General features: G+C 23.9%; 1 protein-coding gene across 1 annotated transcript; it reads left to right on the plus strand.

Moving 5' to 3' along the window:
• Positions 1–23,531: 23,531 nt before the first annotated feature.
• Positions 23,532–28,900, plus strand: LOC145828888 (ficolin-3-like). The gene is made up of 6 exons (XM_082936633.1): positions 23,532–23,643; positions 24,460–24,578; positions 24,875–24,971; positions 25,255–25,354; positions 25,962–26,035; positions 28,635–28,900. Exons 1-6 carry the CDS (start codon positions 23,532–23,534, stop codon positions 28,898–28,900), a joined length of 768 nt encoding a protein of 255 aa, XP_082792759.1.
• The last annotated feature ends 43,189 nt before the right edge of the window (positions 28,901–72,089 follow it).

Raw genomic sequence — 72,089 nt, forward strand, 5'->3', positions numbered from 1 at the left:
CTATTCAAGCTTAAAAAGCAGTCTTGTAGATTATTAAGTAAAAAATGAATTTCATAAACAATTTTAAAAGGGTCGTAAGTTTAATTAAGCTTGAAAACTTGAGCAAATATTTACTTAAGTATCTTGTTACAAAAATATTGAAATTGTTATAAAAAATTACTGATTTTGCTCAATAAATTTTGATTGATTTCGTCTTAGACAAAAATTGCGACAATAAAGTTTTACTTACAACAAATTTTGATACTAATTCTATTTTAGCTTAATCTAAATTTATTAATTATCTTTATTTATTACTTTTATCATTCGGCTTTAATCGAAAAATTTTCTTAACAAAGTTCATAAAATTGTCTAATTGTTTTGTTTATATTTTACTAACACAACGATAATTGAAAAGAAATGTTGTATTACTTTATCTAATAAATTTCATAATGTACTTAAACCTTATTCAAAGGCAACAAATAAATGGGTTTATCGATAGACAGCATTTCATTTTACATTATATCTCTTCAATTTATCTAAAGACGGTACAACTTGTTTGCCGGATTGAGTTATGACGTCACTATAAGCTTCAGACGCACTTGTTAAAAAAATTCTCACTCTAGTGCTTTAAACTATGTGTGTGATGAGATAAGTTTTTTTTCCCGGGTTCTATCTATGTTTACATTTTGAAATGCGTCTTTTTACATTTTGCAACGTTGTTTTTAAAAAATAAACATTTAATTATAGAAACATAAGCATATTTTTATTGATTTATAATTAAACTTGTTCTTAAGATTTTGTAAACGAACTGTGTTCGCAAAAAACTTGTAAAACATTTAGCTAAAAATACTATATAAATAAAAATGCAAATCGAATAAAAATACTACTAACTATTGAATGTTTTTTCAATAAGCGTAGTTTAGGCTAAAGTTTTAAACTCTTTAAAATAATCTTTAAACAAATAACTTTAAAAATATTTTCAGCACTTAAATATATTATTAAAAATTCAATTAATTTTTTTACATGCTATCGAAATTAGGCTTAAATTTGTAAATACTGAAAACTGTTTTAAGCTTCTAGTGGCTAGATTACATGTGCCTGCTAAAGCGCTTAATTATTTAATTCTACTAATGAGTATATTTCAATCAGATTTGCAAAATTTAAACAAGTTAAAACTTTAAAGATTAAATTATAGTGTCATTTTTTGATTGTTTATTTTGAAAATATACTTTTTTAGAAGTTAAACTACTAAACAAACTTAGTTTGATTGATACTTCAGTAAAAACAAAACAGTCGGCTAATTTTCTTACTACGTTTAAAATTTTATATTTTCATAAATTTTTCTATTTCCTATAACATTTATATGAGTTATTCTTTTTCGATACATAGTTATCAACAAAAACATTTTATGCTTTTATAATATAGAGTAAAAGTAAAAATAGTTGTATTGTTACAATATGAATTAATTTTAATAAATGTTAACTTTTCAAGCTTTTGAAACTTTAGATTCAAATAACTTTCATTTATTTGTACATAATAAGTGGTTTAGTAGCGCTTATTATTTTTTTAAACAAGAAGAATACTTTGTATATCGCTAACTCATAAGTAATTACTAAAAAAATATCTAAAAGTTTTCTTTTAAAGTCTTAAAATGCTACAAAATATGTTTGTTGAAACTAGTACAAGTAGTCTATGTCAGTAGATGTACCTTTAAACATTTAGTCAAAGGTAAACTATTTCTACACAAAATATATTTTTATCCGTTACTTTTATTATAAGCAACAGTCAAGAATATATAATCTTCAGTAGAAAATTAATTAAAGCAAATTTTTACACGTATAATAATAAAACTTTGAGAAAAATTAATATTTTTACCACAAAAAATACGTTTATAAAATGATGCTTTAAAGTATTTTGTTTTATTTATTTGTCATTTAATTGTAAATAATCACAACGTAAAAATACTTTTTTCTGGTTTTTTAACTATTGATAATTTATTAAAATAAAATTTTTACAATAAGATTTATATTTTTCAGAAATTAAGCGACTGATTAGTAAAATCAATTGTTTTAGTGTTAATTGTTTTTTTATTCAAAGCTTAAACGCAATTTCTATAGTTATTGCTTATATTAGTACAGTTAGATAAAAATTCAAATACAATTTACTTATTTAGATTTAAAATTGCTTACAAGTTTTGTTTTATGATTTATTTCGAATTCTTTAAAACTATTAATTTAGACTTGGTTTAAAAAGAATTTTGTTCAACATTAACAATACATGAATTGTTTATACATTAGTGCTGTTTGCCAGACAAGAAGTAGCTAAATTCAAGTCTTTTACTTAAAAAACGTAAGTTTTTGAATTTTTTTTTTACGTTTGCATAAGTGCATAGCCAGTTATTTTTTATAAAAAAAGAAGCAAAAGTATATTTCTAAAGAAATCATTTACATTTCTAAAACTTTAAGTAAGAGCAGGAAGTATAAAACTTACGGAACTCTTATGGCATAGAAATATGAATTTAAACAGTAAAAGTTATACTCGCAATTTTTAATCCAAGTATTACGACAACTTTAATATATTTAACATATGTAATTTAATAATATTTTGTTTTAAAAGTTTAAAAAATACTACCGACTTTCAGTCAAATACTATAATGTTTAGCTGACGTTAATTATAAACAAGTGTAAACTATTTTTTATCAAAATAAAACTACAACAAGTTACAACATTAATAAAATAGTATACTAAAATTAGTTTATCAGTGATTAAGAGCTCAATGTTTTATGCTATTTTAATAACTAAAGCTATTTATATATTGTTGTTCGTTTTTCAGCAACCATAAAAAAGTAATTTCTAAACTCTATTACTAGTTTACCTAAAAACAAATTACACCAGGATAAAGTTACAACTTTTAACGACTAAAAGTTACGTCATTGATAGTTAATTTACACATTATACTAACAAAATTATAATAATTCGTTTAATTTTTTTAAAAGGAAGCACAATATTTTCATAGAAACTAATAGTATAAGCAGTTATTTTTAGATACGATGTTTTCATCAAAAAGTTTGACTTATTTTAGTACTTATATAAACCTCTACTTTAAAAGTATAAATATAAAAATTAAAAATGAAATGAGTCCTGCATTACCATTGCAATTCTCGAGGTTTAAGTTTTAGGTATTGTACCAGTGAACATTAATTTATTCTCTGTTTAGATTAGTGATGCTGTTTCCATTTCTAGCTTCCTTTTTGCTAGATTACAGGCGCCTACCAAAGCGCCCAGCTTGATAAATAATAATAAAAATCGTATACTAAGTAAAGTGATAGCTTTTCTTTAACATTTTTGATTAAGTATTATTTTAAATAAACGTTTACTGTACTTTGAGATACGTTGCATTAAAATCTATTTTTTTTGCTTGTTTTTTTAGTATTTTAAAAACGAATCGTTTACATTAAATAACATGTATTATGTTTGTTAGAATAAATGTAATTAAAGAAACAGTAATTTTTTAAGCTTTTTAAATTTTAAATGTCGTCAACAAGCTTCTATGCTGCTAAGCTTATAAATAGTACTCAAGGTTATGTTTTTTTGTGCTAAAACTTTAACCGTTAAGTTTTCAACCCTCAGTTTAATTCAAAATGATATTTAACTTTAAAAAAAAATAACTTTGAACATTATAGTCAAAATAAGTTACATATTTTGTGTTAAGTTAGTTTGTGAAATGATTGTTTAAAAAATGGGTTCAACACTACCAGCTTTAATTCTGTACCATCTACACATTTAATATGCAGTGACCTATATCAAAGTTAAAATTTAGTAACATTGTAACCAGTTTAAAGCTTCTAAGTAGCTAGATCAAGTTGTCTGTCAAAGCACCGAGCTGACTTACGAACAAAATAATAAAAATTACTAATATAAGATAGTAAAACCAAACTTAATTTAGATTACTGACTCTTTATATTGTAAATTTTATTTTTCTTTGACAGATACTTATATGAAACATATTTGTAAAATTCCAACACTCAAAATTAGTTTACAGTAAACTTTATTTCAATATTTAACATTTAATCTTTGCTGCAATAAATCTGAGAATTTTTTAAAGTAAAAAAAAAATGGTTAAGACAATTACCAATATTGTTCAAACTAATGTTTTACTTAAGATGTTTTTCATAGTTTGTGTTTTATTTTAGTTAAGTCGTCACCATCTCAAGCTTCTATGTAGCTAGTTTACTGGCGCCTGCCGTAGGCCTCAGCTGTTTAAATTACTATTTGCTGGTGTGTTAAATTTAACTTAACTTTTAAAAAAACTTAAAATAAGCAAATATTTTCAATAATAGTTAGAAAAAAAGCTATTAACTAGCAAACTAAATTATCAATAACTAAAACAAATACTTTATCAAACGACAATTAAATGAGATTGGTCTATTTTAACGTAGAGTTTAAGTTTTTATCAAACTTTTACAAACTAAAGTTGTTTAGGGTAAACCTTTAATGTCTTTCGTTTTTACATCGTTATCACTTATTTAACCGTAATGGAAATATTTTTAACTGAGATGATAAAATTTTCTGAAAAAAAAAAACAAAGTGTAGTAAAACTATTAAAACTGTTCATCCGTTAATAATAAATATATAAAAATGTAAGCTCTGTTGATAGCAAGGATCCAGTTAATTTATGTGCTTGTTCTTTATTTTATTTTGCTTTGTAACGTTTTTATTGAAAATTATTACTCATAAATATAATCAATGTTTTTAAGCAAATCATTTTTCAACTATATGTGCCTACATTTCCTATTTAATATCAATAGTTTAAGGCCAACAATTTAGTTATTAAACGTGATACCAATGTATTTAAAAAAAGTGGTGAGTTATTTTAGATTATAATATAATTTAAGTGTTGTTATGGTTTTTATTATAAAGCTGTACAAGTATGTATGGCTCAGTGACACTTTTGCTCGTAGACACTTTTGTACGAAGCGTGTATTTTGTACGTATTCCTCCTTAACCTTTATCATAACCTTAACCTTGACTCTGTAAAAAGCTTTTTTGTAAAGACAAAAAACATTTACAACAAATTTTTATCTACTTATAGACTCCACATACTTGGAAAATTACTTGTTCTAATGTAGTAAAATTAACATTTCATCAGTCAAATAACAACGTGTTGCAGCTAATAATTTATCCTAATTAACCACTGCTATAGTGTATAGATTATGGTAAGCTATTAAAAACTAGAAACTAATTGATATTAAAATAAATATATATTCAAAAGCTTAAATTATTATCAAAAAGCTGTCTACAATTTTGTATAACAGTGTTTGAGCTTTTAAAAATTGAATTTTTATACTGAAAATTTTTAGGCAATCAGCAAATTGGTGGTATCTAAAATATATCCGTATAGTGTTTTTTTTTAAATCAGTAAAAGTTATAAAAAAATAAAAAAAACTATCAATTAAAATTGAGTTTCAAACATTTTTTTGCAAATAAAAAAAAGATTCAAATTAAGAAATAATTCAAGTACTATGTTTCTTAATAGATCTAAAATTAAAGAAAAAAAAGTTTAATCGGTTGAATTTATTTTTTAACAACAGAAAGTACTTTTAGTATACTATACTTAGTTTTTAGTTTAAATTATTAATTAAAAACAAAGAAACGGGTCGAGCTTTAACTTAGATAAGGAATCCTAATAATTTAATTAATATATCATTAGACCAGTGAAGCATTAACTATCGTTTAACTTAAAAAACTGTTACCAATTTCAGCCTCTTAGTAGCTAGATTACAGGTGCCTACCAAAGCATCCAGCTGAGATATTACATAACCAAAAGTATTTAATGTTTATACAAAGCATAACTTTTACTTAACAAGAATAAATTTACATATTGTTATTTCTAATTATTACTACATGTCACCACAAACCAGTAACAGTTTTATAGTTCATATAGAAAAATCAAAACTATTAAATAAAAAAAGAGTAAACCTTTACAATAAATAGTAAATAAAATAATAAATTTAATTTGTTGTATCAAACGAATTTAAAAATATAAAGTTAATTTTTTTAAATTAATAAGTTCGAAGTAATCAATGTAACTGACAGCAATTAAAAACGTTAGAAAAAAGTAAATAGCCTTTAAGAAAGGTAGTTTTTAAAACAGTATCACATCATGATCTTGTATTTTAATAAAATAATCTTACTAATTTTAGATAACATTTTACACATCTTATAAACAGTTTGTAAAAGTATAACTTTTCCAACAAACCGTGTTAACAATGCTATTAATAGGCTTGAGCAGAAAAAGCTATTACTTACATAATACTTTTTAATTTTAAACATTAAATACAATATTTATAAAACAATTAGAAAAATGCTTACACTGCTTTTCTACAAAAATGAATTAAATATATCTAAACATAACGATAATCCTAGATATGTGTGTTACTTAAAATAAATAGCTTTACGTAAAATTTAGTAATGTGTTAAAACAATATATTAGTTGTTGTTGTTTATAGCAAAGTCAGAAATGGTACTTAGATAGAAACATCCGAATAGTATTTCGTTTTATTAGGCCCAGACTGCAAAAGTAAATTATTAAAGTTTAGTAAATTTTTTTTTTATTAATTTAATTATTGATAAACTGCGAAGATATAATTTTTGGTTAACATTCTTATTACTTTAATGCAATAAGCGACTGATTAGTAAAAACATTGTTTGTCTGTTGAATTGTTTTTCTAACAATTCAAAACTTAATTTTGGAAAAACTATACTTTTAAGTTTTTCTAGTTAGTGCTTACAAATAGAACTGTTAAAAAAAAAAACTTTCAAAAAAATTTTTTTCTGAGAGTTTAGATTGATTTATACTGTTTAAAAAAATTATATATACTTGGTTTAGAATAAAACCTGTTTAATCATGTTTGAATTTGATCTACGTTTGCCGAGCAGGTATTTTTTGTAATCAAGTTGGATAAATGTTCTTTAAATTTAGTTTACTCTTTGGCATAATAAGCGCCTAACTGGAAATTTTTACCAAAAAAAGCGTAATAAATTCCTTATTTAATTAACACCGGACTATTACTAAAAGATTACTGAGTTTTAGTAAGAGTAGAAAACATAAGGCTGACGAAATTCTTATGTCTTAGAAAAATAACATAAAACAGTCAGAGTAATCTTGCAGTTTTACATTCAATTATTATGACAACTTTAAAATATTTAACACATGTACTTTAATAATATTTTGTTTGAATCGCTTAAATATTACTCTCGACTTTTATATTATTACTATTACAAATAGCTTATATTATGTATTAACTATTGCAAATTAACTTTTGACAACATAAAACTAAAAAATTATAAAAGTATTATATTAGTATACAATAATTACTATAACAGTGATGTTGCGAAAGTATATAAAACTGTTTCAAATTGGTAAAATATAATATTTATGCAATTAGCTTATCGTTTTGATGCAATACCTAGAATTTTTTTGTATATATTTTCTTTTCTAGCTATGTATACAAAGTAATTTTTGTACTCTTTTTTTTAATCAACTTAAAATAAGTAATTAACCAAAATAAAAAAAACAATTTTTAGTGACTAAAAGTTACGGTTTCAGGTTAGTTTAAACATTATATCGTTATTATAATAATTATTTCTTGTATGAACTTTTGAAGGTACATAAATGTACTCTTTAAAACAAAAAGTTAAACAGTTAACTTTAGTTTCTTCAAAAAGTTTTGATCCATTTTTAGTATTTTATTAATTCTTCACCTTAAAAGTCCAGACATTAAAATTAAAAATGAAATGAGTCCAGCTTTACCAAGACGTTTCTTTTTTCTTTTAATGTAATGCACCTGTGAATATTATTTATTCACTGTTTAATTTAGTAATGCTGTTACTAATTTCACGCTTCTTAGTGGATAGATTACAGGCGCCTGCCAAAATACCCAGCTGATAATAAACAAAGAAAATCTTATATTAAGTAAAGCAAAGTTTTGTTAATAATCTTTTATTCATTTACTTTTAAATAAACGACCAATGTACTTTGAACTGCACTGTTATTAAAATGTTTTTTTTTTGTTTTCATGAAATATATCGAAAAATAAATATAGAAAAATATTAATTTCTATATACGTTTAAGTATACAAAATATTTATCTATAGACACGGTGATTTTTTTAGATTTTTAAATTTGAAATGTCGGTAGCAAGTTTATATGCTGCCAAATTACTAAACAGTACCAAAGTTTATATGTTTCATGACTTTATTTATAACATTAAGTTTTTGAAATCTTGTATTTCAAAAAATATTTTGTAGTATCTAAGTTTTGCTATTAAAATGAAAAAAAAATTAAATGCTTTCAATGAGTACTGTATCATCAATCACTCATCGAAGCACAGCTGACAAGCATTAAAACGAACAATATCAATGTGTATGTTTTAGCCTCAGTAAAAATTTTATTGTTCACTATTCAAAGCTTTAAGGAAATACAATACAGATGTCTGCTTAAAGTCTCAGCTAAAAAAATAAGATTACACAATTAGAAAATAGTTCAACGTAATTTAAAATAGCTTAGGTTCTAACAAGTTGACTGAGACTTAACTAAATAACTTATAACTTTTTTAGTTACTCAAAACATTATTATATTTTTTTTTATATGATGAAAAAGTGCCAAACTGAATGGATATTAAGTGCTACATATTTGAGCAATATATGTAATAAAACTTACTTAAAGCTTTTATATTTGAGAAAAAAAAACTATTAGTTTGAAAGTTTTAAGTAAATAGAAATGATTGTTTTATGAAACCTGCATCAGTTTATAAAAATAAAATAAAAACATCATTTGTTTATAATACTAAATTGAAACTTTTCAATAATTTTTATATAAAAATTTTAGCTTTTACAAACAAATTAAACTCAACATTACTGCATTGTAGTAATTACTATCGATGATGATTGATATAAGCACAATGATAATTAACAGCTTTTTAATTTAGTAATATTGTCAACTACTCCAGGCTTCCTAGTGGCTGGATTACAGGCGCCTGCCAAGGCGCCAAGCTGGTAATATTACTACATACAAGTAGTTATTTGAGGTGTAAAAGTGACTTAATTAATTTTGCCAACTTATTATAAGCAACGACAAAGGCATTCACATATTCTTTTTTAATTATATAATCGTTTTTTTATTAATTAAACGAAACTGGTCAAGTATGCACGAAGACACTTTTGCACAAGGTATCAATTGTGCATGAAGAGTCACTTATGAGCGAGTAAAACTATTGCAAAAGAAAAAAAACGAATTAGAAAATACTAAAAAAATAGATAAATAGTATTTACCCTGAGTAAGGGTCAATGGCAACATTATTACAACACCTCTAATGGCTATACGTAACAGTGATAGTAAACAAAATAAATGAAAAACATAAAATCAAAATCAATAAATAAAAAATAGAAATAAAATAATAACAAAAATAAAAAATCAACCAAAGGTTAGAGGTAACAGTGATAGTAAAACATCAGAAATAATGAAAGAAAAGTTAAAAACGTCTTATCCACTTCAAAAGTGTCTTCGTGTAAAAGTGAACCTTTGTGCCAAAGTGACTGTTTGTGCAAAAGTGACACTTACCCTTGGTTGGTGTTTAAAAGATTATAAACATTTACTGTTTTTTAACTAGTAGTTGTTAATACTATTTTCATTTCATAAGTTATACTGAAACTTTACTTTTTTATTATTTAAGACAAAAGCATCTTTTTTATAGTACAATAAACAATTTGATAACTTAAATTTTAAAAATTATAGTCTTGTAAGTATATCAATAGAAACAAGTTTTAAGGAGTATTTACTTTATTAAACGTTCAAATATGAGCTTTAAGTCATACATAACCAGTGCATTAAGTTTATTTTTTTTTATAATAAATTAACTGTTTTCTTAATACTCACTTACCAACAAATATTAGTTACAAAAATAAGCTTCTTCTTAACTATAACTGCAAAAATTTTAAAAACATTTTAAAGAAAGGTTATTAAATTAAATCTGTATAGTTAAAAAGTAAAAAGTATAAGTTTGAATAAAATACAAAAGAATATACTTAATGTATATGTCTTTTTATTTAACTAACTTCAATATATTTTAAATCTAACATTTTCACTGTTTTCATACATTTTTTTACCGGTATTAAAGTGAATTTTAAGGTTATAAAAGTTAGAAGTGTTTAGCTTTCTTTTTCAATAGGATTTTGTTTAAACTTTAATTATTATAAACTTATTTTGATATGCAAAGTTATACATGTTCTTAAAATATTGTTTTTTTTTACAACTACGAACTTATCAATTTAATTTACGTAATTTTTCTATTATGTTCAAATAATATATTTTTTGTTTTCATTTTCAATTTAATAATTTTATACTTCATAAAATACTTCTTTAGTCATATGGGTTTAGCGAACAATAACTAAATAACAAATATTTAATTTAGCAGTTTAACAATTATATCAAACTTAGTTTTTGCAGTCTTAAGTTTCTCGTAAAATTAGATTACAGACGCTTGTTAAATTGACTTATTGGTATATTGATATTAATTTAGTTCAGTAATTTAACTATTATATCAAAGTTAGCATCTGGTAAATTTTGTTTTTTTATTTTCTTCGTGCTCTAATTTAGTTATTGCATTCTTAAGTTTCTTATAAAATTAGATCACAAACGCTTGCTAAATAGATTTTTTGCTATCGGTTTTATTGGTGTATGGATATTAATTAATTTACTTGTTTTATTTCTAAAGCTTGATACCGTTGTGTTGTCTAAACTGTACAAAGTTTAAAACTCCTTGTTAAATACACACTCTATTTTTGAATCAACATTTACTTGTTTATTTTAATATTTCTCAAATTAAAGCAACTATAGAAGTCAATTAATAACATAATTTTTTCTTAGGTGCTTATCAGTTTTCAATCACACAATATAATTTTTTATTATTTATTTTGTCTATTGTGCTCTTAATGCTATTTTTTTATGTTGAAGTATTATTTTTTTATTACAATACTGCTTATATGAAATTTATTAAGTTTTGTAAACTTAGCTTATTTTTCAACAATCCAGAAGTTTAAAAATGTTTTTAATAAAATATTTATCCTGAATGACATATAAGTTTTCGTTTTTAAACAAAAAAAGGTATTGAATTAAAAAAAAAAGGCATATAGATTCAGTCAGTTAAACTTAAATTCAAAAGAACGAGTTTAAGTTTTATACACTTTTATTTTTGTTACTAATGTATGATGTGCTTTTGCATTACTTACTTAGAAAAAATTTGCTAAATATGAGAATATTTTATTGGTTGATTGCAGTCTTCTTAATCGAATTTACAGAAATCTAAAAGAGTTGTATAATATTTTTCATCTGTTTTACATTTGTTACATAATTCAATTTCTTTTAACGTAAATTTTGTATAAAATACTTAACTGAATAACTAAACTCAAATTTTTTTACCTCTACTAACTTGATTGCAAACGTAAATTAATGTTTAATTTTGTTATTAATTAGAAAGTTATCGTTTTTACAGCGAATAATTAAAAAAAAAAACAGTAAAAATCAGCTTTTTTTAAAAGCGTTCTTTTAGATGTCATGTAAATATTTCTTGTAACTTGTACTTCAATAATAATTAGAAACTTGTCAAAACTTCTTTGAATCAAATGAAAAAAAAAAAGAAACAAAAAAAAAAACTATTTGTTTATTTAACTTTTATTACTTGTTGCCCTGATTATAAAAATCTAAATAAAAAGTATAACCTAATTCTATTGAACTGTTAAATTTTCTTTAAATTAGTAAGTTTATACTATATATTTTTTAGTGTGTATACTTATAGTGAAAAGATAATATAAATGTTTCTTACCTTTTTTATTTACTGAAATAAATAATAAGTTATTAGTATATTAAGCAATGTAAAAATGTTGTACAATCATAAAAACGAAATAACTTAAGTATTCAACGTGTCTCAAAAACGAAAAGAGTTTATTTACAACTCTATAATGATTTAAAAGAAAAACATAATATTTTGACTGTGACATTAAATTTTCAGAATTACTGTACAAAGTTTACAAAACTTGAAAACTGTGATTAACTTTACTTAAATTGGTAGTAACACGTTTATTCAAATGATTAAGTGCATCTTTCATTTATTTAACATAAAAACGAAGCTTTTTTTCTTTCTATTTTGTGTATTAAAAATTTACTTCTAACACTTGTTACCTGTTATAGGTTAGTATGTTAGTTGTTTAGTGAGTATATAAAGTTTTATTTTTATCAATTTTTTTTAATTTATATATTTATGAAGTTTTTAATTACAGTATTTTGACTAATCTTCTTTACCAGTTTGTTTAGGTTGCTTTACTTTATATATTAATTTTTTTTAAATAACACTTTCTATTTGCTTTAATTATAACAAAATAATGTTTTTATGTAATTTATAACATGCTAAGTTAATACTATAAAATTTACACAAAAGTAAATATAATGAAAATTAAACTTTATGAGCAGATTGCATACTTTAACCTCAAAGAACTTTAATTTATTATACTGATTCACTGATTTTAAATAAACAACTATTTGTTTTACGTTTAGTACTTAAGAAGTAATATAAAAAGTTAGACACAATTTTTTTCATACTTAGTCTTATTTTGTTTTTTGAATTAAACAATGTTGTAAATAAAACTAGTACGAACCAGGGGCGTAGCGTGGGGTGTTGCACTGCCGCAACTGCACCACCTTGAAACTTTGAAAGAAAAAAAAATAAGTATCTATAACGTTTTCGTTACTTTTTAGAACTTTTAATCTCTTTTAAAACTTCAACTTTGAAAACGACCATTTTGCCCACTTCACTGCCGCAAACTCTTAGCTGACTGCCGCAAATGAACTCAAAAAAGCAAAATTTCTTCAAGAATTACCGCAAAATCAATATCTTGCGGTAAGTAAGCTAAGTTAAAAATTCCCTAAAACAGGACATGCTTAAGTATCATCAACAAGCTATTGTAAACAAAAAATAACAAAGCTAAGCTACTGCAAAGGATTAAACTTAAGTTTATGTACCCTCATGATTTTTTAAATTGAGAGATTACTTATATTTAAACAGGACAATAAAAGAACATTATTGTCATAAATTACACATTTTGAAAAAAAAAAGATAAAAAACCTAAATCACCAAAGTCTTAAAATTTGATTTTCTGTATTTAAGCATAGATAAACTTAACTATAACTGATTATTGTTATCAAAAAGTTAATAAAATATTTAATTAAATTATATTTAAATGTAAAATTTGAGTTCTGAAAAAAAGTGTTAAGAAGTTTATTATAAACTTATAGTTTACTTTTACAGAAAAATAATTTAGATTTATATTAAATCAAAATTATTATTATTGAAACATTCACATATTTAAATAAAGTAAATAGCCTAACTTAAAATATTGGTCTGACCCCCAATAACTTTAATTACTTAGATTTTAGAAAAATTTAGTCTACTTTATATGATTTTTGATTTAATTTTTCATAAACAAAGCAAAAATTTTAGATAAAATTGTTGAAACATAGTTGCCTTGCCTCATAATCAGGACAACTTAGAAATGTTAAAAAAACTCAAGAAGACCCAAGATAAATTAAAACAGACCGAATTAGGAAAAAATTCAGGCTGACTAAAGCAGTTTTAGTTTTTTACTCTGAAAATAAAAAGCTTATTTAAAATTAAAAAATAAGTGTTTTACCCCTATGGCCACATGAAAACTAACTAACCAATTTTTACTGCTATAATGGTTACATATTTATATATTATCTTTAAATTTCTTGAAAAGTTCAACAGCCTCATAAACTAAACTTAAAAAAGGTGAGCTTCTGAGAAAAATACTATCTTCAAAATAAAAAACAAATTAAAATTAAATAAAGAAAAGATACCCTTTAAAAACTATTGAATTTTAAACCTCAAACAAAAAAACATTAAATTTAGAAAAAAAGTTAAAAAAAATCTTAATAATTGTAAAAAAAAGTTGTGCAAAATAGTGAGGGGTAAGGGGAGTGGGGGGTTAGGCACTTTTTAAACTCTTTCAGAGAGCTAATAGTTACTCTTTAATAAACTTGAATAAAATAAATTTTATTTAAAATAAACCTGCAGTTTGTACATAACATTTATTTTGCTTGTAGACTTTTTAATTTTCTGCCAAGTCTAATAAGATTTTTTTTGTTAAGTTAAATATTAGTAAAATAACCATTCTTAGTATGATGTTTAATCAAATATTTTTTAAATAAGATTGAGGATTTTTTCAAAAAAAAAACTATTTAAGTTGCTGTATTTTTCAATATAATAAACATTTGTTTTGTCTAAATTTTTTCTACTGTTAGTTTAAACTTTAAAGCTTTCTTAAAGATTAATACTCATAAGTAAGCCCACATTTTTTGAATCTTTTAAATAACTTAATTTTTTTTTATTCCTATATTTACTTTAATTTTCAAAGTATTTACTTTTTTTTAAGTTATTTTCATAAATAATTTTTTTTGAAAAAATAATTTTTCATTTTTAAACAAAATTTCCCCAGTTACATTAGCAATTTTATGTAATTGTTGTAGAAAAAAGTTTTTATTTTAGATAAAAAAGAGTTTTAAAGTAGGGGATTTTTTTAAAATTCTGCACCACCTAAAAAAAATACCACGCGACGCCACTGGTACGAACTAAACACACAATTCAAAGTTTCAAAAATGACCTTTTAATTCTACGAAAGTACGAAACAGAATTTTAAACACTGTAACTAACATAAATTAAGTTAGTTAATAAACATTTCTCAAGAAAGTAATGAAAACTATTTTACTTTTCATTCTTGTAACATAAATATGACATATCGTTTTGTTAATTATTTTTTCAAACTTAAGTTTTTATTATTTAATTACCAAAACAATGTTTCACTCGTTTTCAAGTCTACTAATTGTAAGAAATATTTTTATTTGTTTAAGTTTTAAAGTCATAATACTAATAAACTTTTTTGTCCTTAACATAAAAAACCTAGTAACATTATGAATTTCTTAAGTCGATAGCTTTAAACTATAGATTTTAATTTGTTGTTTTGTTATTGTTTTTTACACATGAATGTCAGTTTTATTTTAAGATTAGCCTAATGCCTTTTTGCATGTTCATAAAAACTTTTTTACAGATTTTATTCAATTGATGATCTCGTTTAACTTAGTTCAAACATTGAGTTTTGTGAAACATTGTTTCGTTAAAAAAACTTAAAAACTTGATTTGATCATTCTCCTTTTCATTAAGTCGTGAATTATTATTGTGATCTAAAAAGTAATAAGTACAAAAATTTAACTTTGCTTATAACTACTAAGTTATTAAATACTTTTTTTCTTATAGTAATCGTTAGTTGTTTGAAGAAATAATAATTTATGCGTCAACAACTTTTATAAAACAAAAAAAGAAAGATAGATAAAGTTTGTTTAAAAACTGTAGAACAATATGTTTACAGAGAATTTAAAAAAATGTTTAGTTATATTCAAATGATGTTTAATGCAATACAAATACTATTTAACATTTAGAGTTATCGACAAAAAGCTTTGAAGTTAAGTTTTTTTTTTTAAACAAGACAAATTTATCGAAGTAGAAGTATAAAATGGTACTATAAAAATGTTTAATTTTTAAAGTTTGTCTAAACAAACTGACAAAAAAAGACGATTCAAAATTTTAAGACTATATTTATGTAGGCAATTTTGTGTACAATGTAACATGTTATGTAACACATTTAAAGCGGTTTAAGGAATATTAATTGTAAAATTTTCAATTTTAAGATCTTCGAAATAACTACAAAATTATATAAACTTTTGCATAGTTAAAACTTTAACCTTTACCCCTATAAAAGTTTTAAAAGAACATACTGTAAACTTTAATAAAATTTTTATATCGGTAAAAAAATAATTACACGTTTAGTTAGATAATCGTGCACAAACTTAAAACGTTTAACCTAGATTAAAATTGTGACCTCTAATATCAGTTTCATAATTTTTATTAAAATTATCAAACTATCATTCATTTTACTCTGTTTCAGATAAGTTAGTTGTATTGTGTTTAAGGTTTTAATTTATTATCTTTATCAAGGTTTTAATAAAAAAATAATTTAGTTAAAATTTCAATAAAGTCTATTTGAAAGCAAACAAACTATATTATGTGCTAGATTTGCGAGATAGTGATTAATATTCGTTATAATGATAAATAAACTTTTGGTGTTTTATAAATAAATTATAATGCTGTCAAAATAAATAAAACAGTTTATTATGTTAGCAACTAAGTTGCATTGATAAATTTGTTTTAGTTAGAATTTCAAGCTTTAAAGTATAAACATTTAAAATTTATCATAAAAATAGTTTTAGAACTAAAATATGGGTTTAGCAATATAATCTTTTTAAAAACAATATTTAATAGGTTTTAAAATAGTAGTTGGTTTAAGTTATAACAAAATTATTTTAGTTGTGCAAAATGTGCAAAGGATCAAGATTTTAAATAAACTAAATTCAAAATATTGATTTTTTTTAGCTGTAGTTAGTTTGGTAAAATAATAACTAAAATATCTAAAATTTAGCCGTTATCTTAGACAATACAAAAAAGATTGAACGAAACTTTTTTTTATATAAAACAGACTGAGTTTAGTTAAACATATTTGTATCACGTTTTTTAATAGTCGTGTATAACGCATAAAAATTAACCTAGATACTAAGTTATGAAAAAACATATTGTTAACTTAAAACGATAAGTTATTAGATGCTTTACCTCGCTGTGTTAGTAGTTTGTTTTTAATCAAGTGTAAAAAACTTAAAAAAAAATGGTATATAAAAAAACAAGTTATTTTGTTTTACTCTTAATAAATAAACTGTTACAAAAGTGTATTTTGCTAAGTTACTTGAACTGTTTAGAAGTTATTTTATTTAATTTGTTTTATATTTTTTGTTTATTTACCTGATTTTTCTAGTAGTTATCTAATGAAAAAAGAATCGGGATTTAAACATAAGATTTAAAAATTCTTAATGCTTTTGAAGAAGTCGTATGGTTTTAGTTTAAACTTCTTAAACTTTAATTAACTAAAGAAATATATACTAAACAAAAATACTAAAACAATTGTAAAACTTTAAAAAATTTTATATTACCAAACATCGAAAAACACGTTTATTGGATGGTCGTGAACAAGTTTTAATTTTAACCTACATAAGAAATTATTTCAAATAATTTCGTGTTTTTAAACTTTACTTGTAATAACCGAATCACTATTGCCTAAGTGAATGTTAATGTTTTAGGTTGAATAAAGAAATGTTATTTTTTTTAATTCTAAACAATGAAAGAAATAATCTTTTTAGTTTATCTATCTTTCAGACTGATTTAAAATCATTGAATATACCTCATTCTATTACGTATTTATTTAATTTTTTAAAAAAGTTCTTAAAAAAGGATACAAACAAATTAAAATAAAAGAAATATTTTAAAACTTTAGTTTACCTTTACAATCATAATTATTAACATTTTTAATTAATTAGTTTACCTAGCTTTCATTTAATCGTAGTACAACTTAACGATTACTTTTTACTTAATTTATAACTAAATGTTGTTTTCATGTTAATTAAAAGTTTACTTCTCTTCTATTATAAAGCTTTACAAAAAAAAGTCGACTTTGCTGCAAATAACACTTTTACCATATAATCTAATTATGATACTACTGCTAATATAATTATTTTCAATACTTTTTTGTTGATTCATTATTTGTAAAGAAATAACTATTTAACTTATATTTAGTACTGTATATTTAGTACATTTGTGTTTATCTTCTTTGCACTAATCCTAAAATATTTACGTTATTTTTAAATGTATAATAAAGTCTTACAGAGAAAAAAAAACGCAATAACTTTAGTTTTAAGTCGTTATATTTAACTTGCTTACTTACTAGATTAAAACTAGAACGAACTGAAAAAATGATTTTACTCATCAAAGTTTAAAAAAAATGAACTATATTTCTACAAAAGTACTAAAGTAGATTATTTAAATATGTTACTAACATAACTTAAATTAGTAATTACACAATTATTTATATAGTCGTGGAAAATTTTATACTTTTTAACCTACATAGAATAACACGACATGTCATTTGTACTTAGCTTGTAGTTACGAGTTATTGTTTATTTTATTTTCTTATATTAACTGATAGTTGATTTGTAGCTTGAAAGAACTTATCTCCATATGTTTTTTAAGCAGAAATAGTTAAATAAATGTAGTTCATTTAAGAATTAAAGTATAACATTTTTAGTTAGTTTAAATAAGATTAGTTTTTGCTTAGTTATAATTAGATACTTTTTTTAATTACTACAAATACTTTTTAACATCTAAAGCAATCGACTAAGATACTTTAACATGTTTAGTTTTTATTTAGTCAAGACACATTTATCGAAAAAAAAAGTATAAACTGCAAACAAGTTAAAAATGGTTAGATAAAAAAATTGATAAAATAACTTGCTTTTAACAAAATAACAAACTAATAAATAACAAATGAGTTGATAACCTTTTTTAGACTATCTTTGGGTAGGCAATTTTGTGTACAAATGTAAGCTTTAGTAAAGACAACTAAATTATTTAAGAATTATTAACTATATAGTATTTAATTTTTAGATATTTTCATTTAACTACGAAAATATATAAACTTAGCAAAGTTAAAACTTTATATTTTACTCCTATAAAAGTACTAAAAGAATATACTGTAAACTTTGATACCGTATCTAACTTAGCGAATATAATAATCGCAAGTTTAGTTGGATAATCGTGCACAAATTAAAAATTTTAAACTAGGCTTAAAATTGTGACCTTTAGTATCAGTTTTATAACTCTGCTTAAAATGACAAAACTATTATTTGGTTTACTTTGATTTTTATAAGTTGAATACAATGTGTCTATTTTTTTTAATCTCTATCAATTTTCTAATAAAAATTATTTAAATAAGCAAAACAAATTTAAATTATTAATGAAAGCTTAAAACTATGTTATGGTTTTACAAAATGATAGTTATATTTTGATATTAGTTAAACTTCTGTCGTTTTTTAAATTGGTTTTAGATTACGTTTATAATTACAAAAAAGTATTTTTAAGTTTGAACTAAACTAAAATAATAAAATTATTTTTATTGAGAAGTTAAAATTTTAAGTTAGATTATTAAAACTTAATATGACTTAAAGCTACATTTAAGAAAAATATTTTTTTAATAAACAAATGTTTTATCGATTTTACAACAATAGTTAATTTAAGTTAGCAAATATATATATATATTATTATTTTGTATAGGAAAAGAAATATTATTTAATTCAATCGAATAATTAAGTGGATAAAGATTTTTTTTTAGAAGTTTAATAAAAAGCAAAGCTAAAAAATGTAAATTTTAATAGTAACCTTAATCATACAAAAGTGCTTAAGTATTTATGTTATATTTTAAAGAAACTGAATTTAGTTAAACATATTAATATCACTATTTTTTAATAGTCGTGTATAATATATAAATTGTTAACCTTGAAAGCAGTTATGATATAACATATTATAAATTTAAAAATTACTTAAACGCTTTTCCTTTTTAATGTTAGTAGTTAATTTTCATCTAAGTATAATATATTAACGAAATAAAGTATTTAAAAAACTTAAGTTGTTAAGATTTCCTCTAAAAGATAAACTTATACATAAGTCTCTTTCGATAAACTACTAGAGCTGTTTCATGTTGTTCTAGTTTTCTTATTTTAGTTATTTTATAAATAAAGTATCATGATTTAAACATAAAACTTTTTATACTGTTTATGCTATTGAAGAAGTTGTAATTTTTTAGGTCTAACTTCTTAAACTTTTAATAATCATCAAATAAATTTCTTCACTTATTTTTTAAATATTAACATTCATAATAAATTTTTTAATTTGATAAGTAAAAATTAAACAGTGTCCAACTATTTTAAATAAATTTTTTCTATACAGGTTTATTAAATTTTACACTTTTATGCTACAAACATGAAAATTCTTTTTATCTACGCCTTTGTTTTGTTATCAGTTAGAGCTGAAAACGAACAGGGTAAGCTTAAATTATATAGTTTAATAAATCACATTAGAACATAGTTTTATTTTGTAATTTATATAAAAACTTACTTTTATTTTGTGACTAAATTTACCGTTCTGAATTGAATTAAAAAAACTAATGTTAAAGCTTAAAATAACAAATAATGCTAATATTCTTAAATACTTATTTTACTTGATTTTAGTTATAGTTTTTTTTATAAGATTTTCAAATAATATAAGAGGAGTCAAACTATCGGTTTTAGATTTAATAGTTATCTATTGACAATTATATTAAAAGGTCATTTTCATACAAAAGATTTATTACGTGCGTGACTTTTGAAAACTCAATAGTAAAGAAACTATACTAAAGCTGAGCTATAATATTTAAACTAAATCCTTACATTTTTAAACACATTGTACACAACATGTACTTATAAACTTGTACTCTTTTTTTTGTATAAGCGTTTAAAGACATTATATTTAAAAATGATTGATTCTATTAAAAATTAATAATTTGTACAGCATTTATTTCTTTATAACACAGATTTTGAAACTGTGTTCAAGTATCAAGTACATGCTGTAAAGTGTTTGTTAATAAATAAAAAAGGTAACAACTATGACTACTAAATATAAAGTACAATATTCTAATAGTAACTTTTAGGTATCTATTTTTTTTTTAATACTTCAAAACTTGAACTAACCTTGTTTTACAAGTAGCGTAAAAAATAAAACTAGGAGTATACTTATACGATAACACTTCACAATTACTTGTTAATATATTTCTTATTGCTTAAAAATGAAAGTAAGTCGAAAATACTAAGTACATACTTTGAAACATAAAAACTTTGTAATTGTTAATTGTATTTTATTATAAGACTAAAGTTTAATTTTTACATATTTCTCATTGATAATGATCAGCTAATATTTTGATAAATATATGTTTAACTAAAACATTTGTAGGGAATGTTTACAAATAAAAATTTCACCACAAAAACAAATTTACATTATTAAACAACTCTTAAAAGCCTAATATAATTAACAACAGCTACCGACTGTCCGTATATAGAGGAGATTTCTAACGGTAATATAAAATGCAGTCATTATAATAAACTGGGTAGCGAATGTACCTATTCTTGCCATCGTGGTAAGTAAACATATTTTTTGTTTTCTTCAAAACATAATAAGAATCTCACAAGCCAAACATTTAACCTGTTTTACCTCTATATAACTAGTAAATGTGTGTTTTTATAACAAATAGTATGTATAGTATTAAATAAAAAGCATAAAGTGTTTGTACATCATGATGACAGTTTATTTTGACAAAAAATAGCAAGTTTTAAAATTTGATTGTAGTTTTAGTCATAACTTAAAAAAAAAGGTTCTAGTACTTGTTGAAAGATTTAAAAAACATTTTTACAAAAAAAAGTTTATATATTCAAAAAAATCAATTAAATATACTAGGCTTCGAAATAGATGATGCTTGTTTAATCACTAACTACTGTATTGATGATGGTTTTAACAATGGAATGTGGAAACTCATCGCTCCTAAGTGTTTACCAAAAATGAAATGTTAGTGCTAAGTTTTTGAATAAAAATTAAAACTTATTTTAACTCTAAAAGTAATTTTGAGTGTCTACTGTAAATTAAAATAGTTTGTGAAAATACTGTAAGCAGTGGATGTTGGTGCCTCACGGCCCAAAGGTTCAGAGAGATCAGGTTGACCGCCAGAGGGCATATTGTCAACGTGACCTTTTTCCTCATGCACCTGCTGTAAACGTGCAGAGGCCCTAGTCCGCTTGCGCTTGGGGGATAGCTTAACAAGGGGCTCGTTATTACTGCTTAGGTTATTTTTACTCATAATTATTTAATATAAAAACAGACAGGAAGTTGAAAATGGTACTATTTATATACAAAATAAAATTACACAAATAATACTGCGACACTATTTAAAAATATACTTACTAACAAAACACCTGGAAGGTGTCAAACTGAACAAGTAGTTAATATGTTTATAAACACCCAATAAGTTAAACTACTTGAAATGCCAAATACAAAATACAAGAGTCAGACTATAATGTATAACTCTTTATAGAATAGTTTATCTAAAGCACAATAGACTAACCAAGTTAATTCTACTAAAGTATTATAAGCTGCCAATCACAATTCAATAATGCAGCTGATACTGAAAAAGCAATCAGAATATATAAATTTTGTTAGGAAAAACAATATATATACTACAATATAATTACAATGTATTTGTCTATTAGTCACGCTTGACTGCACTAAAATTGCCACGTGAAATGTTCATGTTTCATAACAAATACAAAATCCGCAAGTCAGGGTTAGTGTTTGTTACAATACATTAAATATATATTTATACTACTATAGATAGTTTGTGAATAAAACAGTTACAACTTATTGAGTCTTTAAAAGTAAAATCAAGTACTAATTGAAAATTATTTTTCATAGAGATATATCATACTTTCTTATGTATAGTTTGGTAAATAAAAAATTAAAATTGAAACTTAGAAAGTCTGTTTAAGCTATAACGATAAATAGAGGGTTCAAACTATTTCATTAACACTCATGTAATACATATTCAGCAATGTTTTGAATTAGTAATATTACTTTTTGATTTGTTGTTAATATTAAATCCAAAAGTATACAGTGTTCTGAGTGACTTAAACAGACGAGATATTAAAAACTGTTAACTAATTAATACGTAAATAAAAAATTAACAGCATTAATTTATATAGTGTAGACTATTTGTCATTTTAAACGTAAAATTAACAAGTTAAAATGTAAACGTTTTTCATATAGTAAGTTTAGCTTTAATTTAAACTCATGATACATTTAATTATTTTGAATTTTTATAATTAAAACGTTTTAAATTTTTTTTTTAGTATTTGTTGTTCAACTATCAACAACTAAAAGATATTTGTATGCATTTACAAATATTTATAATTAAAACATAAAACTGTCAAATTTATATCTAAATGATAAGTAAAAACTGTTAATTTATTTCATTTGAATAACTTTATGAAATATAATTAATTTGATGGTTAAGAAAATAAATTTGCACAAATAATCTAAGTAACTCTTAATCTTAGCTCAGCCACATTAGAATTTTTGTTATCCTTGTTGGTCTTATTAGTATATTTTTACTTTAAAAGTTTTATTAGTCTCTAAAGTTTTTTGATACTTTTATATTTTACTAAAGATAGAAAACTATTTTATTATGCAAGGTATGTCTTTTAATTATATCTATTATAAACACCTATCCTTATAGAATGTTGTGCTTTTTTCGTACAATAAGTTTGCTAACTATATACAAGTAGATATATACATATGTTTTAAATTTTGGTATACGAAATAAGCGTAATGTCTATAAAGATATATATGTTTTTTTTAATTTAATTAACGAAAACATCGTCGAAAGTTTCCAGAGCGAAATCCTGGACTTTCGTATGTCCCGAGACAAGCTCAATTTTAACAAAAGGGATGGTCATACTAATTCAATCATCAAACCACAAGCTTTGGGTAGACTGAGATCAGTTTCGTCCTTGTTAGGACTCATCAGTAAGTAACAACCGAAAAAATTGAATTCATCAATCTACAAACGGTTTATCATGCTTTCAAATGTATGAAAATATGAGAAAATTATGAAAGATGTTAAAGAAAATTTAAAAGACTAATTTGGTATAAGAAGATAAGAAATACAACTTAAGATATTTTAATAAAAACAATACCGTACTCAGCAAAGGTCAAATACTATTTAAAGTGAAAGGACAAAACAAATCCCTAAAACTAATAAAATAATGGACTGTTTTCAAAAAAGCCAAATTAGAAAAAATATAATAAATAAAATAAAGTAAATGCTTAGGCATTCATGGGATTTAGTTTAGTTACTCAAATTATTTATTAGTAATTATTTCAGTTTTTTAAATTACCAAGTTAACTTGCAAATCTAGTAAATTTTTTTTAACAAAAAAACAGCTTTACTTTTCATATAAATATAAATTAGTTTATGTTTTTAAACCCATACAATAACTTTTTTGTTGAACATTGAACAATAAATACTATTTATAAACTTTAGAATTTTTCAAAAAAAATATTCAAAAACATAAAACAAATTTATTTCACAGCTTAACAATAGAATTTTAATCGAGCTACGATTTTTTAATACACAACAATTATTGTTAAAGATTGCCAAAATTTATAAGGAAAGATAGTTGAACATTGTTTGTTAAAATGCAATATATTTCCTCAAACGATAGTTGAACAACATATGTGAATATAAATAAATACAATTTAAAACACAAGTGTATTTGAGATTTTGATGTATTATGTATACCTAAATTAAACTACAAAACTAAATATAAAATACTTTTACAGATTGTCAATCGTCACAAATACCGGGTATGAGTAGAAATTCAGGAGTTTACAAATTTCTAGTTGGTGAGAAACACGTAAACCTGTTTTGTGAAATGAGCTCTGCTAACGGAGGATGGATTGTAAGTATTAAATTAATCACTTTACTAAAATTTATTAAAATTTCAAAGTATATGAGTATTGACTTTAAAAACTTTAGTTTTTAAGCTTATATACTTTAATATTTGCGTTGAGATGTTTCAAATATATTTTTTACGCAAACAGTCGAATTAATTTATCATTTTTCATAACATATAAGGTGATTTACAAAAAGTTCGACCTTCGTACAGCAAATATTATAATAATTTTATATTTTAACATTATTCGGTAAGTTTATACAATAGATAGATTGATAAATAAATAGCTTTTTTGTTTTCAGGTTTTTCATAACAGATATGACGGATCTGTTGAATTTAATAGGAGTTGGACGTCTTACGAAAACTTCTTCGGAGATATCAATGGAGAATTCTGGCTTGGTAAGAAATACTGATTTTTATAACAATATAAAATAATGAGTTTAAACATGTAACTAAATTAAAAACATTAAAGCTAACATTTATGTTATTTGTATGCTGCAACTGATGTTAAAAATTAATAATAGATGAAGTTAAACAATAGTATAGTAAAACAACATTACATGTAGACCACATCGTTTAAAGCTGTACGATTTATATTATGAAAAGTCAGACTACCTTTAAACAATTCATTTTTAAATCAATGCAGGTAACATTTTCACCTATGTAAAACTATACGTTACAGGTTTGAAAATAATCAGCAAAATAACCAACGATGGAAGAAATTACCAACTCAGAATTGAGATGACAAGTTTTAAAGGAGAAGAAAAATATGCTGAGTATAAGTTAGTCTGTTTTAAAACATTTTATTCATTTATTCTTCAAAACAAATAAAGTAACTTGTTCCTAAGGTCAATGCCTAGATCACTTTAATATTTTTATTTACTTATATTTTAGTTATGTTTAAACCAAATAATAATAACAAATACATTTAATAAAATGTTGTCTAAAACCACCTAACTGTTTCTAAATTTCAAGTAATTGTTAAACAAAAATTTTTGTTTTGAACAAGGTATAATGCAATGTCTTTTAGTCAATAATTTTATTTATCAGTTTTAAATAAAACTTTTTATTTTTAAAACAAATACAACGTTTAGCAACTACATTTTAAAATGCGAAATAAGATAGAATATTTGTAAGTATAGTATAGTTTTTATAGAACACGTGTAATATATGCCAGTTTTCCTTAGAAAATAATTAAAACCCATTAAATAACCTGGTAAAACTAGATAATTTGAAAAAAATTATCCTATTAGTCAATTTTTTGTTCTTAAAAATTGTATGAAACAATTAAACAGTTTACGATAATTTTTTTGATAACTTTATATGAAGCCTAGTTTCTTTTATAGATATAACATAATACTTTAATACTTATATATCTTTTTTTTTCAGAAACTTCAAAATCGCTGATGGAACTGATAATTACAGACTTACTTTTGAAAAAAACTCTTTCTCTGGTAATGTAGGTTAGTATTTCAAAAAAAGTATATAAACCTTTAAAGTTTATCAATCAGTGTTAATGTTTTTCACAATTTACTACAATTGTAGTCATAAAATGGACTGTAGTGGGAACTACCTTTAATTGGGGGAAGTCCCCTTTTTTGCGCTAAGCGTTTAGCTCTTAAGGCTTTTTCTGAATTTACTTTAGTCATTAGGTTTAACTAAATATTTATTAAATATGTAATTAACTTAAAATATATAAATACTTTAATGAAGGGAGTTTATTGAAAAAGTGATTTTTATGTGACAATTAGAAAGTAGAAGTGATAATGCAGCTAATATATTAGTTGAAGAAAACTGCGAATATAAACACAACAAGTAAACACCTAATTCTTCAAATAAAAACATTCTTAATAATGTTCTTAAAGTGTCTGAATGTCACAATCTTAAATGCAAAAATCGGTCTTACTATTAATACTACAAATAATACAGATTTTTAATATATGTCGTGCTTCATGCACAACGATGGCTAAACTGAGCACAAAACAATACAACAATACAAATAAGTATAAAAATCTTAAAAATTGAAAATCATAAAAAGTTCTTGAGTTCAATTAGTGTCTTAAGTTCTTAAATTTTATGTGCCTTACGCACGGTCTTATGGCTTAACTGATCACAATACAATTATATAAACAAACATAAATATCTTATTAAATGAAAATCATAACAAACTTCTTTAATCCAATCAGAGTCTTAAGTTCTTAAAATTAATGTGCTTTCTGCACGATCTTATGACTAACTGAGCCAGAAACAAAAACAAAGAACAGCATAATTGAGCTGCGCGTAGTGCGTGAGCTAGAGGCTAATGAGTGCAATAACAAACTTTGTTTAAGTTCTATTGTGTAATTTGATAAAAAATCGTCTAACGCCCCCTGGCGGTCATTTAAAAACAACAAAATGTACATTTTGTTACACTATTTATAACTTGCAATGACTTTACACTTCTTCATATCAAACTCAATCATATTAACCTCGACCAAATTAAACTCCATACATTAAACTTTATCATTTTATATGGATAATATTATACTCGATCCTACTTAAATCGATCATTTTAAAGTCAAAAATATAAAACTCGAAAAATGTAAAATTAATCATATTAAACTCGATCCTATCAAACTTTATCATATAAACTTGATCATATCAGACTCGAAAATATTATACGTTTTTTAATTCATGTTTTTAATTTTGATTTTGTCCGTATATAAACAGTATAGCTTCTGCTTATTTACTGATTTCTTTAATTTTTGATATCAATTTACAAGATGACAGAAAGTTTTTTTTAATTAACATATTTTAAAAATAATACTGCTTTAAAGTAGATTCCCGCACGCATCTTTGCATGATATTTTAGAGGTGATTAATTTAAAGTTTTAAAAACCTAACCACGTAATTTTAATTTACTCAACAACAACAACATTACAAGAGTACATTTAAACAGTTCTCTAAATTTTCAATCTAACAATAACTTTTCATTGCTTATTCTTTTTTAAACTTTGGTAGTTCCAATGCAAAAATTATACAATTATGTTAAGTACCTTAACAGCTGTACTTAAACTAAAAATCTTCCTCAAATAAAAATTAAAATCAAAGTTTAAATATTACATATTTTATTCCTCTTTATTGGGTTTTTTGTGATAGTAGGATTTATAAAATTTAATACCGAATAAATATTAAGTTTTTAAAAACGATTTTAAAGTTAATTGAGTTAATAATTGAGTTAACATTATTGTTTAAAACATAACTGATTATTAATTAATCAATAAGATAAACCTAACACACAAAACTGTATAATAAATATATTTCGACTAGTACTCATCAGTAGAGTACAAAGCTAACAAGTAATGAATTTTATTCTATTTAAGTTCATCTATTACTAGCCTTGTACTTTATTGATTAGAACTGTTCAAAACATATTTAGTTTACTGAGATTAGTCTTGTTTATGTTATTGATTAATATGGTCTTAGTTTTTTTTGATACATTTGATATGCTCGAGTTTGATTTGATTAAGTTAAAAATTACCTAATTTAATATGATAAAGTATAGTATAATTGAATTTTGAATTATATGGTTAGAAAAATAAGTTAGAAGTATTTAAACTTAAAACTATCGCTAGTTTAAAAAAAACCGGCTACCGTTTTATATACTGTTTTACTTTTATCTTTCATAATTTTTCTTCATTTTAGTTTGACAAGGTCGGTGTTCTACCAATTAAAACTGGCAAGTAGGAAAAGTATTAATTCACATTTGTTTTATATATTTGTATTAAATAATAAAAAAAATAGTTGCAAGTTGAACTTTAGAAAATTTGAAAAAACAAGTTAAACATTTCATAAGTGACTTTAATTTTTTTCACAATTAATGGCTTAACATTATTTTATAAAAAAATCTAAAACTGAATCAATATTTTTGAAATTTCTGTTAATGTTTTTTATGTAACATTTAAAATCAGTATTCAATAAACCAATGAAATATATATTTTAACAAAATGTTCAATATGTTAGTTATATAACATGATTCACAACAACTTAAGAAGTTTACAACGTTGTAAATAAATATTTATAAAACTGGTCGTGATTCGCTCGAATTCCACAACAACATGCAGTTCTCAAGGTTTGACGTTGACAACGATTTGAGTGAAGACAATTGTGCTGCTGTATATGAATCATATGGAGGCAACTGGACCAACGACTGCTTTCGACAGAACTTGAACGGAAAGTACGGCGATTATGGAAGTTTAGGTCCTAAATTCATGACTTGGAATGGTTTCGGGGAACATTACTACGGGGCATTACGGAGATTGAGATGGATGATCCGTGAAGCTGTTTAAATAATTACTTACAACTGTTAAAAATGATTAATGCATTTGCTGTGTTTTGTACTTTAATTACTTACTTGTTAATATTTTGTCATAATATGCAAGTAGTACAATAATTAGAGTAGAAATACTAAGTTTAGTTAAAGCTGATTTTTCGACCACGATTTAAACTTCATTTTGTCAAGCACCATTTAAGAATAAATAACGTCTACTTAAAGAATTTTTTTCAAACTAATTCTTTAAGAGTAGCTTAATTTACTGTATATTTACTTACATTTTATTCATTTTTAGTATTATCAATCTTGTAAATAAAAACTTTACTGCAACATTGATGTCATTTTTATATACTTATGAATATTAATGAATACTACATTTTTAGTTTAACTTTTTGGTTCCATATAAATAAACTTTGTTTTCTTAACTTATTTCTAATACTTTATTCTCTGTATAGCGTAAATAATAAATATTGAAAAAATAAAATTGAAAAGGTTAAGAAAAACAGCGAAAAATAAAAGTTTAATAAATAAAAACGTTTAAAAATAATGCTTGGTTCAGTGTTATAAAAACATAACTTACTTTAAAAAAATTAAAACAAAAATTAAAAAATAACAAATTTTACACGATAAGACTTGAAAGCTAGATTTATAAAGACATATTAAAATTTAAAGCAGGCGCATTAAAAGCATTTCTACGAAATTAAAAAGAAAAAGTCAACACAAAATTTTTATTTATTCTTAGACCAACTTGTATTATTTTCGACCAGAACGCTCGTGTCCTCAATTTTTGACCCAAACATCATCTCCGAAAACCCCCAACTTTCCGTTGTCATGATCTCATTATGGCTATGGCCAAGTTCGCCTCCATGGTGATGACCTATTGTGACGTCTTCGGTTGCGATAATTTTGTGGTGTAAGATGATGACGAAAGGAAGTGCCTGTATATCCGACCTAGTTCGACATTCGACTTGAAAAAGTTAGATGTACGGTATCGCTGTTGCCCAGTTTTCCAGTTTAGACATACATATTGCATCAATTACTACAAAAACTATTAAAATGACAGTGATACGTCTGTGACATTTAAAAAAAAGTTCTAGAAACATGGTTGCCATAATTCGAATTATAAAAAGCTAATAGTGATTAAGAGTTTGTTTACTTCAATTTAAAACATCTTACACATATTTGTTTGGCGACTTCTTCATTTCAGTTTAAACATTTTGATTATTTTTTAAATTAAAAATTATTGTAATACCATAATAAAATACTTTTTATTATGTGTAATTTTTTAATAGTTGATTGGAAATTTTCTTAGACAAATTTGGCAACTATCCTATCAAGAAAGTGTGTTTTTAACGATGACTTTACCCAATGCTTATAATATTTTACTAATTTTTTGTTAAGTGAATATTAAATAACAATATATAAAACTTCAATGCATACAATACAATCAGTTATAGCAGTTAGAGCTAAGAGCAACAACTTGAATCAGTTTTGTCACAAATTCTACTTAAGATTATTTAATTTCTTTATAATTCTCAAAGTAAATTAAAATATGAAAGGATACTTAGCAACTAAAAAAAATGCAATTACCATAAAAATAATTAAAACAGATGATTTTTTTATGATTGATTTTCTAGAGTCTACTATCAAAAAAATAATCTGCCAAAAGTTTTACTAAACATATGCTTAATAATTTACATATTTCTGTGTTAAATTAAATGCTGGTGGTAATATTAATGATTTTTTGAATAGTGAATATTTAAATAACAACAAGATATAAAGGTTTAATACCATTACAATAAAATTAGTTGTAGCTGGTAGAACTTAAAAATAAACATTGAATACGGTTGATTTAAAGTTACATACTCATGATAATTTGATAATTATTTTTTTCATTAGGGTAACTAAGACTAGAGACTTTTTATATATTTAAGATGAATGAGAACAGTATGGTGCTATTAAAAATAATTGAGTTTTAATTTAAGAGTTGTTAAAAATCCAAGTCTTTTTTATAAATTTTAATTCAGATATGCTTTTTTATAAATTCTTCAATATAATTACATTATATTGTTTAAGATTAACAAAAAAATTATTTACGGGTGATACAATGAAATAAAAATAAATCAGAATGATTCAGGACTGTTTATGGTCTCTCATGACAGATTTTATCACGGTTGCCACTTTGAAAATATTGCTCAAGATAAATTTGATATGTGAGGGTAGTTTTTTGGACTTTAAAAATGGCAATCATGTTAATTTCAAAACTGATAAAGGATAAAAAACTGTTTTAAATAATTTGTTCAAGTATAGATAAATTTCGAAAAAAAAAATCTATACTTTTTCTCAAAATGAAGATTAAAATATCAATATTTTTAACTTATTTTATTAACACAGAAACTATGACAACTAACTTACCTCACTAGTATTTAGCAAATTAATAGAAATTCTAGTTAAAACTATACAGGGTTGCTAAAAACTATAAGCTTGGAAAAACATTGAAATTTTACAATTTAGGCTAATAAACCTGTGAAAACCTGGAATTTCAGAAACTTGAATAAAAATTAATAAAAAAGATGTAATTTTAAACATATTTTACAAATAGAAAAATTTTGGTTTTACATAAAAGTATAATCTCCAGATGAAGTTATTTTGTCATTTAATTTTAAAAATATTTTGAATTTTTTCCAGTATCATTCAAAGGTTTTTATACTATTTAAGACAGTTTTTTCTTAAAGTATTTACCAAATATGTCAGACTATTTACTAAAGTCATTGCTAGTATTTTTAAAAAGAATAAAATGTGAAATTTTTTTTCATTAAACAAGTTTTTTGGTCAAAAACTGCACATATGTCATAAAATGTGTTGACAGGTATTGTAATTTTTTATTTAAATAGTGAACATTCAAATTACAGTATATAAAACTTATTGTTATACAATGCAATCTGGTAAAACTAAGATTACCGCCATTTAATCAGGGTTGCCACAAGCTCAAGATACTTGGAAAATTCTTTTTATTATCAGGGTGACTTAAGATATCCAAAGAAAAGTGAAAAATAAAAGTCATGATAACTCAAAAGAATTTGAAACATTTAAAATCTTCAGGAGAACTTTAGAAATCTAAAGGTAGTTTGAAAATTAAAAAATTCTAGTTTACCCAAAATAGCTTAAAATATTTTGAATCTCAGTTTGACTAGTTCAGGCTAGTTTATTTCGAATTCTCAAAATGTATTAGACCAGTATGGTAATACTTTAAAGGATTCTCGCTAACTTCTGTGAGTTTTATTTAATCATATCTAATTTTAAAATAGCATTTACTATAATTTATATTAATTAAATTTGAAATTATTTTAAAACTTAAAACGAAAAACATAACAGTGCAGTTGTTTCATATAGCTATCTTAAATATCAAAATGACTTTATTGTAAATTACTATTGTAACTAAATCAATTAAATCAGTTATAATATGTAGTATTTTAGTTATACTCTTTCAAGTGGGCTCAGTAAATTTTTTTTTTAATTAAAAAAAGTTAAGTTTTTTTCAAACTTTAATAATAAATATATTTTATATCAATGTGTGTTTTTCTCAAAAAATGCTAAAATACCGAAAAAAATGAATTTGAAAACGCAAGAGAACACTATAAGTATATATTGTTATGTAAATCGAATATGAGTGTATGATTATTTATTATTAATAAGCCATACCTGATAGCATAGAATTTGAAATAAATGATTTTCTACAGAAAATTTAACTAACAAAGTAACAATGAAACATTTGAATATAACTGATAATAAACTAAAACGAACAAATGTAGTACAAACAGCATTTGATGAAGTAGTTAATAGTTACATAAATTTTATTGAAGAAATATCTGAATCAATACATATTAATTTATCTGAAGCTGTTAAAATAGTAAGAATGAGAAAGTTCACAGCTATCAAAAAGGAGTTGTACAATTTTCTGATCTTACATAAAGAATTTTTCAAACTTAAAAAAATAATACTTGAGTTTGAAGATGGTTCAGTTTTATACGAACAAAATATATGTGTTAATGACGACGGTGAAGATTTTATAAACAGGGAAGTTGCTTTAAGAATATCAGAGCTTCATAAAGATGATATATACCTAGTTCCAATAACTGCATATAGTTACAGAAAAATTCTTAAAACTTTGAAAAATAAAATAGGAAAGTCTTCCATAAAAGTTAAAGATGTACAGAAGTTTGTAGAAAGTAATTACTTATTTGACAATAAACACTTTGATACTAAGAAATCAAACTATAAAGATCTAACAGTCTACATTGAGCAAAGAACTGCAGACTATTGTATTTCAAAAATCTCTATTGAAAATGTCAATGCAATGTCTTTTAGATATCAAGGATTTACAGAAGAATTTGAAGACGTGGAAGAATGTCCAGTTTGCCTTGCTGGTTACGAAATAGATCAAGAAGTTTGCCGTTTGCCGTGTAACCACTTATGCTGTAGAGTTTGCACTGAGACAATGTTTTCAACTCCTATTCTCGACAATCCTGAAGAACATGGATACAATGTTTCGTGTCCAATATGCCGAGATAACTGCGCTTAGAATAGTTTAGGTGCTCTTTACTCGCTTTAGAATAAATTTTAGTTATTTAAACAAATTTTGTTTTATTTTTTCGTTACTAATAATTTTGAATTTTATGGTAAAAACAATAAACACTATAAACTAAATGTAATCTAGCTCTGAATTATTTTTAGAGCAGGTTTAATTTAAAGGTTTAAGTGTAAAATATCTCTAGAAATTAGGAGCTCATTTTTCCATAAGTATAATTTTCATTATTATATTTGATACACCTATAGTATAACTTTATGCTAACTTTAATAACTTTCAGTTTGTTGATATTATATTAAAGACATAAGAATACTTGAAAACTATAGTTACTTGAATAGATCACATATCCTACACATATTATGTTGAAAAACGAAAAAAAAAACAAATTAGTCTTGCTAAATTTTAAATTTACTTAGCTTGTCTTTCAGTTTTCATGGTTTGAAGAAACTGTAAATCAATTAATTTTAAATAGCTGTAAAATGGAACATATAGCTTGGATAAAATTCAGCACAATAAAGCTAAAAATAGACCCCAAAGCAGCTGTTTCTTTTGTGTATTATATATTAATAAAAAGCTCAAACAACCTTTACGTGTATTATTTTAATATTAATACAACACTAGGTGATTCTTAAAACAGTTGTTTTAATATCTTTAAGAAATCAGATTAAAAATATTTCTATACGTTATATTCAGATATTAAGTAGATTATGTTAATAAACTGACTGATGATATTTGATTAATATGTTGTATTTGATTTAATTTGTGGCTTAATAAGTAATAAAAATGTGTAGAAGTTTATTACAAAATCAAAATGACTAAAAAAAGTACAAATGTGTAAATATAAATTAAATATCCACAAAACAGTTTTTAAATCATTATGACGTAGTTTAAACTTTTTGCATGAATATCTTGTGAAAATTTAACTCTCTTCGGACTAACAATTGTAAAAGGATCAACTTTAAAAGTAATTTCTTAGTATTTTCATAAGAGTAGTCATTTTATTATGATAGTTTGTTCGAATAAATAAGTTCTTCTGAAATGGGGTACCGCGGAACCCTAGGGTTTCGCGAAGCCTTTCGAAATTTAAAAAAGAACATTTATTTAATTGAATATTTTATGTAAAATTATAATTAGGGGTTCTGCGGAAAAGTTGAACTTTGGAAAAGGGTTCCGCCACTAGAAAAAGGTTCAGAAGCACTTGAATAAATAGTTGTATTATCTTAAGTCACGGTCTACACACCGTTGTAGAACCTTTAGTTGTTAGTTCTTTAAAGTGCAACATACTTTGAAAGACTGTCATACTTTCACGCACGTTGTTTTTAAAAAAATTGGGTTTTAAGATAATGTAATTTAGTAGATATACTCGCATATTTTAAAACGATGCATATTCTTTGTTTAAAACATTTTTTTAATATTTAAAAGTATTTTGAAAATAAGTGCAATGCCCCGGCAGTCCTAGACTTGATTGACAATTGAGTCTATATATTTTTATACGATTGATGCTTATCAGCATTGTTTATTAGTAGCATTGAACCACATTTTAATCTACTAAGCAGCTAGATTTCAAGCGCTTTACAAAGCGCCCAGCTGACTTACAAAGAAAATATTTATATATTTAAAATACTGTGGTAAAACCAAACTTAATTTACATAACTAAATTTGTACAATATTTTAAAAAACTTGATGCTTAAATAAATTTCTACAAAATATTCATCAATATCAAACTAAACTTCTATTATGTTCTCGGCTATTATACTTCGTTAAGCTAAAAGTTCAAAAAAAAAATTTAACTCTAATAACTTTAAGTGCACATTTAAAATTTTGATAAAAAATATTTGAAACGATTCAGTTAAACTTGATGTTTAATTCTTTTTTTTTTTCTAAAAATTTATGAAAATATAAACATTGTGTACGTTAATTAAATTGTTAGCTTTTAATTACTTTAGTTATCATTAAGTATACAAAATTAATGTAAGTTACTCTTATCATTAAAAAAAAAATTATACTGACGCATACTTGATTGAAAAATTAATTTCTGCAAATAATGTAATAACTTTGTTTATTCTAGCTATCTTGGTTTGCAATACTAAAACTTATATTTGTAAATATATATTTGCCCCTTCATTTATTTATTTTATTTTGGTTGTGATAAAATACTTTTGTAAACATAATTGATATGAAGTTATTTTTCACAAACAAAAGTTTGATTTATTTAATTTTTATTACATTTAATAACCTTAGTACAAATTCATTTTAGGAAAACTGTTTAAGTCTGTAAGTACGACTTAAACATAACAAACGTATTAAAATAATTTAAGTTTTCCTAAAGACGATGCTTTTAAAGAGCTTTTTTTTCTATTTTTATTTTTAATGTATATAATAACATTTAGTATAATTTTTTGTGGAAACAATGCATTGTTTAAACATAACTTAAAAAACTTGTAATTAGTAATAAAAGTGTATATTAATTCTTATAATTTGTTGAATAGAAATTTTTGGCACTTTTAACAAAGTTTAATTTACTACTTACACTTTTACAATTTTTTATATTGTTTGTATTTAAATAAAAATTGAGGGCAACGTCTATACTAGGCAGACCAGACGAAAATATGTAGTCCTTAGAGGGTCGTACCGTTTTAGTTTATACTAAAATAAGCCTTACCGTTTCCTTTTTTATACTATGTCTAACTTTAAGTTTTTTGCTCTTTATTTAAAACATCACCATTTCCAGGGTAAAAATCAAGTATCCAATATTTTATTTAATTAATTAAGATTCCGAAATATCTAGCTTAATTTATAAAAGTTTTGAACCGTATAACACATTGTGTAAGATTTTCAATTTTAGGGCGAAATTAACATGTTTGCAAGCCGCAGTTTTACTTTTCTCAGGCCAAATTTCAGAAAATTTTTATAAATATTGGAGGACGTAGGTTGTACATCTATCCTAGAACTTGGTCTTTTTTTTATTTTTCAAAAGTTCTGCAGTCAACATAAGTGATAACCCACATTCTAATTACCTTCAAAGAGTACTTTATACAATACTTTACTTTTTCGAGCTTCTTAGTACTTAGATTAGAATCAATAGCTAAAGCAAAAATTTATAGTCTGAAATGCAGTTAATATGTCACCAGCTAGCGTTCTAGCATGAATAAATCTTCTTATAAATGAAATGTTATCCATTTTCTTAAATGGTTCGTGAATCACTGCTACTCGTGTGACTAACTAGTACAGAGTTGATATTTGCAATTTATTATTTTCATTTACTCCAAGCTTCTAAGCATCTAGACTCAGACACTTCGAAACTTGCAAACACCTTGCAAACGAGCAAAGCTAGTGAGACACGTGAAAATAAACAACTTCATAGCAAACAGATCTTAAAGTTATTTATTCTATAGTTTTTTTATCGATATTGTTATAATAGAGCAGTTACAAAAAATAACATTCCAAAAAAAAAATTTATATATCTTTTAAAACTTAGGAAAAAAGTTAGTTAAAACAATCAGTCTCAGTTTAACACACAATATTTTTGTAATTTAAGGATATTTTATACGCTAAAATTAGTAGAATTAAACGAAAACTTTTCATTACTATCATAAAGTTTTAATTAAAAATTAAGTTTTCTAAATAAAATTGATTCGTTTATTACCTACTTTTATCTTGCTTCTTTTAAAATAGTTTTTTAAGTATAAGCCAAGAACGATGTTTCATTGTTGGTCTTTAATTTAGCAACTACGTCACCGTTTCAAGCTATCTAGTAGCTAGATTACAGGCGCCTACCAAAGCGCCCAACTGTTAAAAATTATGTATTTAAGTACTTATTTTAGCATAAAATTAAGTTTTTATAGTTTGTTTTATAGACAAAAGTAATCAAATTGTAAAAAAATTAAAAAAAATTCAACTAAATCTTTACAGGTTAATATAAAGAAATAAAAATAAATTTTCATTACTAATAAATATATATTTACATCGTTTTAAATAAAGACTAAAAGTTTATGATATTAAAACAATTAGTTTCATTTGGTTGAAATGCAAGTAAAAAGCTAGTAAAAAAATCGATACTAATGTTAGTTTATAATTAGAGCTTAAAAGTACCGCAACAGATACTCTGGTAAAGAAAAATTTTGGTTTTCTAAAAGTAAAGCATTTATTTACTCGTTATTAACTTCCAGTTTAATTTTACTAGTAATTAGATTGCAGGCGACTGCTAAAGAGCTTGACTCAAAAACATAGTACATCCAAGTACGTTTATATTATCATATATATAAACCAGCAAAAATAAGTGTTTTGTTTTAAGTTATTTAAATTTGGCATTTTACAATATTGTGTTGTGTTAGAATAGAACGATTAAATACTCAATACAAATTTATTATAACGGTAATAGATAAGTTGTATGTAGAAATTTAAGTGATTAGAATGTTTAACACTAGATTACAAGTGCCTGTCAAACCACCTTGCTAGGTAAAAACAGAAACAAGCGAATTTATGTTTAAAATAAATATAAGTTTTAGTTAATAAACTTAAACTTAATAATTACAATTTAAGATAAATAATTATATTAATATTAATGCTACTTTTACTGTAATGTATACTTTTTTATTTTACTATTTTATACTGAGTTTTGTACTTATACTTACAATTTATATAGAGTTGGAGAGAAAATTTGAACTAGATTTTTTATATATACAAGTATGAACATAGTTCAATAACAAGTGTTTTTTTTATAATAACTTATTTAAGACTACATTATTCTACTAAGTATTATAAAGGTTATAACAAACCTAAGTTGCACTATAATTTTTTTCAACTTTTTTGTCATGATAAGTTATTGGTAACGAGAAAATATATTTAATTTGAATTCTCATTTTGTGAATTCTTCTACTTAACAATTGTTAGTTACCTGTTGAATAAGCTACACCATACTTATTGCATGTAGACGAAATACTTTTATAAATTATGTTATAGTTGTACTAATATAAAAGCGTTTTTAAAACCTTTTGACTATGCTATATAGCTAAAGTTAAAAACAAAATTGTTAAAATGTACAGCACTGTTCATTTACGAAAATCTTTACATACGAATGTTTTTCAATTACCTTGACAATTCCCTTTGTAGACATTACATATACATTCGATATGCCTCAATCTACATCTTTTGTTGTCACGTTTAAAAATTTTTTGTAAACTAGAAGGATTCAGAAAAGTGATAAACCATATCTATAAAACTAGATTCCGGCCAAATCCGAAACTTTTATTTAAGTTAGAATCCGACCGGATCCGCATTTAGATTTAAAATTAGTATCCAATCAGATCCTAATATTATTATTAATTAGGATCTAGCCAGATCTGAATTGAAAAAAGATATTATCTGGATTCTGGATCTGGTAAATCACTTATTTGAAATGCTCTGGCCTACCAAAGACAAACATTTTTCGCATCCGACCCGTTTGAAAAAGTTGCCCACCTTTAGTATAGAACTTTCTTTTGCAAGCCTCTTCTACATTTATAGCTAAAGTTTTACAAACAATTAATAGTTTTTTAAAATTTTTATTAGTGGTAAGAAATTTCGTCAGTGACCTTGCATGCGGGATTACGCTTGAGAGCAATGCATTGTTTTTAATATACTCATTTTTTATATAAGAAATGTTCGAGCAGTAGAATAATTTGATTAACAAGTTGCCATTCTTTAGCTGTAATAGTCGAATCTTGATCGTTTTTATAGTTAGCCACATAGTACCGGACACCTAATTTTACCTTTTTATTCTCTCTAGCATAAGATATGTTGAGTTCTACCTTGTATCAACATATTGAACAAGAAGCAAGGCTTTTCGTTTTTTGTTGTGCTTTTTAATGTTTATTGCAATTTTTCGCAAAAAATTGTGAACATGATCCAAGGTAATATTCCAATTACTTAGCATATCCTGAATGTAATTACAAATGTTTTGTCCAGTGTCCTCATCCTCCATTTCCCTAAAATATCAAACACGACGTTTAGACGCAAAATTTTCATTTGACCAATGCGCGCTTAAAGAAATATATGATTTGAAGATAAATAGCAATTAAAGGTCTCCACTTATTGCTAAAGAGAATAATATAACTTCAATTATTTTAAGATTTTGTTTTCATTACAATCTTTCACTTCAAAAAATTCAGATCCAAATAGAAAAAATTATTAAAAATTACTTAAGATTTCGTTATAAACATTTTTTTTTTATTTAGTACATTGTTTTGAAAATAAAATATTAAAATGTTTCAAGTTATAACATATAAGTCATTAACTATAATTATCAATTAAATACATTAAAAAATGTTAATACAAAAGTATATAGCTAAAAGTATGCAAGCATCTGTTTTAATGTAACATATTTGAATTTCTTTTTTTCTATAATTATAAATAATTGACCTTTATAAGAAAAATCTAAAAAAACCACATTATAACTGAGATTTTTTATTTTAACCAACAGCTCTCCAAAAAAGACACAATAACATGATAATAATTTTAAATTATGAAAAATGTAAAACAAAATATATAAGTCGTACAATCCTTGTCACAAGTCTTTTATGACAAAATTTAATATATGATCAATAACATCTAAATGGAGACTGAAATCCAGATCAACAAAATAAAAGATACTTTAAATATTTACATGTTTTTTGTAAACTAGACCGCTATACTAACAAAATTGGGTAGGTGTCTAAATTGCGCGAGCGTACAAAATTGCACGAGGGGACAAAATTGCACGAAAACACAAAATTGCACGAAGATACTTTTGCACGAAGAATAATTTGCACGAGAGCACAAAATTGCACGAAGATAAAATTGCACGTAGACAAAATTGCACGAAGGCTCACTTTTGCACGAAGACACTTTTGCACGAGGGTATATTTTTGCGCGAGCAGACTATTTTGCACGCAGACACTTTTGCACGAAGGGTCATTTTTGCACGAGTGACAATTTAGCACGGAGGGTCAATTTTGCACGGGTTTTGTATCCTTCCTAGGGACGGGTCAAAGTTGCGCGTAGACATTTTTGCACGAGGGGACAAAATTGCACGAGAAGACTATTTTGCACGATTTTTTTATTTTAATATTTAAAAAAATAAATTCATCAGAATTAAAAAAATTAAAACTTAATAATAAAAAATACGAAACAAAATAATAAAATATTCAAAATAATAAAAAAATCAGAATTAAAAAATTTATAACTTAGTAATAAAAAATACGAAACAAAATTATATAATACTCAAAAAAATAAAAAAACCTTAATTATAAAACTTAATAACTAATTTACAAAAAAAAAAATAAAAAATAACTATTCAATTAAAAATATAAAATATAAATAACTATTAAGTAAATAATAAAAAATCAAATAATGAAAAAAAAAAGTAAATAAAATAATACATATATAGTAAGTAAAAAAAAATATTTTCACGTTTAAAAAAAATTAAATGTTAATTAGATTTTAATAGATAATAAAAAAAAGTCAGAATATAAAAAATCAATTAACTAAATAATAAATATTTTTTTAAAAATCAAAAAATAGTTAAGATTTATAAAAATAAAAATTAATAAATTAAATTATAAATACATTAAATATAAGTCCAAAACAAAAGTTGATAAAATTAATAAAAAAAGTCAAAATAAATGGAATAAATTATTAAATAAAATTAAAAGAAATATTAATAATTATAAAAGTCAAAATGAATAACTTAAATAATAAACAAAAATCAATCAAAAAAATTTATATAAATAAAAATAAAACTAGATTATAAAACTAGATTCTATTCCTTATTAAAATATAACTACCAAAAAGTGTTTTGTTTATAGTATTTTTATTTTGTTAAAAATAGAAATAAACTAGTTGTAGCTGTTGTATTATTTTGTTTGTTTCATTTAAGTCAAAAGCTTATATCTCCTTTTTCTTCTAAAAAAGTAAGAAAAAAATTGCTTCTGACAGTTCTTTTTCGCTATTCTGGGTTAGATAAAGAGAAAATACAGAGCAAGAGAAACTTAAGAGCTAATTAGAGTAAAACGCGTGCAAATAGTAATGCAACTAAGATAAAGTTTAGACAAGTAGAAAATAATGATATATAAATTTGGTTAAAAACTTTTATATAACACAAAAAAAAAACAATTTTAAGTATAATTTATGGAAGTACAAAGCCGTAACAGAACTTTCTGTATAATGCACAATTAAAATTTCATTAGACGGATTTTCTCCTTTCTAAATTTACTTAATTGTTTCACTATTTCGCATGCTCGTTTTTTTCTGTGCAAAAGTATCTTCGTGCAATTTTGTCTCCTCGTGCAATTTTGTACGCTCGCGCAATTTTAACACCTACCCATGTAAAATTATTTTTATTATTTTTTTTTTTAATCCTGTTTTATTTCATATAATATAATTTAAGTTTACATCATTACATGTCTATTTTTAAATAAGGATTATTTTAAGTATTTTAAAATTCAAGTTTTATTTTTATTAAAATAAAATTTTAATTTATATTAGTTTTTAAACGCATTAATTTAATTTTAATAAAAAAAGACTATATATATCAAAAAAAATCAAATAAAATTAATTCAAACCTAATCAAATTAAAATGAACTACACTAGCACATGCATATTATTATTTTTTATATAAAATATAAAGGTTTTAACATATTTTTTATTTAGTTATTTTAAGCTGATATTTTTTGTGCAAAATTGACCCTCCGTGCAAAACTGTCTGTCGTGCAAAATTGACCTTCCGTGCAAAATTGTAACTCGTGCAAAATTGTAACTCGTGCAAAATTGACCTTCCGTGCAAAATAGTCTTCGTGCAATTTTGTCCCCTCGTGCAATTTTGTGCCCGCGTGCAAACTAGTCTTCGTGCAAAAGTATCTTCGTGCAATTTTGTACACTCGTGCAATTTTGTTCTCGTGCAATTTAGTCCCCGCGTGCAATTTAGTAACCTCGTGCACTTTTGTCTTCGCGCAATTTAGACCCGTTCCCAACAAAATTAGTATTTCATCTAGTATATCCATAAAATACATGTCATAAGTTTTCAGGGTAACCTTGATAGAGATGTTAATAGAAAAAATCGTGGTTAGGATTTTCAACAAGGCATGAGCTATGGAGATAAAGTTTAACTGAACTGAGATAACCTCAGGAAGAGCTAAACAAAATTAAATAAATTAAATATTACCTACAAGTATATTTAATTTTTATATTCTTGTAAAAGAAAAGGAATTTCTTATTTCAACCGAAAAAGGTTCACGAGCAAAAATCAAAAGCTAAACATATACTAAATAAGTAACAGCGGCTATGTAAAAAGATGAGATTAAACGCCTCATTACATATCTGCTTAATTTTATTTGAATGTCTAACAAAAATAATGTATCATTGTTTTTATACTTTATGCAAAACTCTAATCAAAATTGAGAATACTTTTATAGTATAGCTGGCGAAATTCTCAATTAACGGTAATTATGTAAGGCTTAAATAACAAGTGTAATTCTGTTGTATACATAGTCTTTTTTAGAAATATAAAATTAATAGACACTACTATTATAAATTTCAATAATTGAAAATTTTAACCAAACTTGATACTTTTTGAAATTATCATTTTTTATTAATATTTTTTTTTAGTTTATGGTTAATTAAGCTTTTATTTTGTAATAAATACTTCATTTAAATTAACAATTAGTTATGTAACAAGCAACTCGTTTAAAAATAATATTAATTAGTTACTGAGCAACACCAAAGTTTAAATTAGTATTTGTACTTTTTTTAGCTTTAAAAAGTTTAGTAGCTTTTATTAAATAATATTGTTTTATAAGACTAGTTTAAGAGTCGAACTATTCTGTGAATACTAAATTTACTCGTAAGACAACTTGTTAAAAATAATCATTGGTAATAAAAAGCTTTGAAAAACTCAAGTGACCAGTAATGTTTGTTTTTAGCTTTTATATTTTTAAGTAGTTGTTTTGTTTTTAAACACAATCTTAGGATTTTTTTTTTCTTATTACACAAAAGTAGACATGATTAATTTTTTTATTTTGTAGAAGAAAATGAAAAACTTTAAGTTATTTTGGTAAATAAATTATGTTTACTTTCTTTTGTCTTATACATAAGTTAAAACAAAGTTAATAAAATAAATCTTAATTTCATTCTACGTTCACAGAAACTTGAAAAAAAGTTTTATAAATAACCGCGCAAGAGTCAACTTCAGTATACAGTGAGCTTTAGTATTTACCTTGATATTTATTTCTATATTGCTGTATATTAAAAAGAGTATGAATATTTTTTAAGTTTTAAAGAAATGGTTTCGACAATTACCTATATGATACACTTTAATAACTCGTATTTTTTTCTTCTAGAATTTTGAACGGTGATGATGGTCAGCGTTTTAATTAAGTAAAGTCGTCACAATTTTATGCTTCCTAGTAGCTGGATTACAGGCGCCTGCCAAAGCGCCCAGCTGGTAAAAATTATGTTTTTAACTACTTTATATCTAACAAAGCACAAGCTTCAATTTTCATTTTTTTTGTAATTAAAATATAATTAGTCAAGTTTTTGGATTTTGAACATTTACAAAAAAAAAGCTTTGAAAAGTTTCAATAGGTTAGTAAAATCATTTAAGTGTTAATTTTCTATTTACTTTTTTTACATATACATGGTTACATAAAAATGAATAAAAGTTTATGTTTGTATATAATAGAACACTCATTTTCATTTGTTGATGATAGTAGTAAAAAGTTTTAGTTAAGATAAAACACTTATATTAGTTTAAAGTTAAAACTGAAATGTTTTCACATATATAAAATATACAAGTTTAGTATGTTTAAAAACTTGTTTAAAAAACTTGTTTAATCTCTTTTGGACAGGTAATGACTAAACTTTAGCATATCTTATATATTAAATGATGGTTAAGATTGATTAAAATTTACTTCTTCAATTGAACTAAAATTTCAATGTTTCGAGTTTCTCGATTACTTCAAGAGCCTTTCAAAACATTTCAGCTTGAGATTAAAAGATATAATTTTTTAATAACAATATAAAATGTAAACTGTTCTAATGTTAGTATTATATATCTATAACAAAGTTATTTAAATATTGTACTTTTATTTTCTTACAGTCATGATTTTTAGTTGCTAAGCAACATTAAAGCTGTAATTAGTACATCTACCTTTATGTAAATTTTAAATGTATGTTAGTTTTACTTTTGTTAATCTAATATTAGAAGTTTATTTTAAGCGTAAAATTATTCTGTGGTAGATTTTTTATTCGTTATAAAATTTTTTGGGAACGAATTTCTATTTAAATATATTAAAATTTTATATCAAATAAAAACGTTTTGTTTTTATCTAGTACCTTGCCTAGAAGTTGCTATTATCAAAAACAAAAACTTAATAAATTTCTTTTTTTCTGATTATACCAAAGTAGATATAAATTTGTTTTATGGAAGATAAAAAAAAATTTAATATCAAATTATTCTGGCTATTAGTATGTTAAGGTTAGTAGTTAATTATAAGAGACTAATTAAAGTAAAAAAAGTAATTATCATAGTAAGTTGTTAATTAAATAACAAAATTTGTGTTATTCATAACTGTGCTTTTACAATATATTTACTATCCTTGTTTATTAAAGTGTTGCAAAATTGTTGTACAAATTTTTAAGCATACTTATTTATATATACTCTTTGTAAGCGGAACTTGAATGTAATTTGTAAACGCTTAAATTTTGTTTTAAAAACAATTTCCTAAAATGGTTTACAATTTTTCATTTGATTAGTTTTTAATGAAATGCCAACGACTAAGGTTAACTTTATAAATACTGTTTCCATTCTCAAACCTCTCTGTGTAGTTAGACGACAGGCGCCTACTAAATAACCCAGCTGTTTGAATTCATAAATGTGAATATATTATTGAGCTTAGCTAAGTTTAAACTAGATGTATTTACATATGTTTAAAATCTAGTTTCTGTTGTAATTGATTGTGTAATAAGTTTATTAAGTTAAGTTGTGTAGCACGTTATAATAAGAATACGGTAAAAAATACTTAAGTAGAAACTATTCTTTTTCCAAGTAGAAATTAAAAAACGAATCTGATTGAATGAACTGTGAAGAACTTAATCATTATTTAGTTGCAGTCTTTTCTTTTTACTTTATATATTCCTTTCCGTTTTTAAGTAATCTAAACACTAGTACATGTTTCAGTGGCTATATCAGATAATTGTTATCCATAATCTTTCAGAAAATCAACCTAAACACATAAAAGAAAATTATTTGGTTGTTTTAAAGTTAAGTTAAACCAGATAATCTCATTTAAATGTATTTCAAAGATTTTTTTTTTGTAATTATGATAGAATATTTAATTAAATATACTTAATTCGTAAAACTTATAGGCTTATAAAAATAGTTTCATAAAACAAAATAAGTTTAATAATTAGCTTTAAAAGTATTTTTTTTTTCGGATCTTTTTACTTAAAACGGTGATAATTTTTAACCTATTTAAGTTAAAATAAGATATTGAAATATATTTATAAGCTATTACGCTGTTTCTTACAGTTTTAACAATCGAAAACGTAAAATTAAAACTTCAGTTAATTATTTAAATTTCATTCAATTTTACCGTAACTTGTTTATTACTAAGCAAGACCAAAGCTGAAATTGGTATACGTACTTTTCGTTACATTAAGTTTTTTATAAATATTTATTTTGTTAATCTTATGTTATAAGTTCATTTTAAGAGAGGAATTATTCTATGAATAGCAAAACTTAATGTAAGATAACTTATTAGAAAATAAAACTTTTGGTTTCAAATATCTTTGAAGAATTTATAGCAACCAGTTATGTGTTTTGCAATGTATATTGCTTAGTAGTTGTTTTTTTTTCTTAATAAATATGCTCGTTATTTTGTTAATTTACCTAAATTAATGTAATTATAATTTTATTACAATGGTTAGAAATATATTTTGTTTAGCTTATTGGTTTTATTCTGTTTTAATATGAACAAAAATTTAGTTAAATAACGTGCATTAGTGTTATGTTAACTTTAGAATTTACTTCAATATTCATTTCTATAATGCTTTATATAAAACATATGATGATTATTTTCCAATTAAAAAAGAAATGATTTCGACAATAACCAAAACATTTGAATGAACGAATTATTAATATTATTAACAATGATAAAATGATAATTATCAACGTTTTAATTTGATAAAGTCCTCACCATTTCAAGCTTCTAAGCAGCTAGATAACAGGCGCCTGCAAAAGCACCCAGCTGATATCTGGATAATGTCTAAGTATTTGAAACGAAACAAAACGTTGGTGTAAAACATAAAAAAGTAGTTCTGTTACGTGTTGAAACAACAATGAACCCTTGAACATATATATACAGTTATGTACGTTTTAATAGTTTTGATAAACGTTTCAAAAAGTTTTTCACTAGTTTCACTAATATTGTAATAATGGTAAAATTAAACTAGTGCAATAATTTTGTTTTTTTTTACAAATAAAAACTAAGCTCACTTCTTTCATGCTTATATAGTTAACTTTATAAATATATGTTTAGTAGTTGTATTAAAATGAGTAATTTACTTTTAAATGTACTAATTTCAATCATTTAGAAATGATTTATCTAATTTTTTTCATACGTTTTTTTATTTTTTTAATAAATAAATTTTTAAGGTTATATAAGCAATAAACAATAAAAAGTATTTATCAAGAAAGTTAGAAATTAATTGCTTTTTATAAAATTGAAGTCGTAAACTTATTTTGATATGCAAAGTATGCAAATTTTCAAAGTATTTTTAGATTTTTATTTGAAATCTCAAACACATCAAACTAAATTGTACAAATATTTTTTAATTATACACTAGTAATAAATTTAATTTTCTTTTTTGTTTTACTAATCTAATAATTTGTAAATTCTTTTCGAGTCATATGGATTCAATAAACAATAATTAAGCAATTTATAAATATTTTGATTGTTTAATTTTCAATTGAAAAACTATTTTTTTAAGGAATAAGTAAAATTAAATTTTTATAAGATCTTATCTCGTGAATTTTATATGATTTAAATTATTTATATTTATACATGTAAGTACTTATCTTTATTTTATTTTTTTAAGTTAATTACATAAGTGTAGAAAAAGAAAAAATATAATAGATTAATAAAAATATTCGGTAAACAAAACTTTAAACAAATAATTGTCGTTGGAAATCTTTAAAAAAATGTTGAAATAATTTATTTTAGTTTTTTTTTTTAATAAAATAGTTTTATTTAAAAGTACTAAAAAATATTGCTAAAATATTTCAAACCGACAGAAAAGTTCAAATTGGTTTTATGCTTAACTACCAATTAGTAGAATTACAATTAACTAATTTATTTGAAACATTTCTTTATTTTTCTACGGTAAATATAAAACTAACAAATTAGTTGTATTGAAATTACATTGTAATGTTATTAATAACACACAAATTATGTAGTTTTTAGCAGGGGCGTAGCGTGGGGAGGGACACTGGCGCATGCGTGCCACCCAAAAAAATTAAAATGTAAAAAAAAAGAATGTTATATCTTTATCCTTTATAGTTTATTTTTTCTGCTTAATTTGCCTTTTTTCAACTATGTTTATCTAGTATTCAAAAAGTTAAACGAAATTTCGAATACCAACTATTGACAAGTTAGGAAAGTACATGTTATTACTCAATAAACTGATTTGGTGCGTAATTGCAAATGCTCACCGATGTTAATGAAAAACTCCATAAGGAAAAATTTTATAAGTTCATTAACTTCATAAGAATTTATACTCAAAAAGTACGCAATATATATAGCGCATCGCTGTAGTATAACCTTATGGCAGATTATTTTTCTACAAAAAGTTTACAAAACTGCGTCACGATTAAAGAAAAATTAAACAATTTTACAAATTTTTTTCTATGCTACATTGTTAAGACTGCTGCTAGTTTTCTGAACTTTATTTTTGTAAACATACAAGAAAAGCGTGTCGGCCTATGAGAAATAAACTTTTTTTGTGATTTTTATTTCAAACAAATACAATCAAATGAATAAAATTTAAAAAGTATACTTTTAACTATTTTACAAAGTTGTAATAAGCTGTAATAACAGTTATAAAGTTGGTCTATTTTAACTTCTGTGTAACTTTATTTAAATTATGTGCAATGAGGTGTTGTTCTCACTGTTGTATTGTATATAGAGATTGATATTTTTTTTTGTAAATAAAACAGATACCTTCGTTTTATTGAACTTATTAATTTTTAAAGATATAAAGTTTACTATAAGTAATAAAAGTAATTTTTATTTAGTAAGTATACATTTTTGCAAGTAATTCTAATGAAATTTATACTCTTATTTAATTGTTTAATTTTGTAATATATAAATATTTTTTAAAACAGTTAACGAACTTATTTTACTTAATAAATTTATTTCAATTATATTACTTATACAAAGTTTTTTTATAGCTAATTACAAAAGCTTTAATTTAGTGGATTTTTTGAGAAAAAAATTTGCGCACCCCCTGACCAAAATACCACGCTACGCCACTGGTTTTTAGTATAAATAGATAATTTATGCAAATTTTATATTTTATTCGCGACCGGTTTCGGTGGCAAGAGATTGCGACCTTTTCAAGCAAAAATAAAATATGAAACTGATTATAACAATTTTAGTTAATTATACTGTTGTTTAAAAACTTATTCATGCGTGAAGAATATAAACAAAAACAAAAATGTTGCATATTCGAAAATTCAAGCATATCAGAGTATATTTAGGTAAAATTGGTACTAGTTAAAAAAAAAAGGATTGAATCAATATTAATATAATGAGTCAAATAAAAAAAACTGAATCCAGAGCTTTTCTTTAAAACAAAAAATAATATATTTATACATTGAAATTTATCTAAATGAAATTAAGAATTGTCTAAAATTGTGGTTTTAAGCCAAGAGTCAACAAAACATTAGCAAAACTCAAAGTCGCTGAAGATTTCAAAATCTAATTTGTGTTAAGTTAACAAAACAGTCAAAATTTAAACGGATTTAATAACTATCTAAACAAAAATTCTAAAAATATATCTAAGTTGAATTAAGAACTGTCTAAAAAAACTTTTTTTTCCAATTTAAGTCAAATGTCAACAAAAACTCAATGAAAAAATCAAGAAAAAATACCTATTTTTTACTTTAATTATGATTTGGTTTAAGTTTTGTCTGCTTTCCAGTTTATTAGTAAAAATCTGTTTCTGTGTCTGCATCTTTAAAATCCATCAGAAAAGAATACAAAAAAAGTGACAAAAATATAGTAAATAGCATAAACAAAAAAGCAAAAGAAATTGTAAGTAATCTTTAACTTGAAAAGAAAATAATTAACCACTTACCAAACAAACAACGCTACATAACTATGAAAGACCACAAAGTAAACTTTAACAATAACCCAAAAACCAGACTAATAAATCCATGTTATTCTGACATAGGACAAATAAGTACAATTATCATAGACAAAATCAACAACAACTTAAGAAATACAAACCAATACAACCAATGGAAAAGTACACAAGAAGTAATCAAATGGTACAAAAACCTAGAAATGCACAAATACAAATTAATGAAATTTGATGTAGAAAACTTTTACTCATCAATAACAGAAAAATTATTAAAAGATGCTCTAAATTTTGCTAACAAAACCACACAAATTACAACACAAGAAAAAAAGATAATCTTTAATGCAACAAAATTTGTCTTATATAACCAAGAAGAAACATGGATAAAAAGAAAAAATAACTAAGATGAAAACAAACTTTTTGACATCACAATGGGTGGAAAGCACAGGGCAGAAGTTTGTGAACTAATTGGGCTATACATTTTGCAGGGATTAAAAGATATCTTACCAAACTTGATAATTGGATTATATAGAGATGATGGACTTATAGCTGTAGAAAAAAAATTAAGCAATGTAGAAATAGAAAAAATTACACAAATTTACTAAAAGCATAGGCAAAAATATAATTATAGAAAACCCCTCTTGGAAGATTGACTACTTAGACTTAATTTTCAACCTACTGAACCATACATTCTACCCATATGGAAAAGACAACAACAATTTAAGTTACATAAGTTCAAAATCAAACCATCCACTAACCATACTCAAACAAATCCCAAAATGGTAGAGACCAGACTTGCTAACAGTTCAAGTAACGAAAACCTATAAAACAACATAAAAAAGACTATAATGATGCTTTAAAGGTAAACGGATACAATTATGAAATTAACTATACAGAGGAATTTAAAGATAAAAAATAGAAACAGGAATAGAAAAATTATATGGTTCAATCCCCCATATTGCAAATCAGTATAAACAAACATAGGTAAAAAGTTTCTAAAATAATATAGTAAGAAAATAGTAAGTTAAAAAAATATTTAAACAAAAACAATACAAAATTAAGCTACAGCTGCATGTCAAACATTGAAACAATAACAAAAAACCACATCAAAAAAGTAATAAACAACAATAAAGTAAACAAAGATGAAACATGCAACTGCAAAAAGAAAGAAACTTGCAAACTTAAAGGAGGAGAATGTAGGGCAGAAAATGTAATCTACCAGGCAACAATAGAAACAGATAATTTAACAAAAAAATGCATTGGACTAAGTAGTAATCAACTAAAAAAACGCATATCTACACACAACAATAAAAAGCAATCCAAATGACAAAAACTACCTCCAATATAAACAAGCAACTGAACTCTTAAAATTAACCCATAAATTAAAAAATGAAAATAAGAAATACAAAATAAATTGGAAAATATAACAAAGGGAGAAAAAACCAAAACCAGGAAATATGACATGCAGGTTGTACTTAAAAAAAGCTTTAATAATCCTTGAATCCGGTACAAATTGCAACAACAACAGAACGGAATTAATGAACTCATGCAAACACAGAAACAGATTTTTACTAATAAACTGGAAAGCAGACAAAACTTAAACCAAATCATGATTAAAGTAAAAAATAGGTATTTTTTCTTGATTTTTTCATTGAGTTTTTGTTGACATTTGACTTAAATTGGAAAAAAAGTTTTTTTAGACAGTTCTTAATTCAACTTAGATATACTTTTAGAATTTTCTTTTAGATAGTTATTAAATCCGTTTAAATTTTGACTGTTTTGTTAACTTAACACAAATTAGATTTTGAAATCTTCAGCGACTTTGAGTTTTATTAATGTTTTGTTGACTCTTGGCTTAAATAACACAATTTTAAACAATTCTTAATTTCATTTAGATAAATTTCAATTATAAATATTTTATTATTATTATTATTATTCTTTTAAAGAAAAGCTCTGGATTCAGTTTTTTTTATTTGACTCAGTATATTAATATTAACTCAATCCTTTTTTTTTTTTAAACTAGTACCAATTTTACGTAAATATACTCTGATATGCTTGAATTTTCGAATATGCAACATTTTTGTTTTTGTTTATATTCTTCACGCATGAATAAGTTTTTAAACAACAGTATAATTAACTAACATTGTTATAATCAGTTTCATATTTTATTTTTGCTTGAAAAGGTCGCAATCTCTTGCCACCGAAACCGGTCGCGAATAAAATATAAAATTTTCATAAATCTATTTATATAAGCTAATTACATCCCAGTAAATTGAGCGTTATTTTTTAGTTAAGGCAAATAACTATACAATAGTTTTTAGTATAAAAGTAAATAACAGTTTAAAATAAAAACTGTTTCTGTTTATCATTTAGTGATTAGATTAAATTATAAATAGTTCAACTTGCTTGTAAAAAACGACTGAGTTAGTTTTAAATTTAATTACTATTTTTCAAGGTCTATAACAGTTCCTAATTATTTTAAGAATATTTTTTAAAGAATTTTGTAAACTTATGTGAAACGCAACACATTTACTTATTAATTTATTAATTTCAATAAAAAAAATACCAATAAATACTAATAAAATAATAAGATATCAAAAACTTACGTTAATTACTATTAAATAGTTTAGATGTGTTGGAAAAATTTAGACAAACCTATAAAGTTTATTAATAATAATTACATTAGATTTTATTATAAGTCTTTTTTAATTTCCTTTCAGACAATGTACTTACATTATACACATATTAGAACCTTTCAAATGTATTTTTTTCCCAGTATTTTAATAAGGTGTGTACAAAATTAAAATATAGTTAAAATTGAGTTTTAAAATCTTTATATATCCACAAAAAATAGTCAAAACTTATGGGCTATGTAATGCAAAGTGTTTTGATTAAAATACCACAATTTGTTATTTAATTGTATTTGGGCTTCAAAGGAAAAACTTATATTTATTATTAACGGTACATTAGATAGTTTATTCTTAATCAAATCTTTATTTTGAACTTAATTGCCTAATAGTTTGATAAAAAAAATCGGATTTATGTTTTTAATTTATATTTAATTTAAAACAATGTGTTTAACTATTTCGACTGGATATAGTGAAAGATACATAAAAAAGAGCAAGTTGATTTAATTTATGATGTTTAAATGTTATTACTTTGTTGAGTAGCATAGTACTGTAAACTGTAGTTAGGGTTTTTATTAAAAAAAATAATATTTTAACGTTGTAACTTGAAATTTGCTATCAGACACAGAAACGAAACACCAAACAAGTCGATTAATAAAATACAACATATACTTTTCTATTAAAATTTTGTTCACAAATATTTTTACTAGTATTGAGATTTAAAATGTCAGGTTTGAAATTTTAAATTGTTGATTAAATTACAAAAAAAAAACGCTAAAAGTATTTGGTCCTAGGACCTGGTGTACGAAAAACCTTTAGTTTATTAAGAGGTTTTCAAATATAAAAGTCACTGATAAGAAGTTACCTTAGTTTATTAGCACAGCACCACAAGTTTAAGGAATTATAAATTAATTACAGCTACCGAAATACTAGTTGAATACTGAACATTAATAAACATTCTATTATTTTAAACTACATTTTTTACAGTTCAATATTTTTTTAAGGAATTGAAATTTACTCAAACAAATATTGAATCACTTATATGCCTAGTAAGAAGTAAGGTAGTCACTTATAAATTATTTTTAATTTTTTGGCTGTAAAAGAAAATAAGAAAATGTAAAATGACATTTCTGATTACTTAAAATAATAATTACTAATAACCACATATTTTAAATAATTGAATGTCATATTTTAAATTTTTAGTTTTAAAATTGCAGAAGCAAAGTGTAAAAGACAGCTTTAATATATGATGACTAAGCTAACACTTAAGAGTTTTTATAATTTTACATTACTTAATTTGGACTTTTGAAGACAGAAAACTTATTTACTTATTTTAACAGCTTTGCTTCTTCTTTTTACACATTTTTTAAATTTTCTCTTTTTTTTTGCATTTCCAAAGAATAAAAAAGAATAAAAAACCAGAAAAAACAAACAAAAAGCTTCTTAAACCCCATGAAAACCCAATGAAAACAAAAAAAAATATATTAAATTAAAAAACCAACTAAAAATTAATGGAAGCTTATCTGAACATTTAAATGCTCCACAAATTAAAATAAAACTTTCATATTAAAATTCTACTTTATGCAAATAAATTAAGGTGACTAGATTTCTTTTAATTTATACAACTTTCAATTTTTGAAATATTCATTGTATAAAAATTCTGATTAAGTGTTTTGAAATCGTTTTTTGTGAAGCAAACGTTTCAATACTAAGAAATATAATATATTAAAACTGGGTATCACAAAAGCAGATTCATTTACGTTTTTAGAACTATTTTTTTCTTATTTAAAGTTTTTTTTTTCAAGCTGGCCGTTGTTCTTCTAGTTATCTATAAAATTACAATTAATGTCTTATAGTATCACTCCATTAGCAATTACTCCAATGAAAGTTCAAAACTTTTTTTTTATTAAGTTTTAACTTATTTTTTTTTTGCTTTAGACGTACTAAATTGCTATCAGGGCAATTAACTGAGCATTTAATTTGTATTATGTTTATTTTGATAATTGTTTTAGCATTGCTTATATTTTATTTGTATCACTCTTATTAAGTATTTTACTTCTTAAGGATATCTGTTAAAAATGTCTGCGAAAAAAATTAAATTTCATGACCAAGAATTTTTGGTTCCTCAAAAACTAAATAAAATAAAAATACAAGATCCTGTAGATTATCTATCAAATATGAGAAAATTGATAAAAGCTCGTGAAAGTTTAGATACCAGGAATTTTGTTAGTTTGGCCAGGTACAACTCTTTGCTAAAAGTTGAAGATATAACTAAAAAAGCATTAAATGCTGTTATAAAAACAGGTATTTATTATTAAATAATTAAGTTTATTTAGAATAGTATTAGTTAAGTTTATTAGTGATTAAATTAGTTCAAAAGTAAACACAAGTTGTAAACTAACGTATACCATAGTAAATAAATTTATACTCGTTTTTAGATGATTTTAGTATTTTATTTTAATAGTTTTAATTCATAAATTATTAAGTTTGAGTAGGTTTTATATAGCTTTTATTATTTAAAACTAAAGACTTACAAACTGTTTATACCTTTTGACTAAGTTTAAGTTAAACTAACTGACTTACACAAACCAAAATCTTTAACAAAAACAGTTTTATTTTAGTTTATTTAAACCACTATTTAAAAACGATGTAAAATTTCACAGGCCGCTATACAGAAGAACAAAAACTCTTGTTTGTGTCATTTAGAGCAAACAAAATTATGTTGCGCAAGAATAAAGAAATTAACAATTATTTGAACACAAAAGTCGATATCAAAACTGTCTCATGTTTCAACCAAATAGCGAAAATTTACAACTTGGAAAAAACTTTTGATTTCTTTTTTAATAGCAAGCTTACAAGCAAAGTAGACAGCAAGTTTTTAATGCTAGAATATGAACTGGTGGAAAAATTTCTGATAAGACAACTATATGCTCTCTGTAGTACAGGATTTGATGATACTACAGCTGAATGGCATGTTTATCGCTATCCTCTAATTAGTAGCGATGTTTTGGATGCTGCGAAGTCTTGGTTGGGATACAAAGCTGAGGAAAGAAAAAAAAACACGAGAAAGTTTTGTTGGATAAAATTCGCATTGCTTCCGAGTAAGTTTAATGACATAAAGCATGTGGGATTGTTTTTTGTGTATGAAGAATCATGTCACATAAGTTCTGTCCGAGTTGTAGTGGTTTAAATGTACTTTATCAATCCATTTTTTTTAGTGAAATGCATATAACGACTTTTTAATGTTTTAAAGAAATTAGCGTTTTTTCTTTAAAATTAACTTTTTATTATCCCCTTGAATAAGATCTTTATAAAGATTTATCGGGTTAATAGACTATTTTTGAATTATATAGTTGCTGTGACAAATTAAATTTTTTAAATATAATTTTTATATATAAAGTTTTAAATTAAGTATTGAATAAAAGTTTTTAGTAGGTCTTGATTGTAAATAAACTTTGATCATATGAAATGTCTTATTATATATTTAATTAGTTTGTTATCAAATAATTTCATACTATTGTATTTAATTGTATAATATTTTTTTCTCGTTTTGTTAAACTTGAGCTTGGCTCACGGCATACAAAAGTCCAGGATTTTGCTTTTCAGACTTTTGCCGATTTTTTGTTGACTTTATTTAATATTAGCGTACCAGATGTCTTGCTTAGTGGAAAATGTTATTAACGTTGCATGGCAAAAGATAATGGCGACTTCACTGATAAATACTAGCAATTAATTGTTTAATGTGAAAGCATGATAAACCGTTTATAGATAGAAGACTGCAAGTTTTTTTGGTTGTGACTATTGGATGAGAATTGGTAATTTGTTAACACTTTTTGACTTAATGAAATACAGCATCCCACAATATTTTTCTAAATAATTTCGGAGTAAGACAACGTTTTTTAACTATACAAAATATAGTTACATAAACTTATAAAACAAATATTGTTTAAAAACTAAAACAGCTATCAAAGTATTAAACACATTATGTTAAAATATTTAAACTTATTTATAAGTATTTTTAAACAGTATATGATTTTATTTATAGACTGGTTAAAATATTCATAAATTGATTCTGTATAATACGATTTTTCTTTATTTTTGAGCAATGTAAAAACCTATAACATCTTTTGGATTAGTTAAAAGATTGCTTTACAGAAAATTTCCGCACTCAAGAATGAATTTTAAGTTAAAAGAAGCTGAACGTTTTTTATTTACTAGAAATGTTATGACTGTTATACACGTGAAACATCTTAAAACTTAGCAAATCTGGTTTTTAATATTCATAATTTTGTATATTAAGTATTACTATTTAGATATATGAATTTCAGTGTTTTAAATTTTGGTAAAAAAGCGCCAGGTATTTTTATTATGTACAAACACAATAGAGTTTTCTTGATAAATTACGTTTTAAACTAGTTTATTACTTTACAGGAACTTTCTTTAAATTAACGATTTATATCTACTTTGTTTTTTTACAAAAAGTGGTAGAAGTTTTTCAGGACCCCTTAACGACATGATGTTTTGTTTTGACTTATTATAAACTATTAATGTTATTGGAAAACATATATTGAACGACACCGTGACATATATCAATGTTTCAGTTAGTTAAGTCGTCACCATTTCAAGCTTTCTAGCAGCTAAATTACAGGCGCCTGCCAAAGCACCAAGCTGTTTGATATAATTAAAATTTAGATTTTAATTAATTGTTTTTAAATAAGCTTAACAAAAAATTGATTATATAACTAAAATATTTATAATATTACTAATAGAAAACAAGTCTTAAAATAACAAAAAAATATTTGTTAGACAGTTGTTATAAGTAAGGTCAGTCTATTTACCACATGTAAATGTGTTATCGTACAGATTTAATTGGTTTAAACCTTTTACAAACTTAATGTTTTTACTGTAAAATATTAATGTAGTTTTTATTTAAAATATAATGGTTACTTATACTAACTAGATTGACTAACAAGATAAACTTTAAAAATTCGTATAATTTTCAATAAACAATAAGTTAAAATAAAAAATATATTATTTGTTTTAAACTATTGTCAAAATAAACGTTTTTGTACGCAAGTAAAAACCTTACAACTGACATTTGGTTTGGGTGTTTCTCCAAGTCTGAGACCTGGTAATACGTTTGATAATGTCGTTTAACGATAAGCGTTTGGACGATATTATCTTATTTAATGCAAGTTTTAGAAACGTTTTAATGGAACGTTCGTTAGATTCATTAAATTATTTTGATACTAAGCTAATGTTAACCAAACAACTGTTTAAGAAATGTGCTTTATATAATACTAAACAAACAATAACATGCAACACAGATAATAAAAGTGACACAGTTTTACTGCAATGACACAGTTTTACCATTCGAGTCTTTCGTAAGCTTAAAAACTAACTATCGGGTGAGACTTATCACTTTCTAGTTTTTCTGTCTTATTCACACGATGAATATTTTTCTACAGTAATTATGTCTGTCTCTTTTGCAAGTTCCATCCAACAACAACGCAACACACAAAAAAAAAAAACATATTTTTGACTCACTAAGAATACATTGACTCTTTTTTCCTCTCTTCTCTACTTTATTACGTCATAGGAAAACTTTGTTGTAAATTTTCACTTAATCTATTTTGACTCCTTTGTGATAATTATAGAAAACAAGTAGGAAGTTCACTATTTGAAATAGTTTTATAACGTTTTATAAAAAAAATTTCAGTAGTTTATTTTCAAATAAACTTTTGTACTAAAAGAATATTTGTTTCTTTTAAAATCAATACTAACAGCTTATATTGTGAAAAAAACTAAAGTTAACTCCTAAAATGATATACATAACTTGATTAAAAGTTATTTCTAAACAATGTTGTCATAATTATGACGTGGTGCGTTGAATATCAATCTTTAAATTTTAAACAAAATAATTTTTTTTTTTGTGTTAATGTTACTTCAAATAAGAAGGCAAAGTAATTTTAGAAATAAAACGGGTCCAGCATTACCAAACAACTATCAATAAATTTAGTGATTGTAAACATATATACTTTTAATTATACTTATTTTATACTAATTCTGTAATCAAAGTTAACGATTTTAAAATACCACTACGATTTTAAACACAATTTAGTAATAAAATTTGCTTGAGTTTGCAATAATTACACAAATTAAGAAACCTTCGTAGTTTTAAGCTTTTGTAGTTTTTTGTCAAATTAAGCTCTTTAATCCAATATTTCAAAGTGAGTACTTACACTTATTTAGTTCAAAGAAAGTAACTTAAAAATTTGTTACACTAATAAAAAATAACAACATTCATGAAGAAAAAACAGTTCAAAACAACATGTTATAATAAAAAGGATAGAAATCAGTAAACATAATTATTATGAAAGTTATAAATTTTAAATTTTAAGCTTTAGCAGTTTTTTAAACTACACGACTACTGTACTTTGAACTGCCTTATTCTTAAAATACCAATTTTTTGCTTGTGTTTATTAAGTATATTGAAAGAAGAATAATTTACATTAAGTAAAATATGTCATAATTTTTAGAACTCTATTTAAGCTATGTGGTACCTTAGTTACAATTCTTACAGGTTTCGTAAAGCGTATTAAGCATTATGTAAATTAAACTTTCTAAACAAGCTTGTCTAACTCTGTTATACATTTACTCATAAGGTTTTTTTATGTTAACTATTCTTATTATCACACTATCATATAAATTACAACAACTAAAATTAAATCAAAAAGTTAAAGAAAAGAATTGGTGTGTACTCATTTTACTGTGATTTGTAAAATTTTAAGTATGTATTAAAATAAACGGGTTCAGCGTTACCAAGACTTATTAACTTGTTTCTTATTAGGTTATTATGCGTTTATCAATGACTACTCTTAATAACAAAATACTGTTCCACATTTCAATCATCTTCGTAACTTAATTACAATCGCCTGACAAAGCGCTTAACTATTTGAGTTAGTAAATTAATCAATTTAAACGTAAGAAATTTTAAGTCTGATTTATAAACCGTTAAATTGAATAGTTTATATAACAAAATTCTTAAAACGAGTCTAGTAAAAATATCGGTATACGTTAAAAAAGTTTATAAACAAAATCATTATTTAGAAGTACACAATAAAAATAGCACAATAAGGGAAATAAAATTAAGTTATGTTATGTAGAAAATATTTTACTCAAATTATAAAAACTATTTTTAAACACAAAGCTAGTTACTGTGTAAAATTATACAAAATTTAGTTATATATTTTTTTTAAACTAAGTAATTTGGTAAACTCTATTAACATGCAAGTATAATAATGTTAAATAATTAAGTTCATTTTTGTAAAAATTTTGTAATTTAAAACCAAAAATTTTCCACATTAATTTTTCTTTAGTGGTAATAGAAATACAAACACTTTTCAAATAGTATTTTAGCGAACTTAAGTTGTTCAAATACGTTTATATTTTTGTAAAATAACACATTTACTTTAAAAAACTTTTAAAGTAATCAAATTGGTGTACTTCAAAAAAGAAACTTATCAGAATTTTAAATTTCTAAGATATTTAATTTTAGGTTTGCGAAATTGTTAACTATGATGTCACTATGACCTTAAGAGCGCAGTTTAAGTAAGTCAAAAAATGTTATTCAAAAACTTAATTACTCACAGTCTATGTTTATTTTTTAAGGTTTTACTTTTAGCTGTCCATCAGCAACAGTTTTTATGTAAAAAATGTTTTTTAAACAAGTTAAAGCTAGAATAGAATATCAAAAAAACTACTTTAATGATACTAGTTATGGTATTTGAAAAAAAATTTTTTCAAAAATTTAAAACTTAACAACATTTAAATCATTTTGGTGATTTTTCAGAGTATTTGATAGTCTATTGTTTTAAGTAAACTACTAGATTACTAGCTTTTTATAGCTTTTTATGTACTTCTTGTAGTTTTGAAAAGAAAAAGGTTCAACAATTATTATCTTAATATATGTTAATTGTAAAATTATGTTGTAGTTATGCACGTAGAGATATATATTAGCGTTTTTTTTATGATACTGTTCCTCAATTCAAGCCTCTACGTAGCTAGATTTCAAGTGCCTATCAAAGCGCCCAGCTGATGAATGTACTAACTTTTGGTACTTTTTTTACACCTGTCCAGTAGATAATAGTAAAAATAAACTTTTCAAACAAACTGTTTATTAAAAGCTACGAACCACTATTTACATAATACAAGCTGTAGTAGAAACAACTGTCATAATTAACTGTTAAATTGTTATAATGTTGCTTGTATTTTTATTTTAAATTAAAAATTTGTTTAGTTGTTCAAGTTTTGTACACTTTTATTAAAACAGATATACTTTCTAGTTACCAAGCAACACTAAAGTTGAAATGAGTACATTTTTAAACTTTAAATTGTATATGAGTATTTATTTTGTTAGTGTTATACTATAAGTGTATTTAAAGAGAGAAATTATTTTGTAAATAGTAAAATATTTCAGGGTTCAAAATATGTTACAGATAGGTGGTCAAGCTAAAATCAGAGGTTTAACAGGCACCAGAACCCTCAACAAACATGTTATTTGGCCAATGATTATTGCTAATTTAGCTACAAAAAGCAAATAGACAAACAAAATAATAATAAAATAAAACACAACCACCAATAAACTCTTTAGGTTAAAACAACTAATGTTTAGAAAATTTCCAAATAGAAACAACCAAATTTATTTTTCAAACAAATTAAACGCTAAATCAACAGTTTATAAACCCATTAACAATAATAAGGAACTGGTAGAGCTTCAATAAGAAATTCTATTTATGCAATAAAGCAAGATGAGTTGATAAAAGAAGGTCTAAAATCTGAAAATAATGTTGAGAGTATTAAACTTAAGATTAGGGAAGTAACAAATAAAATTGTTGTAATTGATATATTAGTTTAGATGATTAGTAAACAAACATATAACAATCTGTTTAAGTGGTTTTAACGACATTTTTTGTTTGTTGAGATGTACTCAATTGTGATAGTTGTGTTATTGAGATGTACTGTAAAGTAAAAATTGTAATGCTGAGATGTACTGTGATGTTATAGTTTATTGTTGAGTGTACTGTTATTTGATAGTTGTATTGTTAAGATCTACTGGAATATGATAGTGTGTTGTTGATATGTACTTTTGTTGAGATCTACTGTAATATGATAGTTGTATTGTTGAGATCTACTGTGGTGTGATAATTGTTCTGTTGAGATGCACTGTGTTGTTATTTGTAATTTTTAGATGTATTGTAATATGATAAATGTATTGTTTAGATCTAATGTGATGTGATACTTGTACTGTTGAGATGCACTGTGATGTAGTAGTTGTATTGTTGATATGTACTGTGATGTGGTAGTTGTACTGTTGATATGTACTGTGATGTGGTAGTTGTATTGTTGATATGTACTGTGATGTAGTAGTTGTATTGTTGATATGTACTGTGATGTGGTAGTTGTATCTTTGCAGTATACTGTGCCGTGATGTGATAGTTGTAATGTTGAAATGTACTTTTATGTGATAGTTTTATTGTTGAGATTTACTGTGATGTTATAGTTGTATTGTTGCAAACTACTGTGATGTGATACTTGTATTGTTGAGATGTACTGTGATGTGGTAGTTGTATTGTTGATATGTACTGTGATGTGGTAGTTGTATTGTTGATATGTACTGTGATGTTGGTAGTTGTATTGTTGATATGTACTGTGATGTGATAGTTTTATCGTTGAAATGTACTGTTATGTGATAGTTTTATTGTTGAGATTTACTGTGATGTTATAGTTGTATTGTTGAGATGCTTTGTGATGTGATAGTTGTATTGTTGATATGTACTGTGATGTGGTAGTTCTATCGTTGCAGTATACTGTGACGTGATGTGGTAGTTGTAATGTTGAAATGTACCGTTATGTGATAGTTTTATTGTTGAGATGTACTGTGGTGTTATAGTTGTATTGTTGAAATGTTTTTTGATGTTATAGTTGTATTGTTGAAATGTTTTTTGATGTGATAGTTGTTATGTTGAGTGTACTGTGATGTAATAGTTGTATTGTTGAGATATACTGTGATGTGATAATTGTATTGTTGAGATCAGAGATGTTAAAATGCTAAAAGTTACTATGGTAATTCAGCAATGAAGTGTTTTATTTTTGGTTTGTTTTAAGTTAGTAATTTCACGCTTGAGTAAACAAAGCAGAGCTTTTTAACATGTCTGGTTGAGATGTATATTGTGATAGTTGTATTGTTGACATCTACTGTAATGTAATAGATGTATCGATGAGATGTACTGTGACGTGATAGTTGTATTATTGAGATGTACTGTGATGTGATAGTTGTATTATTGAGATGCACGGTGTTGAAATAGTTCAGATGTTGCGATCTACTGTGTTGTGATATTCGTATTGTTGGGATCTACTGTGATGTGATAGTTGTATCGCTGAGATCTACTGTGATGCAATATTTGTATTATTGAGATGTATTATAATGTAATAGTTGTATTGTTGAGATGTACTGTAATGTGATAGTTGTATTATTGAGATATACTGTTATGTGATAATTGTAATGTTAAGATGTACTGTGATGTGATAGTTGTAGTATTGCTATATTTATAATTTGTAAATAATCAGTGATATATACTTTAACAATACAATATATGAACATAAATTTTTGACTGTTTATAAATTTATAATAACTAAACTGCTTTCTTGTAATTTTTATGGTTTTTTTTTTTAGGAATGTTTGTTAAGCCAACTACTCTCCGTATTAATACTTGTTTCTTTATCCATCGTTGTTTGATTTGTTTAAGTAAAGTTGTCATTTAGCCACCACTAGTGAGTCTAATATTACTCTACTGCAGTCTACTGTGATGTGATAGTTGAAACAGTGCAATTCAATGTGATGTGGTAGTTGTAGTTTTGCAGTCTACTGTGATGTGAAAGTTTTATTTTTAAGGTCATAATTTGAAACTTACATTAGATATTTTAGAGCTCATGGTGAAAAGCAAAAGGAAAAGGTTTTAAGGTTATTTAATCGCATTATTGAAACACTTATACAGATGTTTTAAGAAATAGGCCAAGTACTAGATAAGATAGTAGGCTTTTTATTAAGCCTCTGCAAAACTAAAAAACAATCAAGCTTTAAGCTTTGATTATACAGCAAGTGTTTTTTAGTAACATAAAAAATATTTGGTAATGAAATAAAATTTGTATAAATTAGGTTTTACGTTATTAATGTAATCACGATTCATCAGTTTGATATGACTTTTTCAATGAATTAATTTTTTTCGTTAAGTTTTATAAAGGAGATTGCTAAGAAATTTCAAGTGTTCAAGTAAAATTTTAGCAGAAAATTAAACTTGAATTTCTCGCAGCATAACAAATAAAATATATTAAACGTTAATTTTTCAGCATTTTGATTATTTTAGTATTGTCCGAAAACTTTTTTGTTTTTTATGCCTTTAATAAGCTTAAAAGTAACTTAAACTTGTTTAACTTAAAGAAGAAACAAAACAGTATATTATAATTAGTACAAGTTTACAAAAGCCGTAAGACAATTGTTTGCGTAAAAAAGAGTAGCTTAAAAATCTTGTAAAATTTTTGCAGAACAACTTTTTACTTTGCCTTATAATTTTTATGTTTGCATGAATTGAGTATATAAAAAATTTACGTAAAACTAATGGATTGGAAACAAGCAACAGGATTTTTGGAACAAAAAATTAAAAATAAGGTTTTAGAAATTTTTATGTAAATATCTAATTTAACTATACAAACTAATAATATAAAATTTATACACGTAAATAACTCCTTGTAAACTTTAGAATTTGTTAAATAAAACTAATGATCATTTGCATGAACTAAAATAATTCTAAAATTCTTCTACTTATTAGTTTTTACCGAAATAAAAAAAAAAGCACACATGAAAAGTGAAATAACTGTTTAACATTTTAGATTTTATTTAAAAACTTTCTACTTACTTTAAACAAAAATCTTGAAACCGTACAATTAATTTTTTATGCTTTTATTTCTTATTGATATTCTTTTTTATAAAATTAATCATTTTTTGAACTTATTGAGTGTTTTAGCTAGTAAACAGCAAAGGTAAATGGTGAATCAAGTTATATGCATTTTGTTGTTTACCTTTAAAATCAAGTTTATTAATTTTTTTAATCAGTTTTTATACTTTTTTAGGTATCTAAAGATGTACTCAATAACAGTTTTCTATAATATTTGGTTGAACATAAAATGCATTTTATGTATTCCTGTATTGATGCTTGTGTAAAATGTTCTTTCATTAATAAAGTACCCATTTACAGCCTTATTAGTAGCTAGATTATACGCGTACACAAAAACGCCCAGCTTTTTGAGGATGTTATTATATGATACAAAAAAAAAACTTTTTTTTGATAAGTTTCACTTATGAAACAAGATATTTTAATAGCTATTTTATATTTGCTAATGTGTGACCTTTTAAATCCCTTAAAAAATACTTAACAATTTAAACTAACTGCTGAAATGTTAATATAACGAAAACGAAATCTACTGTTCAACTTGTTTTAATTTTTCGAGAGTATTGTCGATTAATGTCATTTCTTTTATTTACTGAAACAGTTTAAGCTGTTAGATTGGAAACATCTAATCTAAAACAATTAAATCAGTACATAACTAGATTGAGGCATATTTGTCTAATTTAGTGGTGTAATTGAGTTATAATAAAGTAACCAAAATGAAATGTTTCCGGTTGTTACCTACGAAAAGCAATTAGTATGTTTGTGCCAAGATTGATTTGTCTACGTTGGTCTCCAATTTGGTAACTCCGTCATCATTACAAGCTTCCTAGTAGCTAGATTACAGGCGCCTGCCAAAGCGCCCAGCTGTTTATTTCTTTGGATTTAAGAATTTTAAATTTTTCGAAAACATTAACTTCAGTTTTCTTTTACATGAAATAAATTAGTGATTTTGTTGGTTTGTAGAATACTTACAAAAAACATTTGAACAAAGTATTTACAGGTTAGGAAAAATATCTAAGCGTAAATTTTCAGTACTTATTTAAGTAGATTTACATATTTTACTAAAATTGAAAGAATATTATATTATAAACATTATTAAACAACATATACATATGTTTTAATTATAAAAAACATAATTAATAAATCAACTATTATTATAAAGAACATGTAAGCTTGTACATACATAAAAGAATGTTTTTGTTAAATCAGTCGTAGATATTAAATAGCTGTTTGTTTTGTTTTATAAGCAATTTTCTTAACACAAATTGAGACACTAACATCTTATTACTCGAAAAATGTATCTATAAAATTAGTTTTATATATCTAAGAAAAAAAAATTCATTTAGTTTTATAAATGTTTTCGTTGTAAGACGATGTCAATTGAATTAAAATTATTTAAAAAGTGTTCATGATACTCTTGTCAATAGGTATTATTATCGTAATTAATCTTTTTTCGAAGAAAAAGAAATATACGACGTTAAAACAAATTAAATATATTCCGTGAAATTGTATAAAAGCGCTGCAGAATGGAAACGTCTAAACATTACTATCGATTTAATTTTTAAGCTTTAAAGAATGCTACAATGTATTGATTATGTTAAGATATGATAAGTAATAAGTTCAATAATGAAAAAATACATACAAAAAATAATTAAAATAGCATATTTAAATTAGTTTCAGAATGTAAAGAGAAATTTAAAAAAGGTTTAATTAAATTAACTATGACATTTTTTAAACTGATTAAAAGCATTGTTAAAAACTATTTTTAGTTAACTTTTAAATACTTTCTCAAAAATCATCTCTACTTTTAGCGACTACAGGCTACGTTTTTGACAATTAGTTTAAATATTTTTACTGACAGTTTTGTAATTATTTCAATTTAGAAGTTTTATAAGCACATACTGTTTTTTCATAAAAACTAAAAGTATAAACAGTTAACTGTAGATCTTTTAACTAAAAAGTCTTGATTTAATTTTAGTACTTTGTTTTTTGTCTACTTTAATAGTTTAGAGGATAAAATTTAAAAACGAAAAGAGTCCAGCATTAATATTTTTTTTTAAATTGTACTATTAAAGTATTAATCCAGTATAAATTATTTGTTCACTGCTTAATTTAGTAATTCTTTTTACAAAATCAAGCTTTTTAGTAGCAAGATTACAGGCCAAGCTGATGAAAAATAAAGTACTTCGTATACTAAGTAAAATATAAGCTTTTGTTCTAAATTACATTTACTTTGAACTTCGCTATTCTTAAAATACCATTCAGTTATTGTTTTTATCAAGTTTTTTGAAAGGTAAATCGTTTACATTAAGTAATGTATATATATTTTTCAAATTCATATAACAATAGAGAATATAGAACTATAAACACAGTGATTTTTGTCATTTTTTTTTTTAATTTTTAAAGTCATTACTTAGATTTTATGCTGCTAAACTACCAAATAGTACCAAAACTCAAATGTTTTATGCTTTATTTTTAAATTTAACCTATAAGTATTAAAAATTAACTGAACTCTGCTAGTAAAAGAAATAAATATATAATAGATACGCTTTTAACAACTACTGTATTATACTTAATTGTTTAAAGCATAAGTGAAAAGCTTTAAACAATGTGTTAGTAATAGTGTATGTTTTTTCTAGCCTTTGTATAATTTGTTTATTCTACCATTCTAAGCTTATTAAAAGCTACATAACATAAGTCTGCTGAAAAGCAAAGTTAATTAGAAATATTTTACTACGTACTTTAACAATCTTAAAAATGAAAATCCTTGACAATCTTTTGCACGAGGAGACAATTTTCCACGAAGGTTAATTTTTGTACGAAAACGGTTTTGCACAGTTTAATAAAAAAATTTGGCTATATCTATTACCCTTAACCCTTACTCTCGGTAGCAATTTTTTTTTTTATTATTATTTTGTTTTTATAATTTTTATAAATACTTTATTTTATTTCCTGTTTTTTTAGTCAATAATTCATATTAGGTTTATAAATATAGTATTATTATTTATAAAATTTATTTATATTATTTAAGGTTTATATAGTTTATGTGTACTTTAAAACAAGGTTAATTGAGTTTTTCTTGTTCTTATTAAATTTTAATAAAAATTTAAATAATGCATTTAATGAATAACGAGCAATAGTCAGTCCTAGTTTACAGTAAGCTTTAGTATTTACCTTTATATTTTTTTATATAATACTGTATATAAAAAAGATGATGATAAGTTAATAAGTAAAAGAAATGGTTTCGACAATTACCACTGTATAGTAGATTTTCTAATTTTTTAATGTTTCTTTTATAATTTTACAAGGTGATGTTTATCAGCGTTTTAGTTTAGTAAAGTCGTCACCATTTTTAGCTTCTAAATAGCTAGATTACAGGCGCCTGCCAAAGCGCCCAGCTGTTGAAAGTTATATTTTTAAATACTTAATATTTTACAAAGCATAAACTTTGATTTTTGATTTGATAAAAAAAATATAAGTAGTCAAGTTGTTGGATTTAGAGTGTTTACAAAATAAAATTAAAAAAGTTTTAATAGTTTAGTAAAATTATTTAAGTTTTAATTTTTATTTACAATGTTTACTTATACATATTTACATAAAAATAAGTAAAAGTTTATGGTTTTAATTAACAGAACACCCATTTTCATTTGTTAGCTATAGTAACAAAAGTATAAGTTAAAATTAAACACTTATATTAGTTTAGAATTAAAAGTATATTTTTTTTACTTGTTTAAGAATATATAAGTTGAGTATGTATTAAAAGTGTTTTACACCCTTTTAGACAGGTAATGACTATATTTTACCATAGGATATATATTAAATGACGATTCAGAATAACTTAAATTTATTTCTTCAGTCGAATAAACATTTCACTATCACTGTTTTGAGTTTTAAAACTTCAGAGGCCTTCCAAAGCATTTTAGCTTGAGATCAAAAAATAATTTATTTAAACAAAACAAAATGTAAACTGTTCTAATGTTAATATTACATATGTAACAAAGTTATTTAAATATTGTTAGTTTTAATTGTTACAGTTTTACTTGCTGAGCAAGACTAATGCTAAAATTAATATATTTACCTTTTTGTAAATTTTAAATGTATGGTATTTATAATTTTGTTAAATTAATATTATAAATTTAGTTCAAGCGTGGAATTATTTTGTGGTATTTTTTTTTTTTCGTAATAAAAACAGTTGGTAACGAATTTCTAGTAACAATTCTTAAAAATTTTATGTCAACTAGTACTAATTTGTTTTTTAACTATTTTATTGCCTAGAAGTTGCTTTAATAAAATTTTAAATTTTTAGAAAATCAAATTTTTTATACTTCGTTTTTATACTCTATTTATTTAAATGTATAGAAATATATTGTTAAACTCTTGTTTGAATTACTAAAAATACATTTTTTAAATATCTTTATTTAAATTTAGTATAACAAAATAAATCTGAGATTAATCTTTTACTTTGTTTCGATTAAGTTGGTTTGAATAAATATTGTTTTGTAACTAACTATAATTTTGTAACTAACTATAATTAACTAAATTCAATTGTTCACATACGTTACACTATTAACTGTAAAACTTTGATGTTTTACTTACTTACAAGTTAACCTAAGCAATTAAAGTTTACTAAGCTAAGATATGTTAGATAAATATATATATAAAAACTTAAAATTAATTTTATTAAGTGAACCTTAATCTTATTCGACAATAGTATGAGAGAACAAAAATAATATTAGCTTTTCTATATTTTATTTTATCCATTAATTAAAGTGTATATACAAAAATTTTAATGTTTTATGTTTAAGTGTTAACATGTTTTGTTTAAACATAACTTAAAAAATGACATACTTTTTTTAAATTGTTTAAAAACTTTAAGTGAATAAAAAGTGAGCTGAGATGTTAGTACAACAAAACAGTATAAACTTTGTACAATTAAAACTATTTGTAACTGTTAGTACTACGAAACACTATGAACTTTGTACAGTTAAAACTATTTGTAACTTTTTAAGAACTAGTATTAATTTAATAGAATTTATTTGCTGAAACAACTACTAGATAGGAAACATCGAGTTTGAAATAAGATTAAAATCAGTAAATAAAAAAGCTGAACATAACTTTTTAAGGTCTTTTTTTCCTGAAAAACAAAAAGTTTCATATTAGATGAAAAGTTAAAACGAATAAGTAGCAAGCAGATCAAATGATTTTTTCTACTTTGTGTTTTAATCGATATTTCTTTTTATAGAGCAGTTACAAAAATTTCACAAATAAAAATAATCTACTTTTAAATCCGTTTAAAATTTAAAAAGGTAAAATAGTTAACCTTAGTTTACAGTGAGCTTAATTTTTTTTTTTGATATTAATTTCTATAATGCTATTTATAAAAAATATTATGATCAGTATAAGTTTAAAAGAAATGATTGCGGCATTTTAACTTTTTCCGGCATCATAACTGGCAATTACCTTAGTTCTGTACTCTTTCTTCTACACGATGAAGATTATTATTATTTTAATTTAGTAAAATCAATTTTAAGCTGTTATAAAAATTGAAGCTATAGATATTTGGTTTTATCCATTTTTTTTATTAATTATAAAAAAATAAAGTTATGTTTATCTTAATGCGTAAACATTGTTTTGTTGACACATAAACAACTATAAAAGAAAAACTTTTTAAAAACACTTTAATAGAACAACTAATGAAAAACCTCTTTATTTTTACTAAACACTTTGTTAAAGAATTTTTAGTGACACTATTGACAAGTTTAGTCAAAACTTATACTTTTATATTTTTATTTACTATAAAAACTTGTGTAATAGAGATTGTTAACGTTTTTAGTCGGCGGGCCAGATTTAAAAAATTTAGTTCTTGGCAGGCTATATAAATTTACTTTATTTAACCCGTAAAACGTAAAAGAAAGAAAAAATGTTTAATTAATCATATATAGTTTAACAAAGTTACAATTCACTGTGACCTTATTTTTAAGTCGTTGGATTATGAAATATTTCTATACCATTTCTAATGTAAGTTTTATTTTTTTGCCTTGAATTTCAAAATTTATAACACATGTTTATGTTTAAAATATGTTGTTAATATTTCTCTACCCAAATAAGATCAAAAAATATCTGGTTTAAGTTTAAAAAATACGAACTGTAGAATATATAGTGTAAATACTTAATTTTAGGTTGAAATTTACAGGCTTGCAAGCCGTAGTGTTATTTTTCTTGGTCTTAATTCCACTAAAAATTTAAAAGCTTTGGCGGTCCTTACAGTGCCCATTTCTATTCTAGAAAGACTATATTATTTTGTTAATAAAAATTTCTGCAATTATTCTAAGTGATTAATTAACTAAAATATTAATAATTTTATGGAACTAATTTTTACTAAATTCTTCTGTTTATCCAAGTTTCTTAGTAATTAGATTAAAGAAGCTTACAAATTTTATAAGAAAAAAAAATTTAGAAGCTAGAAATCTAACATTACAAAAAAACTCATAACAATAATCTGTTGTAGATATATAGCTTTTTTTTAAATTGTTTAATTATTCTACACTTTTAGTGTGGTTATTTCGTACAAATTTGATTTTTTTTTCCTTCCTGGTAAAAATTTTGTAAACTCGTCAATATCTCAAGCTTCTTAGTAGTTAAATTACAATCGCCTGCCAAGAATTTCATCTGGTAAAATATATCAGTACATATACTTAATTTGAATTTGTTGAAAAAGTTTTATACTTTTGATAAAAGTACATTTAACAATATGAAAAAAAAAGAATGTTTTATTTAAGTAGCTATAATGCTTAAATGATAGTATTAGGAAAAACGTTGAAAGTTCTACACTTTAAAGTTTACTTTGAGACATTTAGGGTACTGTTGGTTAAGGTAGTTAATCTTAATTTCGTAAACTATTTAAAGTGCTAGATGTTAAACATTTAGAATGAAATCAAATTTAAACAAGTACATTACTAAATTAAACATTACTTTTCATATGTCTTATTTTTATTCAAAATAAGTAAAAAGCTATAATTTAGTAAAAGTTTTATTATTAACTGAACATAAATAGTCTATGCTTTAACTAGGAAATTAAAATTTATTAGATAAAAAATAAAATAACAATGGTTTTTGATTCAATGTCTACTTTTTTAGTTACTAATTTCTACTGAGGGCTAGGTTGTAGACTTACAATTATATTTAAGATGGATAATAATGTCATTGAATGATATTTTATTCAGCGTTTATAAAGGTAATACTGTTCTCAATCTCTAGCTTGTAAGTACCTAGATTACAGACGCTTTTCAAAGAGCTCAGCTGAATATGCGTAAAAACTATAGTTTTTTTTTTAATTATATACCATATAATTTATAGTTATTTTTATTTTGATTTAGTAATTTTTAAATAGCAACTCTATGTAATTACTATAACACTTTATGCTTTAAGTGAAAAATTTATATTTAGTGGATAAAAATCATAACAACAATTTGACTTAACTGCAATTCATAATCTTTTGAATTATTTTAATTATACTCAAGCATATTTATTTATTTTATACTGTTACACAGTTCATTTGGTATTTGAAAATTAATAACGTTAAAACAAAACTTCATTTAGTTGTTTAATTTT

This window comes from Thalia democratica, chromosome 2 (genome assembly GCF_965202585.1).
Source record: "Thalia democratica chromosome 2, ktThaDemo2.hap1.1, whole genome shotgun sequence".
NCBI lineage: Eukaryota > Metazoa > Chordata > Thaliacea > Salpida > Salpidae > Thalia > Thalia democratica.

Excerpts from the sequence above, each read along its gene's own strand:
- LOC145828888 (XM_082936633.1), top strand. The coding sequence starts at position 23,532 with ATGTCCCGAGACAAGCTCAATTTTAACAAAAGGGATGGTCATACTAAT. Across the intron at positions 24,972-25,254 it reads CAATGGAGAATTCTGGCTTG|GTTTGAAAATAATCAGCAAA; the intron begins GTAAGAAATACT and ends TATACGTTACAG. Across the intron at positions 25,355-25,961 it reads GAAAAATATGCTGAGTATAA|AAACTTCAAAATCGCTGATG; the intron begins GTTAGTCTGTTT and ends TTTTTTTTTCAG.